Raw genomic sequence first — 60948 nt, forward strand, 5'->3', positions numbered from 1 at the left:
TGTTAAAAAGTTTGTTTAACATGTACGATTTGACTAGTAAGATGTGGTCCCACCAGTTAATCTACGTTATGGTCCAACCGGACCGAGCTATAAAAGGATAAGATGTGGTCCAACCGAACCGTCGGATTGCAGCTACCTTGGCTGTGAAGTATAAAAAAGAAGCATGTTCGCGGTTTGCCCTGGTTTCCTAGTAGGTAACCACTCAGTTTTGAGTCGGGAAGTATAAATTGGTACAGCTTGGACCACAGTCCACATGGTGTAGTCATTTATTGCTCAGATTCGCCTAAGATCCCTGCATCTGGTGTAGTCAGAAGTCAGAACTGGGTGGGTGGACGGCATGTACGTCCGGGTCACAGTAGGATGAAAAATTGGGTAAATAAAAAAAAAACCAGTTTGCCCACTGTTTCCGGTCCGACAATTTGGTCCGACTCAAGTCCCACAATAAGGTATGGGCCTACATGACCAATTAACCAGTAACCAAGCCTGGCCCATCTTGACTGCTAGAAATAGAAGGTATGGGCAGCCATAGGCAGTCAACCACCACCGTTCAAAGGGTCCCACTTAATAGATATGCAATCACTCGGGTGGTGCCAATTGCCAAATTGTTTTCTCAGTTTACATTTTGTCTCTTCGTAATCTTACTACTACAAACTTTGTCATGTCAATGACCCATGTTGGTGAAGGCATTAGGTATCGTTGCACGTAACCAAATTATTTCAATTCAGTCACCAATTGATCAAAACCATTTTTGCATTACTTAAACTCAACTCATGCTTTATAAGGCATAGTAGGGATGTCAACTGGTCGGGTTCGGCACGGGTTTGCCTCAACCCTAGTCCGATACTCCAGTGTTTCAACCCGAATCTGACAGGTTTGCCTCAACCCTGGTCCGATACTCCAGTGTTTTCAAACCGAATCTGATACGATCCATCTTAAAAATACATTATTTTCGAACCTGACCTGACCCTATAGGGTCTACTCCGATACTGATCCGACTTAATCTATAGCATTTTAATTGTATTTTTTGATATGTTTTAAAGACCTAAAATCCATTAATTTAAATTTAAAATTTGTTTTTCAAGTGTCACTTTTTCTATTTTAAAAAATAAAGAAATCAAAACCAACATGTAAATAAATACTAAACTGTAATGTTATAGAGTTAAAAGTAAAAAAGTCACAACAATACTCCTATATATATGTAGGGTATCATAACCCGGTCCAGCCAAAACCTGAACCAGGCTCGGATTGCAGAATCAAAACCCCAATTCGTCCCTAAATCCAAATATATCTGCAGACCCTAACCTGGTTGGTTCAAGCTGGGTTTACCATTTAACCCGACCCATTGACATCCCTAGGAATATGCTTATCTTTTCAAGGGCCTTCCACTTGCAATCTTTATTAGAATTGTGCAAAATAATATAGTCCTAAGTAGGGGTGTTCCCATTAAATGTCAAGCCGACATAACCAATCCGACCCAATTAGAGTTGGTCGATTTTTCAAAACCACTAGTTGGTTTTGGTTTGTATGAGAAAATAAACTGACAACTCGGTCCGGGTGAACTCTATTAGTTTACGAAAAAACCGCCTCCAAACGAGGTGGGCCCGTAAGTCACATCCCCCTGGAGATCTCGGGCATGTAGCATGAAGCCCACGAGAACAAGCGCCTATATAAAGATATCCCAGTGATCAGAAAAGGTATGAGCGATTTAACTCTCAAAAAATATACTAGCTCTCTTGCATTCTAACTCCCCAAAACACTCTTCACTACTTAATCATCAGAATGCCCACCCTGGATAAAACAAGCTAGACACTTTGATCTCTTTCTTTACAGTTCATATAGGCAACGTACTTAATTCAGTGTTCGAGTTATTTGCCAACAGGAAACATGCATCATCAAAACTGAAAGTAGGAAATTGAAAAAAAAAAACCTTTGATTTAAGTTGTATATTTTTAATCTTTTTCATTTTTGGTCTTCAAAGAAGAGACATGCACGGAAGGTGTTAAAAAGATGACCATATTCCAAAGGAGACCGGATCTGCATATCGCCATGCTGTGTGCGAAAAAAAAAAAAAACTATGTAATTAATCACAACATCAAAATGTTGATGTCCAGAAGGAGGACAGGAAACCGACATCTCCAACAATGCCGGCCATTCAAGCTTATGGTAACAGGTTGGACACGCGGCTGCCATGGAAAGTGGTAGCCAATTCTTGAAGATTTATTTCATTTTTTATGCTAATATGTAGGAGCATTCTTCTGCTTTTTAGGTTTTAAATGTCAAGATTCTAGTAGAGTATGTACCAATTGAAGCTGAAAGGCCCTGTTACATTTATGCCAAATATATTGATTATCTTATACTTTATTCATTATTTGCAGGTTCACCTGCCTAATAAGGTATGTTACATCTAACTTAGTATTAATTACTAGTAAGTAAATACAGGCACATGCATGGGCTTGAATAGAAATTTGGTTAGATTTGGCATGGTAAATTTGGTTTTTAATATCAATTTGGATTCAGGTTGGGTTGGTTTTTAATCTTGAATCAAATCCATCTAATTTATACCCTTGCTTAAGGGTGCAAATGTATCAGATCATGATCTGATACAATCTTATTTTGTTGAATTTGAATCCCCCACCCAAATAAGATCTTCGTCGGAAGATAGGAAGTATCGGAAATTAGATCAGATTCAAGCCATTTCTTATCTAGTCCGATATATATATATATATATATATATATGCTATTTATTACATTTTTTTGTAAATTTGTTATGTTAATTTTTTATAAAAACATTTATATATATGACGAAAATAGTTGAAAATTTATTTGTATTTTTTGTTTTTCTTTATTTAAATTTAATTTTTTTAATTTTCTTTCAATAATTTATTAATATATAAGAAAATTAAATTGGACCGGATCAGATCTCAATATCTGAATTCTTCATTGAATTTGAATTCAAATCCATATGTATGAGATTGGATAGGATCACCCCTAAACAGTATCGAATTGGATTTGAATATACCCCGATTCAGATTTGATCCGATCCATTTGCATCCCTACCCTTGCTTTATTAAGAGAGTCAAAATGGGCTAATGGAGATTTAAGAGGAAAGAATGAATTTATTGGGAAAGGAGAGATGCTACACTACTCCAAAAAATAAAGTATTATTCAGGTTTCATCAATACCCTGTGCATGTAAAGGATTAAAGGTAAGGTTGATCATGGGCCAGGCCGGGCTTTGCACTTATGATAAGGGCTATAGCTTAGGCCTGGGCCCGAACCCAACCCGGGGTTCCAGGCTTGAAATATAAGCCCTAGCCTAGGTCTATACGGGCCCGGGTCGGGCCTGATTCCGGGCCCATGTCACTCATATATAAAACATTACATATTTATATATAAAATGACATAACATGCATATAAACTTATTTTATACATTATATTATATTAAATATTACATATAATATAAATTATACATATCATGTTATAATATTTATACATAAAATATATAATATAATGTAAAATAATATGTATACATATGTATACATTCTACACCAAATGTGTAAGTTTAAATATATGCGGGCCGGGCCGGGTTTGAAGTATTAAGCCCAAGCCCGGCCCTAAAACCCGGGCCTGAACACAAAACCCAGGCCCAAGCCTGGAATTTTTGGGCTGAAATGATCACCGGGAAGCAGAATGTTGTGTGATCAAATTAATTCACCCGTGTGGTGTGCCCAAATCATTTCTGCATTGTGTTCGGGTCTGATCTACTGTAAGACCCCAGCTCATCTGTAAATTGGGCTGAGTTTGGAAGGAAAACAAATGCTAATATTTAGAGTGCAAAACCTTATATTTGTATTATTTTTTGTATATTTACGCTGTACATATTAGCATTTGTACTCTTTCCAAAACTGAGCCTTGGTGATAGTTTTAGTTGCAATTTTGAATCAGAGTATATGGTATCTTAAAGAGTACAAATACATACAAAATAATATAAAATATAAGGTTTTGCACTCTAAATATTTTTATTTGTATTCCTCCCAAATCGATCCTTAGGCTGTGTTTGGTTGCAGATTTGCAGTGTAAATTTATATGCACTAATGCAAAACTATAGCAGTGCAAATGTTTTGGGTGTAATTTTTTTATTTATTTTTGTTTTAAATTTTATCTTATTTTGTTTAATAACAGTACAAATGAAATAAAATAACACCCAGAAAGGAATAAAATAAAATCCAAAACAAAATTAAACCAAAATTTATATTTTTTTCATTTGCATTTCCATAAATTTCTACTAGTGCACTGCAACCTAACACAGCCTTAAGAAATGCTATTAATCAGTATCATGTTGGAACTAAGTATATTCTTAAGCACCACATAACCCTTAGTAGCTGGTAAGTTATGGCATAAAACACTTAAGCAGGTCGAATTTTCTGCATTCCTTAAGGATATGTTTGGTTTAAAGGCAATGGTAGAGTCCATTGTTTTCCCAAAATTTTCTTTTAAACCAAACATACCTTAAGGCCGTGAAATTTCGTAGGAGCCTTCGATTTTCTTTTTCTCTCTTTATTTTCTATCCAACGATAAATAGCCCAAGACTTGTCTTTAGATTGCTAGGTGAAAAGCTAAAATGTCACATGGACCCTACATTTCAATAGGCTAGTTTAATAGCATGTGCAAAATACACGTATAAAAGGAAGGAGAGGGGAAGATGAAAATAATTGGAGAGAGAGAGAATAACAATAAAAAAAAAAGACATGGGGCCAAGGGAAATATTGGCATAGACAGGAAAAATTTGGGGAGAGAGAGAAGTTTTCTAACTCTTTTACATGATGGTTTGGACGTCTAGGCAAAGCGAATTATCAGCCTCGTAGTCAAATACCCGACCTGGGTCAGACATATATTCAGGCGAATCAGGCCTAAGGTACAGACCATGCTAGGCTTGGCCAACACAGCCCAAAGGCCAAAATGATGTTACTAGTTTATAAAAAGTCAGACCAGCAACCCCTACACAGCCCAGCCCATGATCATTCCTACTAATCGCATGAGTCCAAATCTGCATAACACTTTTTTCGCTTATATTTATTGTGCACTTCGATTCAGTGTGCATAGAAGTGTAAAACGGGCACTGGACTGGGCCGAGGATTTGTGGCCAGTGGCCCAAGATGACTTGTGCAAAACAGCCCGCGTCTCAGCCCACATTACACCTCTAAAGACTAAATTTGTGCAAATACCCATATACACTTCTACAAACCAAAGATATGGGAGACCTGTTTACAGACTTATAGGTATTTAAGGGACAGCTGTCAATTTTCCTTTTTTTTTTTTCAGAAGCCTGATAAGACAAAAGCCTTTAATTAATAGTGCTCAGGTACAATTATGAATAATACGATCCTCAAGAAAGAAATGGAGTTATAGACCAAATATGCATCGACAGAAATAAATAACGAAGAAGTATGGATTTGTCCAATTTATACTGTAGAGATATGAACATTCAAAAGATCATAATCTACATTTTATGCGTTAATGCCGAGTTGGCACCTACCCCAACAGTACTTTAAACCTATAATTCTGATCCTGAACTTATAATAAATAAAGCACAACGAGCCAGCAGATGGGCAGCCTAATTTACAGATATGGAAGCAAAATAAACTGAGCATCGAGAGAATGATGAAATAAGAACTGTGCAATAAAAGAGCAGCCTTGTATATTTTCCCCAATGTTTTACCTATCGAATGCATTCACGCCGCTCCTTCAATAAGAGTAGCATAAAACCATTTATATTTGCACTATTACCAAATTAAGCTTAATATATGTGGATACAGCGATACTTGGCTTGGCTTTACATCAAAGGTTCAAAGTATCAATACGATATTATTTTCGATTGTATTGTATCGGTACTTAGAAATTGCCGATTTTATTTTTTTCACATTTTGGTTTTTTGGGAAGCTTTTAGCATGCTTTTTATTATTAAAAAAAATTGGGGGTCCAAAACCCCTGGAAACAGGTGTTTCCAATCATATCTTTTTCAAAAGATATGATACAATACGTCCATTGGGCGTATCGTATCAATACTTTGAACCATGTTCACATCCAAGCAATAAAAGTGAAATCAAACTAATTTTTCATCCCTGAAATTATCCAAAACTCACCATAACTTTGGACAAATTCTCTTATACTCGCCATAACTTCTCAAAACGTTCAAAATTCACCCTATCAGTCAGTTTTTACTTTCAAAAACTCACCACCCATTAAAATTCATTAGCCTAAGTCGTCCACGACAACCTAAATACAAATTTCATGACCAAACTGCCCCTGAATAGTGAGTAAGCTTGTTAAACAATTTTTTTGACTGAAGTGCCCTTGAGCATCCAAACTTCTTTCATATATAAGATTTATGCTTGTTGAGATAAGAGTCTTTTTTACTCTCAACATCCAAGGACAAGTCTTTGTTCTCAACGTCCAAGAAAGAGTCTTCTTACTCTCAACATCCAATGAACCTCTAACTGGTATTTTGCCTTCATTTTTTTTTCCATTTTTGCTTAATTAGGGCATTCATTTTTTAATTGAGTGTGGGGGTGGTTTTTTGATCCAAAACCACATGTGATTGGTTCCCTAACCAGAAGCGGCTGATGAACACATAGAAAAAACAAAATTTCCTGAGCACCCATCACCCACTATATTCAAAAAAGAACATCTTAATTGATTGGGTCTCCGTTAAAATATTTCTGTTATTTCTTCCTTTTGAAAAAAAATGTGGTGGAGAAATTTCATGTTTCGGGACTGAGGAGTGAGTGGATTCCTTTTAGAATGAACAGGAATTTGATGTTGTGGTGGGAGGTGTAGCAATCATAGGAAATCGGTCATTGTATGTGGATTTTACATTGCCTTACACTGAATCAAGAGAAGCTATGGTGATGCCACTCCAAGATGATCATAAGAAGATTAGTTGAACTTTTTTTCAAGCCTTTGACTTGAGATCTATATCTGATAATTTGTACCCTTCGTCTTTATTGGCATTGTGGTTTGGGCTCTTGAACACCGAACAAACACGGAGTTCAGGGGATCACCCGGACAACAACTTGGGATGATATTTTGGTTTTCCTTCTCTCTCTCTTTAAAGATGCAAATTAACTATAAAATCTGATGATGAAGTTGGGTCTAATATGCTGAAAAAATATGATCTAAAATTAACAGGTAAATAAAGAGCATCCTTCTTCAGATCCATATTGGTTTGGCCACATCATCATTCCATGCCGGATGAAGCAGAAAAAGTTTTCTAGAAAAGAAACTTAAAGTTCCTAGATAATTCTTTTATCATTGTCTCTAACAGTATTAAACAAAGGAACTAAGATTGGTATGTTCCTGCAAATTTCTTTAATCAATCACTTCTGTTAAAATCATCTTTAATTAGTTTCATTCATGCCTAAACACCGATCAGACAACCGTCGCCAGAGGTCTCAGCGGCAACGATTTTCCCTTTCTCAAATGGTGGAAAAAGCAGCGGCAATCGTTTTCACGTTCTCAGACAGTGGAAGAATCAGCGGCAATCGTTTTCTTTTTCTCAGACAGGAGAAGAAGCAATGGCAAATGGCAATGGTTTTTCCTTTCTCAAACAGTGGAAGAAGCAGCGGCACTGGTGTTTTCTTCCGTTCAAACTATTAGGGTTTTAGGTTGAAAAATGACAGAGGTAATTTTGGGATATTGTAAAATGCATCGAATATAAGAGAAGGTAAAATAGTAAATTAGCAATATCCGTTAGTTAAGTTGATGTTATTTTACTGGTGAGTTTTGAATGTTTGGAAAAGTTACGATGTGTTTAAAAGAATTTGTGAAAAATCATGATGAGTTTTAAATAAATTCAAAAAAAAAAAAAAGAAAACTTCATAATTTAAAAAACAAAGAGGAAATCCATTGCAACAGTGGTTGCATGCAATTCCCAATAAATGGTGAACGCAAACTTTTGTGCATCCATCATTAACATTCCTTTGGTTGGAACGTTTTTCTGCATGACACGTTGAGACGGGTGTGGAGTAAATAAGTAATTTTCTTGACTGAAAGGACAAATAAAGGATTGAATGGATTGACGTGTCAATCATTTCAAAATGTAAGTATTTGTTTGGTTGTATAGGGGTTAATAGATGGGCCATTTATTGGTTTAAATGTTTATCTGTATAATTTTACTTTAAATGTTTTTCAATTTAAAGGTTTATTGTATTTGTTGTTTGGTTGAGCATTGTTTTAAACGTTTCTACTTTTTACTTCCTAATCCAAAGGTTCATTACTTTCAAAAAAGATTGGGGTGTTGGAGAAAAGAAGAATTTGTTGTTTCTCCAAATACCTGATGTACAAAAATTTAAACATGTATGATTTATAGTATTTAAGTGAAAGCAAACAATAATTTCATGTACAATAATCACGGATACCTATTGATGTAGTCGCATTTTTTTTCAATAAACACCCACAAAAGTAAATACCCGGTAAAACCCAACAGCTCATGTCATGATTGTAAAGCCCAACCATCAATGATTTAGAGATCAAATCTGTTGGAGTTTGTAGACATAATCAGATGTGAAATGACATCAGCGCCCTGTGCCCACAGGCACCCCACATACACATGTCGGCGTGCATTGAGCTTGTCATTGAGATTGGAATGTGCTGTGGGGTGTAGTGAGGCGCCGATGTGAACAGATAAGATGCCAGCACCTGTGGCCTTCGCTCATTCCTTTAAAACTATGCTTACTCGTCAAATATTTCAAAAATCCAGAATATCAACCTCTCACACCAACTCGCTCCAATTAGGCTCTCTTCATCTCCCTGTACCACCTAAATACAAGACCGCTCTACCACATCCCTGTAAGTCCCGTTTGTTTGCAGTAAAATCTTAGAAGAAAATTGCAATAGAGCTCTGCAAATTGGAATTCAGGTATGAGTGAATGGAAATGAGGAGTTTCGTTCTATGTTACCACCCAGTTTGCTGCGGAGATAAGGGTGTCAAGGAAGTCGAAAAGTTCTGCAAAGCGAATGTGATTTGTCTGGGAAATTCAAGAAGTATACGAAAATCCCGTCCTTTGAATGAGTAGGAACATACTCAGATTCAGATGTCTAGTGTTTCCACATTTGCGCCAAGAAAAAGTGTTTTCCATTTGGACAAGCTATTTCAGTGGAGGGATAGAAGGCCACCACCCAAAGGCGGAGCATAGTGTGGGGATTTTCAAGGCATAACCCCCCTCCGCCACCCTTGGCTCCGTCCCTGCCACCACCATTAGGCAAAGATAGTAAAGAGTTTGGGGGAGAAAGAGAGGCATGGGGAGAAGGAAGACAACCTCGTGGAGTTCAGTGGGCTGTACTGCAGTCCGAACCCAAACTCCTGGGCCGTGCTAGGTTTGGGTTGAGGCCCGTAGGTCGGCATGGCGTGATATGATAAAGTGGATCACGACCCATGGCCCGGCCCCGCCTGCATATTATATATATGTATAGAATAATATATATATATATATATATATATATATATATATATATATATATATATATATGCATATAAATTTGTATTTTTAATTTTGTTATAATTTTTTAATTTCATTTTATTTTTTATATATAAACAATTGTATATATAAAAAAAACATGTAGAATAAATTTTAAGATTCTTTTTCAATTTCTTGTCCATCTTATTAATTTATTTTAACTTTTCATTATTTTTCAATTTCAAAATTTCTCTTAAAATCCTATGCTTCCCTTTTGAGAGGTTCTGGTCCAAGCATGCACAACCCATCTACGCCTGCGTGATGGCCCAACACAGCCCACTACACTATGGGTGGCCCGCGAATGTAGGTTATACCAGGCCAGAACAGCCCACATTACACTTCTACAACTTGTGGGAGAAGGGAAAATTTCTTAAACTACTCTAATGGTTTAGTTAATTGACTAAGTGTATCTTTACTATTTAAAAATTGACTAGCACTACCCCTACTGTTTCTAACAATTAACTAATCATTCTTAGTCATTAACGTTCATCAATGGAGATGTAAAAAAGACTATTTTACCCTATCTCTCCATCTCCCTCCCATTCTCTTTGCTAGAACTGCCGATAATCCCGAAAACCTCTAGCAAATTGTTGACGGCTCCTCACACCACAAGTATTCCCTTATGGAGATTGAAAAAACCTTGGTGACTGATGACGGTCTATTCTACTTCGTATATGTTTTGCAACACCACCAGGGTATGGCCCACCCTGCACGAGGCAGTGGTGGATCCGAAAGAGGATTCGTTCACGAAGGCAAATGGTGAGCCATTGTACTCATACTAGGAGACAAGCTAGAGATGAATGAGCTAATGCAAAAGGCCATGTCGAGGGTTCTCTCACTTACTTTGTTTCACTTCCTCTGTTTCACCAACGTTGTGCAAGTTGCAACAATAGATTTGGTACTTCTCTCTCGCCACCTCTCATTCTCTCTCTCCCCCTCTTCTCGCTATTTCTCTCTCCTCCTCTTTCATTTCCTATGTTTCACCTCCGTCACTGCAAGTTGCAATGGCAGATTTGGTACTTCTCTCTCTTGCCACCTCTTGTCTCCCTATCTCTCATTCTCTCTCTTTTCGTTATTTCTCTCTTTCTCTCTCTCCTCCTCTTTCACTTCCTCTATTTCACTACCGTCGTTGCCTGCAAGTTGCAGTGACGGATTTGGTACTTCTCTCTCTCGCCACCTCTCGTCTCCTTATCTCTCATTCTCTCTCTCTCTCTCTCTCTCTCTCTCTCTCTCTCTCTCTCTCTCTCTCTCTCTCTCCCTCATGTTTCACTATCTTTGTTCTGCCACCACCGCTGCAAGTTGCAACGGTGGATTTGGCGCAGAAAGTTGCTGCCTTTACCGTTGGTCAAGCACTACACCCACGAGGCCCCAAACACATCTGTGATCCTTCATCTTTTCCATTGCTCCAAACAACAACCAACCCTCCAGCCATGACATCGTCTTCATCTTCACACCCACCAGCAGAATCAATGGCACCACCTCTTTTCAAAGTCTCGACTTCGTCAACAAGAACTTGCTCATGTCGACGAACAAGTTATTATAAGTTACAAAGTGAAAGTCGTGGGATCTCCCCAATCGATAGAATTACAAACTCATTTTGTGTTTTCATCATTGAGGCAAACCCATGTGGGAAAATCTTTAAAAAGAAACAATCAATGAGATGAATCGAGATTCTGTAATTGGAATTCTTGAAGAATCCATCCGCTTAATTTTCTCAATTTTTTTCTCCAAAAGCTCCACATTTGATTTCTATGCAAACCCACCTCATTGTTTCAGTTCTTTATGCCAAAAGCTGGTTCTATGCTTTGAAATTTCAATTAAACTAGAAGCTTCTCTATTGTTTCAGTTACAAAAATGGGTAGTTACCTGAGTTCAGTACTCCTACAACAGCTAGAGAACCTTGACAAGGATTCAGAGAGTCCAAGATCAGCAATGAAAGCACTGAAGTCATACGTGAAAGACCTTGATTCAAAGGCCATCCCTCTCTTTCTGGCCCAGGTTTCTGAAACCAAAGAGAACAGTTCATCCAGGGAATACACTATTTCTCTCTATGAAGTCCTTGCTCGTGTCCACCATTATAAAGACCTTGACATCAAGCATGGGATATCAATGATAACCACATCGACGTCGACGAGAATTCGCTCGCGTCAAGACTGCTGAGCCAACTGGTTATTGGGGTGAACCAGGTATTTTTTAGGAATGGAGGTGGGAAGGGTGTTTTTGGAAATTTTTTTATTAATATATTAGTCGCATGATATCATATGTAATTAATGGTAAAGATAGATTTAGTCAATTGTCAGAAACAATAGAGATGTTTTCCATATATAACTGCAATATTATATGGATAAACGTGAGCAGAATTTATGTTAGCAACAGATCCGGACTCCTATCCTATTTGGAGAATGCAGTAGAACGGAATTCCTCCTACAAAGTCGATTTGTCATTGGAACCAGTATAGTGATAGGATGGTTCACAAATCACGATGAAAGATAGTTTACCACGTGGCCCACGCTAAAAATATAATACTGCAAAGGGACCACGTGTATGATGTACCTCGGCAAAGCATCACCAACCATACAACTAGACGAGTATGAACAGGGGAAAGGGCATTTCCAACCAGCTATAAAAATCAACCTCCGTTCTCCACCTTGGTAACCTTCTCTCCTGGAAACCCCGAGCTACGCAGCCCCATTTCATGGGCTTCGCAGTTTGGGACGTTTTTTTATTTTAAATTTTAACTCTTTTTCTCTCTCTCTCTACCTCCTCCCCCCTCTCTCTCTCTAACAAAGAAGACAAAGAGACGCAGCGCAGAGTAACTTAGAGAAGAGGAAAGAGAGAGCGAGAAGAGATGGGAAAATACGTTGAGATGCTGGATACAGGTGTGAGAATCGTGGCTCGGTTTCATTCGCACTGCCCTCAAACGGCTCGGTTGTATTACAAGCCACCACACGTTGAAGAGGACAAACTGTGCAACAACGACAAAAGTAATGGAAAATTTTCCAATTTCGCTCCTCAAGCACCCAACAGAAAGGCCATTGATATTTCTGTTGCTTCCCCTCTCACACCACGCAGCAAGACTATTCTCTACTCTGCCATCTAATATCATAACATGACGGTGATTCGTGGAGTGGCATCAATTTTGTCCATCTTATTATCTACCTCTTCGATGTTTTTTTCCTCATCCTGTCATTTCTTGCTTATTATTGTATTCAATAAATTCCAAGGAGTTTTTAATTTTATCTCTTCTTTCCTTGCATTATGCATTGAATTCACCCACTACTCAATAGGATCCTGACTATGAAGAAATTGTTTAACCAACAGCCATGAGCAGCCACTCACCCAACTCTACAGCAGCTAGTAAGATGTAAATACACAACTATCACATGGGGGCTTGCACTTATGAGTTTGAACCAGACACCCTCCTCTTCCTCTCAGTAGTCAGATCAGATGCGGATTTTGCTGCATCCAATCTGATTACAACGCTTATTTGTATTTGGCATCCAGATTTTTCAAGAGCTCCAATCCAAAGTGAATACTTTTATAAAAGTACGTTTACAAAAGTGTCTTTGCAAAAGTACTTTTATAAAAATATTTTCATAAAAGTGTTTTTATGTAAAAATATTTTTCTAAAAGTGCTTTTGTAAAAGTACTTTTATAAATATGCTTCTGTAAGAGTGCTTTCCTAAAAGTATTTTTTGTAAAAATACTTTACTTTGATATAAGTACTTTTCATAAAATTACTTTTGTAATAGTTCTTTGTAAAAGGGTATAATTGGTATTCTAAAAATTTACCGAAGACAATCCTACGAGAATAAATTTGAATAAGTACTTGTTATATGAGCACTTAAAGAAAGTTAAAAATTTGGACTTAAAAAATAAGCACTTATTTCGAACTTATTTCCAAACATTTATTTTGAATAAACACTTATTTTTAAGCACTTCAAAACATGGCCTTCTTCCCCATTCCCTTAAATAATCCCAAATCAATATCTATATATAAAAACAAGATTGTCCAGCCATCATTATTTTTTTCTGTTTTTGATTTTTCCTTTTCTTCTAAATGATATGTTCTCCAATTGTTACAACGACAGGGGTCTTATGCGCTCATGAAACGAAATTGGTTATTAAGTGCCATGTCCGTTCAGTCAATGGCTTTGCCTGAGTTGTTGGCTGTGTAGCAGAGCATACAAAAACCACTCAGCCTGCAGATAACAATTTTATCCTTTCTCGTATCACTACTTCTATTTCCTAGAGCCTGGGCCATGCAACAATGTGGCAAGATCCTTTATAATGAACCTTCAGATTTTATTCTTATTTGCATTTGGTTCAAAAGCTAAATATAAGAGTTGAGTAAAAATTATACATTAAAAGTAGGTTATTAAAGGTAACTTTCTTTTGCTTCAGATGCTACAATTCACATAAATGATAAAAACAAACCTAGCAGTTTCAGAGTGTCCATCTACACCAAGAAAGGGCAATTCTTTACATGACCCTGATAGTTTTGGAACTTAGGCTCAGTTTGGAAGGAGTATAAATATAAATATGTAGAGTGCAAAACCTCATATTTTGTATGTATCTGTGTTGTACATATTTGTATTTGTATTCTTTCCAAACTGAATCTTAGGCTTAGTTTGGAGGAGCACAGATATAAATATATAGAGTGCAAAACTATGTATTTTGTATTTGGAAGGAGTACAAATATAAATATGTAGAGTGCAAAATTATGTATTTTGTATTTGGAATGAGTACAAATGCATATATGTAGAGTGCAAAACCTTATATTTTGTATTATTTTATATGTATTTGTACCATACATATTTGTATTTGTACTCTTTCGAAACTGAGCCATAGATACAAATATGTAGAATACAAATGCAGCTTTAGAAATCCAAAGTACAAGGTTTTGTAAGGTGCATATTTGTATTTACACCCTTTCCAAACTGAGGAATCTTTGTATTTTCACTTTGTATTACTTTGTATGTATTAGTTTGGAAGGAATACAAATACAAATAAGGAGAATACCAAACCTTATATTTTGTATTGCTTGTGTATGTATTTTCGGTGTACACGTTTGTATTTGTATTCCTTTCAAGTTAATCCTTAGGCTTCATTTGAAAGGAGTACAAATACAAATATGTAGAGCACAAAATTTTGTGTTTTATATTATTTTGTTTGTATTTGTACTGTACATATTTGCATTTGTATTCCTTCAAAACTGATCCTTAAAGATATACCTACAGAAAAATCATTTGAGGCTTGTCTCTTCCATAATAAGATCTCTAAGATCTCTCTTTATGTTAGTGTATTTGGGTGTTGGTCTGTCAACATGAGGAGTCTTTTTCTCCTTGTCTTCTTATCTCTTGGCCGATGTTTCCTCTGCTGTATACATATTTCTCTTGTTTTCTTTTAATATTGAAGTTCTCTTGATCTGAAATATAGAGGAGATGAATCAGAATCTCAATATCAGAGATAATTGGCCAATATAGTTGCCATAGTTATACGTAACTGGAATCAAGAATAGTAAATCCCCAGTTTCCGATGGACATATTTATATTGTAGCAACCAAAAGAGGAAGTAAAAAAGAAATAGTTATCATTTTACCTTTATGGGGTCCATTTTCAGAATCATAACTGGTATAGATCATCTATCACCTTCAGTCTTCGGGTTTTTCTCCGAAATCAGTGGGAAAGTCTTTGTTTGTATGTGTGGATATATGTATGGAATATGAAGAGAAGTGGAGCAGAGTTAGACAGAAATTAAGAAAAAAAGGGGTAATTTATGGTGGTCTTGCTGAGGTTTGCTTTTCTTTTTGTTTTCCTTTTTCTGCATATAATTGTAGAGGCCACCCTTTTCAGGGACCTGGGACCTGGGTACCTGAGTAACAATTGTAGAATTATTCTGTGTTCTGATCTAGGCCCTCTTATTTGTAATTCTCATTTCTCTGGTTTTAATGCATTATTCATGGTAAATATTTTTAAACATGGCAATAAGTAATTTTTTATAAATGGCAATAAGGAAGTATAAGAATTACATCTGTAAATTCTCATTTCTCTGTCATATCATTCTCTTTTAGAATGATATTGATGTAGGCACATATGGCAAGTCCTGGATTGTGCCACGTGGCATCAACAACATGAGATCCTGGCTGTTTGTCCATAAATACCTCCAACCACTTCATGGCAAGGTCAAATATAAAAGGGGGTGCCCAGTTCAAGGTAAGGCCATTTGGCTCACTCTTGCTCTTCTACATACCTGCTCCCAAGTGACCTCGTCTGAGTTCTCATCTCAAGCTTGGTTCTGCCTCTCCACCCCTGGGATAACACCCTGGGCCTCTAGTGTGTGATCTCCTCTTACTCTCATGTTGCCCTTGACCCCATCTTTGAAATCAAGAAGAGATTTCATTCTGTGCTCTAGATAAACCCACAATGTAGAGGAAGAGATTTCAGAGCATATAATGAGAAGAAGAAAGGGAGCTCGACGTAGTGGGAGCACGTACGTGAACGAAATAACACTCTCTTATTCAAAAGGGTAAAACACAAAAATCTCCCCTAAAGTTTTTGACAACCATAAAAACCTATCCTTTAATTTCATTTTAATAAAAACCTCCCCTAAGTTTTTTAAAAATTTCAACAAAAAACTCCCTTCCCGTCACTGATTAAACAGAAAACGTATAAAATTACAAAATTATCCCTAATTAATCGTTAGGGCACCCTACATACGAAAAGAATTCAAGAAAAGGGAATGGCGTTCTTTTGTCGATGATACACTTCTAAACCTAGAAAGAAGAACAAGAGCCAATAAATATCAACAACCATAGTCCACTAAACAAGGAAAAAAGTAGGAAATTAAAGAAAACCGATGCCATATATGCCAGTACTAAACTGATGGAATCGAACCTCATCCAATCTTTGTCTTCAAAAGAGAAATTGTAATCAATAAGCCAAAGCTTGAAGTAGATGGTGATCCCCATAAACAGAAGCAACACCAAGCCAATAAAGATGGGGCCTTTCACATACACAGCCATTGGTTATTTGTCTGCATGTCTATCTGTTGTCTCTCATTTGCTCGCTCGCTCGCTCGTAAACTCAGAAAGAATCACATGGGAGTCGATCTTAGGCTTCACCCAGCCCCAAGTGAATGGGAAACTACAGATTACAGTGGTGCAATTAAAGAAACAAAGAGAGAGGATCAGGAGCTTCCATTCAAGAAGTGAATTTGAAAATGGCTTGTAAACTGTAATGGACAAGCCCTGAATTGAGAAACAATTTTGTCCCAGTCGATACTCAATACGTGTGTTTAAATTAAAAGAGCACCGTTGTTACTTTCAGGAAGACGGACAAATGGTAAGGGGCATTTTTTCAACTTATCATCTAAAATGCAGCGTTGGTCCGACTCTTCCTCTTTGGCTTTTCAAAACCTCCCAACGCAAAGCCTATGAGAATAGAGAACATATGATATATAGCAGGTAGGCGTGGCCCACTTGGGGATTTTAGATAGGCTTTTTATCCTTGTATTGAAATGAAAGAGAGAGCGGGGGAGAGAGAATGAGATGATCGAACTCATTCACATCTGCCATAACCATAGCCGCAGCGATTCATTGACACGATCCTGTTTGCTTTATGTTGAAAAACCTAGCGGTCTGTTTTATCTTAATCATTTTCATGTCTGTTTTAAATTTTAGCAATGGCGCCGCTGCAAGTGTTTAGTGGTGTTATTTTCTTTTGCTCTGAAAAAGAACGGAAACCAATTGTGGAAGTGTTGTTGCTCAAATGAGGGTAATGTGGGATTTTAAAAAATTTTAAATGACGCCGTGCAGATTAGTCGGGGGTAATTGCATAAGTTTATTACGTTTCTGGTCTGGGTAAATGACGAAAGGGAGGTTTTTGTTTAGTTTTTTTTTTTTTTTTTTTTTTTTTTAATTTAGGGAGGATTTTATTAAAATGAAACTAAAGGAGAGGTTTTTATGATAACCAGAAAATTCAGGGGAGTTTTTTGTATTTTACCCTATTAAAAAAAAAACAGCCACAAGTTCTCTTTGAAGGATTCGTTTGCTAGCACATAGTTCTCTTTGAGATGGTTGTTTTGACATACTAATATATGTCAAAAGCAGATGCCTTGATCAAAAGTTATGGTCGTTTGAAGTGTTAGTTCATGTTTGGGCCTTTTTTTTCTATTCTTTGTGATCATGGACCTCCAAGAAGCTTTTATCAACTAGTTCTATATCAGTGCTTCTCGAATACTCTCCTATACAAAAGTTCCATAGCAGCTAGAAGAGCATAAAAGGAAAAAGGGAGACTATATGCACCTTCTCCACCATATCTTGGTCTCCATTCTGGTTAGTGTACCCGTAGTTGTTAGTTATAAAAACCACTTTCCAGCAGCAGGTACAGACTCATCCTCGGTTGCATGTGTTCATATGTAGCTAGATAACAGTAACTAATATAATAGTGGCTCACAGATTCTTGACTGATTCATGGACTCTGAGAGGTTCTTTTGAAAAATTACTGATTTCAAAAACAAAGAAACGATGCCAAACATCACCTAATTGTAATCCAAAAGGTGTTTTTTCAATTTTAAAACATAGCATTAATGCAATTTATGGTAATTTAATGCAAGAAAACAACAAGAATGCAATTGAGAAGAGTTAGAAACTGAATTAAGAGCACGTACGGAGATCATGAGAGGGGGGGGGGGGTCAAGGATGGGATTGTTAGGGCAGATTGCAGACATTGGAGAGCTTCCTTATATAAAGATGAAACGTCAGAATTATCAATTATTCTCTCTTCCTCTCTCTCTCTCTCTCTGTGTTAAGTTTGAACAACTCTCTGTAAAGGACAAATATTAAATTAAAGGGTCGGTGTTGACCCAAACTAGCATTGCTCATTTGCTACTTCCGAACTTGAAAAAAGGGAGCCTGATCAGCTCAATCTTCAAGCTGGTAAGCAGCAAAGTTCAAGTTTTAACAACTTCATGAGCCAGATTAGTTAAAGAAGCATAAGCATGGTTCGTGGTATAAATATTAGATACTTCCTACCAAAAAGCGCCGCTTAAAATTAAATGGACTTGAGCTAAAAAACGAAAATCTCTCTTATTTAAGTCCTTCACAGGGAGGGACGAGTAATACAGGCACAAAAATATGAGATGGAGCGAGAGAAGAGTAGAGCTAGCTAGGAAGAACGAAAGTAGAGCTAATAGAGAGAGCAGAACCCAATAAGGGTATATCCCTCGTCAGCCATGACAACGAGGAAATGGCATCACTACGAACTTCATCAGTCCCACCTTGCAATGGATGCCGTCATGCTCTCCGCAAGCGAAGTAGTAAGGCTGCCACCTCTTTAGCACAAACTCAAACCCACTCCCACCTCCTGCCGAAACATTCCCAACACGTTTCGCTCTCCTCAGGTCGCACCTCAGAAAGCTCCAAAAGTTTCGCAGCAAGTATACGCTATGAGGGAAGGTGGTGCTGTTGGGCGGATCGTATTCGAACACTGAAACAAACAAGCAACATTACAACCTGAAGCAGCCCTCATAGCTCAGTAGCTATGAGCTAGGTTCATTACCAAAAGAATTGAATGTTGAGTGCTTAATTAATTACCAAGAGTATCGTTCAGGTAGAAGGGGCCATTTTGAAAAGCCCAGTCGGTGTAGTTGAAGCCAAAGTGCCAACCTTCAGACCCACCCACAACAACCCTTCTTGCCATGCTAACTACCAACATTGAGGCAGTTACTAGGAGGATGATTCCTGCATAACTAGCTCTGCATTTCATTGCCATCTCTGCTGCTCTCAACTCTTTCGATAATAAGCCTCAGAAGACAAGTCTGTATAAATTGGATCGACGGTTAACAAGGAGGTCTGAATGAGGTATTTATATAGGGAGAGATCATCAGAAATGCAGCACGTAAAGTAAGAGCATGTAAAACGACCTGAGAAGGCTGAAACCACTTTTTTTTTTTCTATTTGGCTCTTTGTATGGGTTGGTAAGAATAAGACCTTTCCTTTGGGCTTTGGGTTGAAATTGAATACTTGGAATTCAACGTAGCCTTCCACTTATCACACTTATACCCCTTCTGCACCCCTATTTTCATCTATACATAGGAAGACAAGACAAGGGTATGAATGCAATTTTAGAAAGTTGACCGGATCGGTTTAGGCTTAATCATGTCAAGTTTTAGGCGTGCATCCATTGATCCATTCTACTTTAGACCAAAAATTCTGGTTCTGTTACAAGTCCACAGTCGTTTAGGGCGCTTGGTAGTGCTCCATTAATTAGGCACATCAAAGGATGAGAGGAAGTGGCACCATGTGGGTTGGTGATAGTTTTCAGTTGGTTTGAGCCAAGCCTCTCTACTTTCTATAAACTCCAAAGTCTGAAGACTTGGCTGTTTTTATGGAATTAAAAAACATGGATCACGTTAGGGGGAATTCTACACTCTTTTCATGTTTGGTACAATAGACTATAGAGTTCTTTGTGATAAAAATTTGCTAAGCATGGCGTCAGCATCTATGGGCCGGCTTCACTATGGCCCCAAGCCTGGCAAGCTGCTCGAGACACGATGGGCTTGACTTGATAAGGATTAGACTCTCAATGGAAGCCCATAAATTGCGTTTTCAGATTTATCTTGGGCTTATCTATGCTATCATTCATATTTTACTCTTGTACTATTTTAAGACTCATTTACTTGTATATTTCTACCACATGTATATAAGATGTATTCAGTTGAAATCCATATAAACACACCCACCAGGCGTAAGCCGGCGTGTGAACTTTTCTCTCAACCCTCAACTATTTTATGGTATCAGAGCCATATCAGACCTACGTCAAAACACCATGTCAACTCCATCCATTACCCACTCTAGGTCATCTGAGAGTCAAACTATTACCCAAAGCAGAAGGATACTAAATCTTCCAAACACCTTTGTTGTTCGTCTAGATGGAACCAATTATTTGCTTTGGAAGTCATCCATTCTTCCAGTTTTGAGAAGAAACCATCTATTAGGTTTCATTGATGGCATAGAAAAATGTCCGCCCAAGCAAGGCAACCACACTGACTCTACTGAAGCATCTACTGAAGTCATCGTAAGCTTGGCCTATCAAGACTGGGTGCAGCAAGATCAACAATTAATGGGTTGGTTGCTTATGACACTTACTGAACCGGTACTTGCACATGTTATTGGGTGCACCTCCTCCCGATCTGTATGGATAATCGTGGAGCAGTTGTATGCTTCAAAATCAAGAGTTTGGGTCATGCAACTTCATTTTGAAATGTGTAGTTTGAAGAAGGAACTCTCTCCGTTGCTCAGTATCTTCAAAAAGTAAAGAATCTCACAGATAATCTTGTTGCAGCAGGTGAGCCTCTCTCTGACACAAATTATATTCTCACTATTCTTAGTGGGCTCGATTCAGAATATGAATCATTTATTACTATTGTCAATACACGAGTTGATGCCTACACAGTGGAGGACGTCAAAGGTATGTTACTTAATCAAGAAATTCAATTGGGTCAACTCAAAGGCTCGCATGGTTCTCTTGATTCAAATTACCCAATTTTCAGCTATTGGAGAGTGCACAAATATTGATGTTTGGTATAGGAGATTGGGCCATCCCACACCTAAGGTGGCTTGTTCTATTATTAATAGATTTTGTTTTCCAATAGATTCTCATAATAAGTTAGAATTTTGTGATGCTTGCCAAATGGGCAAAAATCAAAAGCTACCATTTTATTTTGATTCTACTACAATATGTTCACCATTAGAGGTTGTTTTCATAGATGTTTGGGGGCCTGCCCCGATAGCTTCTCCTCATGGCTATAGATATTATATTTTGTTTGTTGATGGCTTCAACCGTTATTGTTGGCTATATCCTATGTCTCACAAATCTGCTGCCCTCTCTATATTCATTAACTTTAAGCGCCTTGTTGAGAATCAGCTTGACACAAAAATTAAGGCCATTCAATCTGATATGGGTGGTGAGTTTGTTAAGTTTCATGAATTTCTTCAATCCGAAGGCATTGCTCATCGATTTGCATGTCCCCATACAAGAGCATAACGGTAGAGCCGAGCGTAAGCATCGACAAATTGAAGCCATATCACTGACCTTACTTGCCACGGCATCCATGCCCAAACATTTTTGGCTTGATGCCTCTCAAACTGTTGTTTATCTGATGAATCGGCTACCTAGTGTTGCAGTAAATGGTACATCTCCTCTTGAATGTTTATTTCACAAGAAGCCAAATTATTCTTTCTTAAAAATTTTTGGGTGTCTATGTTTCCCATGCATGCGGCCATATAACAAGGACAAGCTGGGCTTCAGATCTATACCATGTGTATTCTTGGGCTATAGCCTCCAACAACATGGCTATCAATGTCTACACATACCCACTAGGCGCCTTTATATCTCTCGCCATGTAGTGTTTGCTGAAAAATCATTTCCATTTGCTTCTATGCAACTAACTGCTACTCTTGTTAAATCTTCATTTGCGTTATTAGATGGGCCCTCAATTGTTACTTCTCAGCCCACTGCTAACAAAATAACTACCATTCCATCCACATGTGAGAAGGCCCACATTTAGGATATTGTTATGGCCCACAACACACTCTCATTCTGATCACTCGACTGTAGTCATACCCCTTATTTCTAGAGGACTTGACCCCCCCTAGTTCACTTGATAATCATGCCAATATCACATCTGGCCCTCCCATCAATCCACTCAATACACATCATATGCAAACACGCCTCAAGAGTGGTATACGAAAACCCAAAGTATATTTGGCATCTAAACATCCTATTGAGGCTTCAATTGAGCCCACTTGTTATTCTGAGGCTGCCAAACATGCCCATTGGCGCCAAGCAATGGAAGATGAATTTAATGCTCTTTTACGAAATCGGACTTGGGCTTTGACTCCTAGACAACCTCACATGAATGTGTTGGGCTCCTAATGGATTTACAGGATCAAGAGACGAGCCGATGGGTCTATTAACCATTACAAAGCCCGTCTTGTGGCCAAAGGGTTTCATCAACAAGAGGGCCTTGATTACTTTGAAACACTTAGCCCAATAGTTAAGCCCACCACCATAAGAACTATTCTTAACCTTGCCATCTCAAATCATTGGGCTTTACACCAATTAGATGTACAAAATGCATTTTTGCTTGGATCTCTTGATGAAGATGTTTTTATGGATCAACCAATGGGCTTTAAGGATCCTACATATCCAGATTATGTGTGTCATTTCAAAAAGTCTCTCTATGGGCTCAAATAAGCCCCATGGGCCTAGTATCATTGTCTCTCACAGTATTTATTGAAGTCGGGCTTCTTCATCTCAAAGGCTGACTCCTCAATATTCAGACAACGAACCAAAGATGTCACATTACTAGTGCTTGTATATGTTAATGACATCATTGTCACTGGGTCCAAGCAAACCTCTATTAACTCCCCCATTTCATCTATGGCTATAAAGTTTGCTCTGAAAGACTTGGGCCCCCTCAGCTATTTTTTAGGCATTGAAGCAACTAGGACCAAATCTGGTCTCTTTTTGTTTCACAACACAAATATATACATGAGTTTCTTTGTCGGGCCAATCTAGATGGCATTGAACCAGTATCCACTCCCATGGCATCATCATGTAAGCCATCCATATATGATGGCTCACCTTTCCCAGATGTATTTTTATATCGCACCATTGTTGGTGCTTTACAATATCTTACAATCACTAGGCTAGAAATTGCATACTCTGTTAACAAGGCCTATCAATTTATGCACAAGCCCACAACTACTCATCGGTCTCTAGTGAAGAGAATTCTACACTACATGAAGGCTACAATCAATCATGGGTTATGCTTCACACCGAGCTCTTCTTGTAGGCTTCATGCCTTTCTGATGCTGATTGGGCAAGGTGCCCCAATAATCGACGATCTCATGATGGCTACTGCATCTTTCTTGGTGACAACCTTATTTCTTGGGCTTCTATGAAACATAGCACTGTCTCAAAATCCAGCACTAAGGCTGAATATCGCAATGTTGTCATTGCGACATCTGAAGTCCTTTGGTTATGTTCGCTACTATATGAAATTGGGGTTTCTCCCTCCTCACCTCCAATTTTGTGGTGTGATAACATTGGCGCCACTTATTTAGTGGCCAATCCTGTATTTCATGCCCGTACAAAACATATAGAAATTGATTATCACTTCGTACGGGAAAAAGTATCCTCCAAACAACTTGAGGTTTGCTTTATCTCATCAAAAGATCAGCTAGCCAATATACTTATTAAGCCACTGCCTTCTCAATGGTTTGCTTTTCTGCGATCCAAAATTCAAGTTGCAAAACCCCTCTTCAGTTTGAGGGGGCTGATAAGGATTAGACTTTCAACGGAAGCCCAGAAATTGCGTTTCCAAATTTATCTTGGGCTTATCTATGTTATCCTCCATATTTTATCTCTTGTACTATTAGACTTCTCTTAGGACTCATCTACTTGTATATTTCTTCCACATGTACATAGGATGTATTCAATTGAAATCTATATAAACACACCCACCAGGCGTAATCCGGCGTGTGAACTTTTCTCTCAACCCTCAACTATTTTATATCAAGGTGTTTGGTTTCATGGGTGTTTATTCAATAAACGCTGTCATATAGGGGCCACTTCAGCAGTTTTCCTTTCATGCTCTTTTATGTATTGAGAATAAGAAAAAGTGACTCCGGTTTTTGTGCTTGACTATCGTTTGAGGAAATTATTTTTTAAAGCTTCCTCAAACAGTTAAGCGTTTTTTCACTATTACACTTATGTGGTGCCTAGTGGCACCCTAGTTGTTATAAACGATTGTAATTTTTACCTTTCTCGATTTTCTCAACAAATAAAGTATAAACATTGAATGAAAAAACGTAAACAGAACCAAACACATACTTAATTATGCGGCAACTTGTAGTTTCAACATTCACGTCTAGTTCATTCTAAATCTTATAAAGCATATTTACCATATACTATAGCCCAGAACTAACTATGGTTCAGTAGGACCGACGTACCACTAGGGGTGAGTATTAACCCACCTATACTGACCCTCTAACCCATTTGCCAACCAAAATAGTTGATATTAGTAGGTCACAACCAACCCTAACCCTAACCCACCCTGACCCAACTCTAATGTATATATCAATAAAGAAAACAAAAAAAAATGATAGAAAGTTCAGAAAAAAATTTAAAACTAAAATAAAAATGCTCAAAAACACTAAAAATGATAAATATGTTTCATGTAAAACATTAAAAAATTATAGGAAAAAAGAATAATAAATTAAATGAAAGTATCATTTCACATAAAAACAGAAAATTGTATATAACATACAAAATTACAGGATAAATGTCAAAAGATTATGAAAATGTAGAAATTTAGAAAAATATAAAAATTGAAAAATAAAAATTACATAAAAATTATAAAATTACAGAAAACAAACACAAAAATCGCAAATAAATAACAAAGATACAAGAAATATATAAATTGCAAAAACAAAACAACAGAAATTATGAAGCATTACAAATTATAGAATACACTAAAAATGCAAAGAAAATATAGAAAATGGAAAAAATGAAAATTGCAAGAAAAACAACAAAAATTGTAATCAAGCAAAAAATTGCAAAAAAATGACAAAAGTACAAGAAGACCAAACATAAAAAACGTAGGGAAATTACGGAAATTGATAGATTTTTTTTTTATGTTTTAATATAAGAAAATCGATGAACACAGATCTGGTTTTGAACCCAGATCTGTCATCGCCTATCTTCACGATGAATACAGGTATATTTCAAAACCAGATCTGCCACTGCTCTCTCTTCATGATGAACACAGATCTAGTTCAAAACCAGATCTGTCACTGCCCTCTCTTCACGATGAGCACAGATTTGGTTTAAAATCATATCTGTCATTGCGACAATGAACACAAATCTGGTTTTGAACCTGATCTAATGTGAATCTAATCTTGAACATGCCACTCCACGCTCTAACAACGGAAAAACCTTCCACCTTTCTGCCATGGCGGAAAGAGCAGAGAGAGAGATCTACCGAACACATCTCTGGAAGAAGAAGAAATCACTGGTGATCGTCGGCTACTAAAAACCAAACTTGGTCACTCGACCCATATTGACCCATCAACATAATGGAAGGGTATGGGTGGGTTGCAAGGTGGGTGGGTCAAATGGGTTGGGATCAAGATTGAAAGCCCTATAAACCACGGTAAGCCCGAAATTACTCATTTATAAAATCTAGGGATGCAATTTGGGTGGGCCTAGCCCAAGCCCAAACTGGCCCAGCCTGGAATTTTACACAGGCTAGGTTTGGATTTTCGGTAGCCCAAACCAGGTTCGAGCCTAGCCTTTAGGTAGTCCGAACCTAGCCCAACTACGTACATTTATACATACATATGTGTATATATGTAAATATTACATACGTATTTACATATATACATAAATATATGTGTATATATATATATATTTATTCATTAACCAGCTCGAGCCAAACTCAGGCCCGGGCTTGAATCGAATTCAAGTACATCAAATTATAGTGTGGGCTGGGTTCAGGTTGGGAAAATCAGTCTTCACCTCGGGCTTGGGCCTTAAGCCCAAGTTTTAGAGCCGCACTTAGGTTGACCATAAACCCAGTCTAACTTGCCTGACTTGCACCCCTATATAAATCTTCTTATTTCTTATTTTGCATTAAAAGAAAATGTGAAGTTATTGTTGAATGATGATGATGGTTTTTATTTCAACAGTCTAATCCTGACACAAAATGAAAACCGATGTGGATATGGACAGGATTGAGCATTTTAGACCCACTATTAAGCAGCCTAACTATGTGCAATCCTTCCTTGCGTTTCATTTTTCTTTTCATTTTTTTTAATCCATGAACTGTACGCAGAGATGAAGTTTTGGCCTATCAAGCTTAGTCATGGTGAACCAACTAAATGGTTCAACAGAACATATCTCACACCGACCTCACAGGTACATCTCACTGTGTACTAGAAGCATCATTTATCAATGTTAACATACAAGTACCAAAGATGTTACCAATGTACAATTGGGACATGTTATGAGGTGATACATCAGGTCACAAATATCCATAAGTCTGGATTTGTGCTCCTCACAATACGTCCCAGCCGTATACCAGGAACATCCCGTAGTTGTGTGTTAATCACTTGGAGATGTTCCCAATACACTTGGGATGTATTGTGAGGTCAGTGTGAGTGTGGTCTATGCGGAGCAAATCCCAATTCAATATCTATACCACCCCCTACTTTCATGACATTCAGAGCCTGGATCTGCTTCTCACAGTGCACACTCTTCACACCTATTTCATAGCATGTCCCAACTGTATATCAGGGAACATCTCCCATATTTGTATGTTATTAATCATGGGGAGATGCTCAATCCCGAGATCCCTATTATGTCCTGTTCAACAATAGAAACTGGTTTACTGAAGTCTAGATGATTTTACAAGGCCTTTTTCTCCTCAGATTTTGTTTATTGATTCCTGAAATGTATTTATCCCCCACTCCTTATAAATAACATCTGAACATCCCCTTGAATTGGGAAACTTTCTTCCCTTGAACTTTAGGATCGCATTAGGAACTCTGAGGGGGAATGATCTATAAAACAAGAACAAGCTTCCCAGATTCAAATTAAGTAGTTTTGAAATGCCATGTGGTCATAAATTTAGCCGCATGGTATAGGTAACCTTATATTCACTTTCATTACCATAAATTTTTTTGTGGTAGGGCATGTTTTGAATCAATACCATTTTCCTAAAAAGCAGTGCCATGTCAGCACCATATAAGAGTTTCTGTGATGGGAAAAATTTTGTATGTATTTAGTTCTGTTTGCGTTTATTGAATAAATCCTACCACATAAACATCCCATCAACAAAAGCCTCATTAATTGCATCTATATGTATCCATATTTGCAATTTATGCACTTCATCAACAAACGCCTGAAACGGATATACATTTATTGGCGCTTTGCTGATGTGGTGCCCAATGGTGCCCATGTTTCATAAACATCCTCATTAATTGTTTTCCTCAATTTTATAACTACCAAGTACAAAACTTTTACTCAATAACCAAATCAAACATCCTCTTTATCTGTTGGATGTTTTCCAAAAGAAAAAACAATTAACGTTTTCTCATAACACATCTTGAAAATCAGGATGTAGCATGAGAAACGTGCTTATACCATCGCTAGCAATGATTTGCTATAGCATTGAAAAATACATTAATACACTAATGGTTCAAATAAAAATGTCATTTTCGTAGAAAAGAAAGAAACGGCACTGGTTCCAAACATTACATTATATTTTCACTGCATAACATTTTACTTTTTTATTTTCATCGTGAAAATCCAAAATAACTAATAATTGCACATTTTTAAATGAAATAGAAACCTGTGGACGGCAGGATTCGAACCTGCGCAGGCAGAGCCCACTTGATTTCTAGTCATACCCGATAACCACTCCGGCACGCCCACCGAACAATGACAATAAATATGTTTGACCACTTAATCAATATTAAATAGTTTGAATTTGTTCTTCGCATCACTTACAAATGTGTTGTAAATTATGATGTTCCCAATGCAAGTACTTTTTCCCAGCTAGTTGAACTGTTTCAACCGTCACTCAATCAAGGTTTCAGGTTTAATTTGAATAAAACTTGAAGAAGTGCCAAAACTATTGAGTTTGTCAAAAATCATTCAATCCGGATAGTTGGATCATTGACCCGGTTAATTGATAACTAAATCACCAGTTGCATACTATGTGTATAAACTTTGGGAAGCCATAACTTTGTACTATGAAATTTAAATGAAGTGTTTTTTTTTTGTTTTTTGTTTTTATTTTGGATAACTTTTTGAGATCTATGAGTCCCAATGAAACATAAGCACCTTGTCCCACTATGTTTTACAAAAAGAAAAAAAAAAACCTTTTTGACCTCAATTTTGTAATTTTTGATATTTTTATAAATAAAAAATTAAAACATAATTAAAAAACATAAATTAAATATAAAATAATACATACATAATATCTAAAACATAAATATACATTATTTATTAATAAATTATATATTCGTATATATATACATAAACGTTGATGTGGCATGACCAGAACTGTTCAACCTGGCCGATTGAAATAGTGGCCCACAACCCAGAGGCAAAAAAGGTTCGGGTGCCCCGAGCCTGGCTCGTCCCGTCCACAGTTGATGATGTTCAGTTGCCAACCACTGCCTAAGATTGGCTACCACCAGTGTAAGGTTAAGGTTGATTTTGATGGAGGGATATTTAACGGGCCTCAAATCGTACCATTTGGCATCAGGCAGATTAAATCCTGGCCGCACATTATTGGTCTATATGAATCTCTAATTTAGAACATACATTAGATTTACTATTCCGTTCCCTTAAAAAGTGGGTCTGGATTTGGAATAAAATTAATTGTATCGTCTGGTCAAAGTTTTAAAGCCTTCCCTCTATCCAATCTTCGGATTCAATAGTTTTCATTCAATCGAATCAAGTAATTATAATAGACCAAGCTGTTGGAATGCCGGAAACACATTAATGGCATCTGATTTGTCTTACCCGATCGGCAATCATTCAACTATGCTTTCCGATAAAATCAATTTTGATGAGAAAGAAAAAAAAAATTGATTGAAACATCTTTCATTATCATCGAACTTGAACCAGATCCATTGCAACAAGTGTCTAAAAAGAAAATATGTAGCTTTCATGTTCGCCTATTCTATTGCCATTTTAATATGTATAAACTGACTTTTTCTCTGGGTGTTAATTTTGACAAGGGATAAAAATGGAAAGGTATTTTCGTAATGAAAATATGAAATCAAGGTCTTTTGAAGATGACCAATGAACCATTCTCATTTTTACTAATGGAGATAATGGATAAGTAATAGAAGTTCAATGTTGGATGAAGTAATTTTAATACCCATCTTAAAAATGTGAAAATAGTGAAAATGCATAAGAGCCAAAGTTATCTCATTATCCAGCCAAACATTCTCTTAGGCCCAGATTTTTAACTATCATTTAGCATATGTACCCGGGTAAATGATAGTTAGGTAAGTGAAACATTTTCCTGAAAGATGTTTTACTTTTGTGTATTGGCAGATACATTTTATTCACACAAAAATTTGGCCAACTTTCCTCCTTAATGGGTAAGTGTTTTATCCGTGGGAGAGAATGGTAACAATTATTAGTTTATCCGCAGGTCATTCAGTTTATCCAAGAAAAAAAATATATTTTTCAAAGACTCTACAGCTTTTATCAAAAGAATTCCATTGACCAAGTCCCCGTGTTGTCTAAGGCTCTGCTTGTTTTAACTGATTGACTGGATAGAATGGGAATCTCATTCTCATTCCTAGTGGAATAGCATTTCCCCATACATAGAATGGCTATTCCCTCCCCCTCTTTTGGGAATAAAATCTCATTCTTAATGCTACCAATTATAATTTTTATTCATATTTGAACCAAATAAATTATGAGAAATTCTAATTTCAATTCTAATAGATTTCGATTCTAATTTTAATTCCAACTGCAAAACATTTAACGCAATTTCAACTTGCTAAAGTATATACCCACCCAGCGTTCAGTCTCGCTTCTAAAGGGTAAATTAATTAAGGTTAAATCTTAATAGTCAAGATTAAAGAGAACAACACATTTATTAATTGATCATCGTGTGATTCGTCTCCAAAGAAGGTATTCGAAAATGTATAAGTTCTTTATAATAACACCGAAGCAGCACACACATTTATTAATTGATCTATTTAGAAATAGCATTATTACTTTATTTCCTCGCAAAAGTCAAAAAGTCAAAACTAGCCAAAAAAGTAATATTGGAAATCATGGGGTAAACGGCACGGCACTGCTTCTTCCCTGGACGTTCCCGTTCCGTCAACCATGGCAACGAGGAAACGGCAAGACCACGAACTTCATCAGCCCCGCCTTGCAATGGAACCCATTGCGCTCTCCACAAGCGAAGAAGTAAGGCTGCCACCTGTTGAGCACGAACCGAAACCCGTCTCCACTGCCGGCAATAGCATTCCCTACCTGCTTCGCTCTGCTCAAATCACATCTCAGAAAGCTCCAGAAGTCTGGTAGCAAGTAGACGCTATGAGGAAAGGTGGTGCCGTTGGGAGCATCGTACTTGAACACTACACATATTAAACACGATATCGTTAGTGTACTATTATAAATGAACAGTGCCTCAACTGAAAATATATATAACATTATAACCGCTTACCTAGAGTATCGTTTAGGTAGAAGGGACCATTTTCAAAGGCCCAGTCTGTGTAGTTGAAGCCGAAACGCCAACCTTGGGACCCGCCCACGACGATGGTGTTGGGCCTGTTGGCCTTGCTGGGCCTGCCCATACCAACTGTCAAAAGGGACGCAGCAGTTACCAGGAGAATGAGTCCTGCGCTACTAATACCCAGCTTATTGTATCGGGTAGCCATATCTCAGCTCAAATCAAATTTCAACCCCTCCGCAGGAGAACGTGGAATAAGATGGCACCGAGGTAATGAGATGATGAGACTATTTATAGTGAAGGAGGAACATAAAGCAAGTGCAAAATGGCCTACACCACTTTGTAATTTGGTAGGTAGGAACTTGGGAGTAAGACTTTGTAGAGGAAATAACATATCTAAAACTCATAATTTGATTCAATTCCCTTCTTTCTTTTCCTTGGTAGACCTCAGAGAGTCAGAGTCCGCAGCTTCCTTTACTTTTGCATTCTCACTTGGTACATTCTTCCACTTACAATTAAGGGTGTCAATTGGACTGGATTTGATCCAATCCGATCTGGTCCAATATGAGTCTCTTATAAATGGATCAGGTCCAACCCAATCTGATGGTCCAATTTAATGTCTGATGGTCCAATTTAATGTCTGGTCGTCCAATCTGTTCAAATTAGTCTTAATTTAGATTAATTCCGACCCAGATTAATCTGATACATTGATACCTCTTCTCTTATCTTCTATCAGTGGATCGGATATTGATTCAGTCCAAACCAATCTAAAATAAATCCATTATAAAAGAATCAAGTCCAGTCCAATAAATATGGATCATTGGTCCAATTCAATATGTCTTATTAATTGTCCAATCCAAAATCGTTCCATTAATACAATTTAGCCTTTGATAATCGAGTGCCCAATCACCATAAGGTAAAGCCCATGGTCTGGGCCACCATGGCTAATGTGGTCCAAAGCTTGAAGCGTTCCTTTGGTGGCTGCAACCAGCAACGGCAAGCAAAATAAAAGGGTTTATTTCTTTTTTGTTGGTCGATTACGTGTGGACATCATAATGCACATATCTAATACCACATCACTACGTCATATCATCAACTAATTGAAAAACGGTTTTCTTTTTAGGAAACTGAGAAATTTGACTAAACAAATTTGATCATCATAAGTTAGTGGTTTAGGAGTCCATAGTGCTCCATTAAGAACGTTTGTTATGAGATGAAGATCTGCTAAGCATGACATCAGGATCCATGGTTATTATCTTTTGGGCTTTGGCCATTTGGGTAGGAAACTTCGCTCTATGGATTCTGGATCGGATGACAGTGGCTGAACTTTTTGGCCCATCAGACTTAGAATCTTATTTCCTTAGCCCTTTGAGCCTATTGGACCAGGAAGAACTTATGCCCAGCCCACTTTTCTTTTCTTTGTTTCTATTCGGCTGTTTCCCCCACTCACCAGTCGTCACAGGACAACTCAACGACCCCTAATGAAATGAAAATACAATTGACGTGATGTATTGAATTTATTGCATACACTGATGTATTCCTATTTCACTGGAGGTCGCTGAGGTGTTCTGCGACAAGTAATGCGATCTCGAATTAAAATACCGATGTATTCGTATTTCACTTGGAGATCGCTGAGGTATTTAACTTTCTAGTTACTACCAACCAAAAATATGACATCCGGCCCTTACAAAATTGACATAGATCCTATTAAAATCCAAGTCCAATTAAAATTTATGGATGCATGTATCTAAAGGGCTGTCAATAAATTGGGTCTGGTTTGGGATAAGGTCAGGATTGCAATTGGTGTAAGATAAAAGAATTCGATTCTATTAAGGGTTGATAAGGGTAGATTTGGCACTCCAGTGAAATTATGACATTCAATACCTCATGCCAATTAAGTGCAGTCTCTTGACAACTAGACAGCTCAAGTTAATTATAAGTAGCTCGTCATCTACAGGCAGTTTGTCACTTGCAGGTAGCTCGCCACTTGCAGGCAGCTTAGCATAGGCAATTCGCCACAGGTAGCTCGCCACTTACAGGCAGCTCGGCATAGACAGCTCACCACAGGCAGTTTGGCATAGCCAACTCACTACAGGTAGCTCGCCACAGGCAGCTTGCCACAGGCAGTTGGCCACTTATAGGCAGCTCGGGTAGAAACACATCGACACATTACCGATAGCTCGGTGAAAAGCAGCTCGGTGAAAAGTAGCTCGGTGCAAGGTAGCTCGTTGCAGAGCAGCTCGACGTATCGCAGGAAGATTTTCTACCTGACAACCGTACCTGCCAAATCTGGAGACCTGCGCCCACGTCTCTTGCCAGGCGGCATCGTGCCTGCCAGCCTTGAGAGATGTCCCTTGTCTAGCAGGACCATACTCTACAACGGTTACCTGCGCCCACCCACTTAGCCCTGGCAAGTAACAACTGCGACAGAGAATCAAAGGCGGTTACGCCAGATCTGTTAGAACAATGCTATATAAGAGCTCCGACCCCCCAGAGGGGAGGAAGAGAAAAAATGGAGGTAACCCATGCTATCTAGCTCTCTAATATCATCTTCAAGCTCTCTACTATCAAAGTGCTAACTTAGCCATCGGAGTGGACCCGCTGGGTAAACACCCTCGGGTCATCTGATTCAGTTCTCGTATGTTCCTTAGCTCTCGTCGTCTACAAAGAGGAGCAGATCTCATGCAAAGGGCAGTCGGGTTGCACTACACCAGGGAGCTCGCCACCAAGGCAGCGCACTCGGTAGCCCATCAAGGTGGCTCACTACCAAAGAGCTCGCCAAGTAACTCACCACCAGGCAGTTCGCCACCAGGGAGCTCCACCATTCTTTGAATCACAAGCCACCTAGGAGTAGGTCAAATGACGAGGTACTCAGCCAAAAAATTGATACATCACAAAAAAATTGGTACGTGACAAAAAACGGTTACATCAAGGGTGATCTGAATCTTATTCCTTTATAATTAAATCAAATATAGATGTACCCCTATTCAATTTGATATAGCTTGATTTGATTCGATATATTAATATATGTTTATATAAACTTACAATTTATATTAAAGTTGGTTTGGATTATGTATTTTCATTAAACTATAATGGGTTCAAGTTTCATACAAGTAATCTTTAATTTGTTTTATTCATAAAAAATAATATTAAAGTCGTTTTTAGTACATTTTGATAATAAAATAAGATACTTTGATTATTTTTAGTCTAATTCATTTATACAATTTAATATCCGACTATGATCTGAACTCAATTAGAATACGCTAGATTCTGATTGACCCAATTATATAGTATCTATCAAATTTCCCTTCTAGATTTAATATATAATAAAATTTACAATAAAACTCAGAAAACCTTTACATATTATCAACTCAATAACCAAATTCGGTCTTAATCAGTTTAACCAACCCAATTATTAACCAGGAACCTAACTTGATCTAATTGGTTTTGTTAGATAGAACTGGTGTATTGACGAATAATCCTAATACGTATGTATGTATGTATGTATTTATTATATATGACATATGAATTAAAAAGAATGTATATAATATATACATACAATATATATATATATATATATACATTTAGCATCACATCCAAATACGATCAAAATACAAATAGTGAATTTTGGGTCAGGTTCAAATTAAAAAGGTTTGGTAATTGAACTGAATAAGGATGTAGCCAAATTCAATCCAACATTTTCATAAATATGTCCAAGATGCCACTTGTGTTAGGAATGGTAATGGGGTGAGTTTGGAGCAGGGACCATATTCCCATCTTTGACCCCAATCCCCATCGAGGATAAAAGTTACCCACCATCCCCAATCCCCGACAAGGACAGGATTCCCATGGGGCACTAGTTCCTGAAATTTGTAATTAATTAAAATTATTATTTTTTAGAATACAGACTTACTTAAAAAGGAAAATTTTAAAATACAAATAATATTATATATAATATGTATTTAATGTAAATAATATTATCTATCCCATCCCTAACTTGTGTTCACTTGTGATTGGATATGCAACAGTTGTGCACAACTGCACAAGTAAGATGGCAATGGGGCGGGGCAGGGATAAGGAGCCGCTCCCATCCTTGTGCCCATGAAAATTCCTATCCTCGTATTGTCCCTGTCCTTGCTGATGAGGATGAGGTTATCCCCATCCTCATCCCCATGGAGATCCCCATCCATACCAAGATCCCTACTCTTCATGAATTTTTATGATATTAATCATTTTGTTTTTGTTTTATATTTTATTTACAATTAAAAATAAAATAATTAAAATTTGCAATCCTATTAATGAAGATCCAAATATATTCATACATACATACATACAAAGTTGGATTCCCAAAGGGTTACAATTAGAGGCCCTAAAGGGCTTGGGGGGGAGAGATGACCATTCCGGTCCCTCCAAGGAATGGGATACCCATTCTAGAGCCTATCAAGAAGCAAAGAACTCGTGACAAAAAGCACCCCCAATCTTAATATTAATAAAATAATAAAATATTATTAAATTAATATATTAATAATAAAATAATAAATTATTAACAAAATAGTAATAAAACAATAGCACTACAATCAAATATTAATAGATTAATAGTAATAAACAAAGATATTAATTATTAAATATAATAATAATAATAATAAGAGTATATTCATAACTAAAATAATAATAAAATATTAGTAACTATTTATAAAATAATAACACTATAATAGAACATTAATAAATTATTAATAAAAGCAAATATATTATCTATTAAATAATAATAAATTAACTTTAAATAATCAACAAAAATAATAGAAATTAATGAACTAATAGGAAAATAATAATCAAATATAATAAAATAATAAGATTATTAATAAAATATAGTAATAGAAATATTATTAATGTAATAATAAAATAATATTATATAAATAAAATATTTATAAATTAATAATAAATATTAAGATATTAATTATTAAATAATAAAAAATTAATAAATAGACTAATACAAAATTTGAAAATTTTAAGTTGATTCCGGTTTCACCTCCCAACCAACCCAGCAACAATAATCAAAACCCGATTCCCATTCCTGATTAAACCAAATATGTGATTCCGATTCCGGTCCTATACGCGAACCAAACGGACCCTAAACTGCCGTATCAATCTTGCGGACTGAATACCTCCCTGAATCTCCGGGATTTGGGCCCTGATGTTGAGTTTTTTTTCTTTTTTTTTTGTGGGAGGGTAATATACGCTATAACCATTTATTAAATATTTGCTAATACATCAAATTCGTTACTTTGATATTCCATTCTCATCCAAAATCCACCGTGCATAGCTTTTGCAAAGGAGAATCCAGGCTGACCATCCAAACAGGACATGGTGAATCGTCCTATCGTGTAACTGTTTTATAGGCTACCATTATACGCTACGAATCATACGTTTCGTTGATTTAAATAAATGTTTTTCCAACGACAAAATTTCTCGTTTCACTCTTGCTTGCAGCTTCAACTCTCAACAGTCGACAGACTCACAGCAATTCGCAAAGCAGGGGATAAACAATGGGGACATCGAAGAATGTTCGTACAATCTCGCAGGAAGCCTTCGATGAGTTGGTGAGAGAGAACGTGGACGATCTCGGGATGGATCCCGCCGAAGCCCTTCAAGACGCCATTGAAACCTTAACCCTACAGGGTGTCGACCTCTCTGGTTAGGCCCCCTCCCCGTTTATTAAGACTATCTTCTAAAACTGTAACAATGGAGTAATTCGGATCCAATTACAAACCCTAACGAATCTTATTCTTCTTTTATGATTTTGAATTTCTACAGGTATCATCACATGCATTCCTGGAGTTAGCAGCGTGAAAGACAACCTTGTTTTCCAATCTTTAGATGCATTGAAGGAGATTAATTCTAAGTATAGGGATGGAGACGATGAGCCGTCGACCACAGGATTCAGTGAAAAGGATCTGGATGACATGGTGTCGTTACTGGATAAACTAAGCGAGCTTTGTTCCATTGAAGGATCGGGAAATGTGTCCATCGCCACAAGGAATGGAGGAGTAGAGCTGGTTTGTTCTATATGCTCTAAACTTCAAAATGGACATGGGCGGCCTCTTGTGTCTGCGTTAAAGACACTGACTTCGTTACTCCATGGTACATTAGTCATTTTCTATAAGTGATTGAATCTTTTTTCTTCTTGTTTTTCCCCTTTTTGTCCTTTTGTTTGTATATATGTACGTCTGCGAGTGTATTTATCTGTGCTTTGAAACCGCCTCATATTATTTGTCTAATCTCATGGAAAATACTGGTTTTATGTGAAAAATACTGGATACATTCTGCATTCTACTGAATAACCTGTGGTCTTCCACTGTTCCACATGCTGGCCTTTTCGGACTTTGGCTCACCGAGGTAAGTGATAGTACGTCTATGAACTACTAATTAGACCAAAGACCATGAATTCCATGTGATTCATATTGTTCAGAAAACTAGGAAAATTACTATGCCCATCTTGACATTTGGTTACTGGAAATGCGTAAAATTATTAAAGGAAAGGGAATGTACCACACAATAATAAAGGATTACAAAGAGAACAGAATTTATGAAATGGCAAAGGAAAAACAGAGGAACTGATAGGTTATTTAGAAAGAAAGGCAGATCATAGCAATTCACTAGCAATATTAATTGAGAAAATATGCAGATCTTTTGTTTTGGTTTTATTTCTCTATCATAGCATTCTCCCACCATTGGTTCCTCTAATTACAGAGAAGGTAAAGATCCCAATCAAATGCCCTCTGTTGGACCATCTTCATACTTATTCCTCCTTCCATCCATTGCACAAAGATTTTCCTTATACATGTGAAACATTGAATAAATTAAGTTGTAAACCTTGGACTTGGTAGTTATTACTTACTGAAATAGAACCATGGATGGTCCCCTGATTACTGATGCAACATCAATTGGAAGTGCCTATGTTGTCTCTGGGACCAAGGCACCCAGGGAATAGAATTAGAGGTCTTCATAAAATGTTGGTTTTTATACAGTTCTTTATTCCCTGCATCAGGGGCCATTTTTTGGTGCTGACCACTTTATGCATGAAGTGCCTATGTTGTCTCTGGGACCAAGGCACCCAGGGAATAGAATTAGAGGTCTTCATAAAATGTTGGTTTTTATACAGTTCTTTATTCCCTGCATCAGGGGCCATTTTTTGGTGCTGACCACTTTATGCATGAAATGCCAAAGGTTAGTTCCATATTCGGTCCACCCATCCCAATACCCTAGATAGTTTATACTATAATTGTGTAATGGCCTTTCATCATTTCCTACATCCTTGATGGGGCTATATGAGATGCACTGCATGGAAAACCTGAGCTTTGTAATACTTAGACATGCATGTCTAGAATCTAGATATATAGAGTAAATTACTTGCGTCCATTTACAAAATTTCATGAGCAATCAGCAATATATATCGGAAATATGTCTAGATGAGTTGATAATCAACAGTGCAGAAAGGAAAGGGTATTAGTTATTATCTTTTCCATGTGTCAAAGTGAACTAAGGGAGAATCTTCTATTAGAAATAAACTAGTACCTAGAGGGGTAGAGTACTAAAGTCTTTAGTCAGTTCCATGTGTAAAGTTCAGAGCTTCAGATGTGAATGGTGCCACCTTTCTTTTTTACGGATATTGCAAACTTTCTATTCTAATGTACTTGTCTCATTTTTGCAGATTTTCAAAGTAGAGAAACATTTCAAAAGAGTAGCGGACCTAAGATCGTGGTGGATATCTTAAATTCCAATGTTCAAAATATCAGCATTTTGATTAATGGTTTCTCCATAGTTGCTGCAGCTGCAACTGGAAATGAGATCCTAAAAGAATCATTCATGGACTTAAAAATTGAGCAGCTTCTTATCCAAATTATGAGGGCACAGAGTAAGGGAAACATCCAAAGTTTATATGATGCTATACGCATCCTCTTGACACCTGATGACAACCGTGTTGTGGCTTCTCAAGTAAGTATAGGATACATACAAAATGTCCATCTATATTATGAAGATCTTATTCTTCCTGCCTTACTCTTCCCCTTTCAAATTTAGTTAACAATGCCAAGCGACACTTGCAAAACCATGATTTATTTTTTATCAATAATAAAGAAATAAAAAGGTGATTTTATTTTCTTTTCAAAACCTGTCCTACTTTTGTTGATATTCTACATTGAATGAACAAAATAGAGGTTGGATAATTTTTAGTTTTTTACTTCACTCTTGAAAATTTTTGGTCCTTATGTTCATTTTCACCCAAGTAGCAGTTAATTCCCTACAAGTAATGAACAAATGCATCAAACAACAGGTTTATGGATATGCTCGAAAATTTGCTGAAATTGGAATTCCAGGAGCTCTTGTAGAAGCACTTTCTGAAGGACTAAGTTCACCTAGTCTAGTTTCGGCAGGCATTGCCCTGAAGGCTGTTGCTGTCAATGTAAGTTTAATTTTGAAATTCTTCTAGTTTTTATAATGTTTTACCTGTTTCTGCTTCTGTTGTTAGAACTCTCTTAATGTAGTCTTATTGGCTATTGTAATTCATATAAACTCTCTTATAGTCTTTCTTCATTTTAATAATTTTGCCACATGTTAATTATTTTGAAGTTATGCTGATTACCAGGGGAAGTCTTTCTTTTTATATGTTTGGAGATATCATGTCTTTTCTTTTCTAGCTGAAGAGAGTACTATCAATAAAAAAAGTGAACGAACGTTTTTTCTAGCCTGCTTCAGCACTTTTTTGCAGAGTGGTCGTTCTTAGACTTGAACCCACATTCTCACATTTGTCAGCCAGAGGTTTCAACATAAAAGAATTGGACAAAGAAAAAGAAAAAGAACCAAACTACTAAGAGAAGACTCCTTGGCAAAAGAAAAAACAAAGAATAATCGTCTTTGCTCTTTAGCATCTCTAAGGCCTAAACACACTACCCAGTGACCCAATGCAAAGAAATAGAACAGAAAAGGGAATGATTTTATCATCTCCAATTTTGCCAATTTGCTTGATAGAAATTTTGAAGAGATTTGACTGGGAAATCCAGATTTTGAAATACTCTGCCCAATAGAGAAAGTGAATAGCACATATCTCCCTTAAGCACCTAGAGGATGGATCATTGGATGGGGAAATTGTGTTTGGAAATATTAAAGGTGTTTCTTGATGAGTTTCTTCTGTAGAACATTAATAGGGTTTAGGAATTAATTCCATGGTGAAAAAGATGTAGGAAGAGCTAGTTTCTGATGAATGGTGGCCTTCATTGGGAGCTAGGTTCTGATGAATTGTAGCCTTCATTGGACAGTGATTTTGGAAATAAAATGGTCTGGGAGATCAGTGCTGCTCTGCAGTGTGTATAATCATTATAAATAGAATTTGTTGGTGATGTAACATTTGTTTCTTTTATCTGGAGTGGTTTGGGAGATCAGTGCTGCTCTTCCGTGGGTATTTTGGATGATTCATGTGCAAAGTTAAGCATTCTCTTATTTTAACTGTCAAGATTCTTAAAATTACTATGGAATTGTTAATACCTATACAATTTAAAGGAAAATACCAAGATATGCATGTGAACATTCAAATGGAAAAACAATCTTTTGTTCCCAGAAGAAATTGAGAAGCTATAACTCTTGTTCTTTATTAGCTTATCACAAGTGAGAAATATGTAGATTGATATTGTGAAGGTGCTAGTGTTGTCCATATTGTTTGACATGCAAAGTGATGCATCCTAAGACAACATTTTTTTTATTTCTTTTTGAAGGGGCTACACAACGGGGGAGAGCCCATCCCCCAACCCAGGTGTAGGCGGGGTTTGATCCCAAGCATCCACTACGACCAGCAGGAGACCTTACCAACCAGCTGGTTGGCACCTTGCCCTAAGCCAACAAATTTTGCATCATGATGCTTGGCTAATTGGATTCATCACAGCACTAACCCATGAAAAAATCAGCTTCCAAGCCATTCTTTGGCATCATTCCTCTTCTAATTCTATCTTTTTTATCAACTTTCCTCTTTCTGAATCTTTAAGATATATGGTTTCCCATTCTCACCACAGAAAAGGAATTCTAACCCCCAATATGAAGTCAGTTTCATCTATCATTTTTCTGGCTTAATATCTTGCAACATAAACTAACTCTAGCATATCGAACTCTCCAACATTTCCAAGGAATGTGAGGCCCTTAATTATAGTTATGAATTATCAACTATATTAAAATTATTTAAGTCATTGATCTTTGGACATAATATCTGATGTTGTTCACTGATGTATGTGTTGCTTTCTTTGAATTCATTTTGTGTTTCCTTTTTGTTTTCTCAAATGGTATTGGAAAACCTTGTCAAGTTGCTATCATTTGTTGTTTGGTGAAGTCTGAACATCAAGATCTGTTATCCCTACTTGTTTACAAAATCAATCTTGCTAAGATAAAGCTTGAATAAATTCTGTCTGTTGACATACTATCTATGAAACAAAAACAAAAGACCACTAGAAATTTTCCAATAGAAAGTTAGAAACCTCTATAAGGTTGGTGCATAATGATATAAACGTATCAGTGAGATCAAAAGTTCCTACGTTTTGGTTTGGCAGTATTTTAAGGCATGGTTTTACACTAGAACATTACTGTTGTCCTTCAGTTTGCTCAGACTCTGACTTAAGTCTGCTACAAAGTATTTTGCTTAACTTTAATTAGTTTTTTTCTCATTGAGCTATATATTCAGTTTTTAGTTGTTCTCTTCCTTGGTTCTCAAACTGTGTTCTTGCTGCAGGATGAAATATGTAGATCAATTGCTGAAAATGACGGTATTGATGCAATTCTCCAGTGCATTGATGACAGTGGTGAACAAAATAACAAAACTGTTGCTAGAGCCTTTTGCTCTCTATTGTCTAAGGTTTGAAATCAAAAATAGCTTTTCTAGAATAGGACATCAGGCTATCTAAAGTGTTCATTAGTTCTTTCAACACTAAAATCATACAGCAGTAGGATCTCCAACCCAAATACCACAAGGGACTTTTACATGGATGTCAAAATACAAGAACCAAAGAACAGGACATCCTGGCCAAAAAGGGTGTTTGTAACAAAATATATAGTGTTTTGAAGTGCTTGAAAACAGTAATTATAAAAAAAAAAAGTGTTTGAAAACAGTAAACTTGCTAAAACATATAGTGTAGATATGAATGCCTAACCACATATTGAAGTATTTGAGTTACTTCTAATTCGCTGTTACACGTCTTCAGTTGGCAGGAAGTGATGTTAATAAAACTATCATAGTCCAGAAAAGGGGAATGGATAGGTTAATGAAGCTCTCTTGCAGATTTCCTGATGATCCTTCTGTTTTGCAAGAGGTATGTTGTTACACGTTTGCATACTAAAGCATCTGTAGACCATGATTGCTGCCACTGATTGCATTCCAACTTATTTAAACCTATGTATTATCCAACTTATAATTTTAGATGTCGTGCCATTAAAGAATTTTTCTTGCTGTGCCAGCCTAGTTACTGGGCTTCTTGAATGGAGAACATCTAAAAATTGGAGTGGTTCTTCAACATGCTTTCTTTCCTTCGGAGAAAAAATTGAGCAAGCCTAATTATATCCTTTGGACAATGACAGCACTTGCTTAATTCCATTGGAAAGAACAGAGTTAATCAAATTGTTCCCCACATCTATTATGTGCTTTTTCAGTAATTGGAAAGTACAACAATAGCAATAGACCCCCTTTTCTAAGGGCATAGATAATAGACATGGGGAGGATCCCCACGACACGATTGTCCAGATTATTTGTTTATATGCATTTTTTATCACATTGTATCATCTGCAACCATCTATTGGCATTTCTCTTTAATGGGTCAGATTATGTCGGTCATCTGCACACTTTCCTTGAGGTCTCCAGACAATGCAGCTTCTGCCATTGAAGCTGGGGCAGGAGAGCTTGCAATCCAAGCCATGCAAAAGTTTCCTGAAGCACATCAGATGCAGAAGCAAGCATGTCTCATGATCCGCAATCTTGTGGTTAGAAACCCAGAAAACAGGCAAGTATTAGGTAGCGCCTGATGCGCAATAGCATTTCCATTTTGCTGTTAAAATAATTAGGGGTTTTTGTTGATTCATCCACTTCATAAACTTTTATGAATTTGTACAGTTTGAAACAGTGACACGGGGGAACTATCACAATACGAGGGGGTACTGTAGCATAGGTGGGTGGGGGTTTGGGAAAATACATTCAGAAAACCAATAAAAATTTATGAGGGGGTCAAACCATAAATTTCCCAATAGTTAATTGCATTCTTGCTTTTCTTTTTTCCTTTTTTATTTACTTTCCCCACAGTTTTATTGGCTCATATCAACCTATGATAACCAGATACCTGCACATGCTTAGCATACCAGTGTGGGATATGATACCAGAAGATACTGTATGGATGCTTCTAGATGCACTTCTTAGGATAAACACTTTTATAGAGTATGTAAAATCATATATTCTCAACTGCGATCATTTAATATTTCATTTTAACTCATCCCTCTTCCCTAAAAACAACACGTGCAGAAATGTATTGCTCAGTAACGGGATTGAGAAGATCATAAGGAAGGCCAAGGAAAAGCACGAGAGCTGCAAAGACGCTGCTACCGATGCACTGAGGGATTTGGGACTTGATAACTATAATTCATAGTGCCATATCTTTTTATACTATATGTTTCATGATATAACATTTTCACTCGTTATCTTTGGCTGCTAGAGTGGTTTCAGTTTTTTCTCGGGAAAACCATGTATCATGTTCAGTTTAAATTTCAACAAATGATTTGTGTCAAAGTGTACATCACTCGTATAGGTGTGCTTTTGCATGCAATATGCAAGAATTTCATTGATTAAAACACTTCAAAGAGCTTTCTCTCACTTGCTAAGATCTCTCCTCTCCAGCTGGTTGTGGCGGGGACTTGAGATCAATGATTAATCCGATCAAATCTCTACTTTTTTTTTTTTTTTTTTTTAAGGGTTATAGAAATGGGGTAGCCCATCCTCCAACCCACGTGTAGGTGAGATTGGATCCCAAATCTCCGCTACAACCAGCAAGAGACCTTATCAACCATCTACCGGCTGGTTAGTCCCAGTTTCAGTGCCATTCCATATCAATAAGCACTGACCAATATAGAGCATCTTGATGTTTATATTTATATCGAGTTAATATGCGTGTGAGACATGATTGATCCGATCATTTCCAAATATTTTCCACATGTACCTATTAGTTCAAACTTAACACATGTTTATCATGTATTTATATTTATGATCATTTCTTTTAAGCCACGGATTTAGGTTTATTGGTGCATTTGAGTTCATGAGTTTCCTTTGGTAAATCAACATATGTCATAAATCTTTTTCTGTTTTTTTAAGACACTTTCTAACCATTCATTTATATATCCATTCGGGCATTCACTATATCTAGAAATTTCTTTTACAATTTTCTTTATAGTTTGTAGTACCGATGCTTTAAACCTTGGATTATGGAAGATATTATTCTTCTAGTTTTTTAATTAGACCATAACACTAGAGACCCACAAATAGTGATTGGTCTGTTTCATATCTCTCCGCACAAGTATCTTTTCTCATATTATCCAGAATTTCTTCTTCAATTGAAAATGCTAGATGATCACCAGACCCTTTCTACAACAGACCCGAAACATATCAAAACCCCTCAGAATTTCTTCTTCAATAGATACCGGCTAGCAAAAGTGCAGGGGTTCCCTCTCCTCTGAACGTTTCACGGAATTGGTTCAAGAATGCTTAGGCTCATCTATGGGCCCGCAGGTTTTCAATCATCAATATACGATGCTGCCAACGATGGCATTCGGTGGGAACCACCTATGCCAGAATCATGGGTGGCTAGTAGTAATTGATGAACAAAGGTTGTTCTTTGCTGCCTTTCATGTAATTAGGGGTGTCAATTGGACAGAATTTGGTCCAATCTAATCCAATCCAATGTGAGTCCATTATAAATGGATCAGGTCTAATCCAATCCAATGAATGTTTTGGATTAATTTGGATTGGTCCAATTCAATGTCTGGACTGTCCAATCTGTTCAAATTCATTTTGATTTAGATTGGTTTCAACTTTCAACCCAAACCCAGTCCATTGACATATATATTCTTATACCAGTAGATCAGATATCTGCTTAATCCAACCCATAATATAAATTTATTACGGATGGACCAGGTTCAATTTAATTTAATAAATATTTTGGATTCAATGTCTTATTGGTCCGTCTAATTTCTCCAAATTTATTTTGTACTGAACAGGGTCCAATCCAAAACCAGTCCGTTGACACCCTTAGATGTAAGAAGGTCGTCAGTTAGAAAATGTGTGATAAATATTTATTTTTTTGGGAGTTAAAAATGCCAAGAGACGAGTATCGAAATCTACAATAGTGGGAGCTTGAATCCCAATTCGAGTATACTAACGCGTGCATCAATTCGATATTCGATGAAGGAAGAATAAAAAAAGGCGCAAAGCAATTCAACAACTGTCAGAACTGCTGCCGTAGATCAAGCGAATTGCAAAACGTAGATAAAACTGTGGACATGGATACAAGAGCGTAGAGAGAGAAGCCTCCAAGGCATGAGTAAGCAACGAGGGGCACTTCATATTAGGTATTCAAGGATGAACTAACCATAGTACAATTCACACGTGAAGATTAGCATGAATCGTAAAAGACGAGGGGCTAAGTGGAAGCACAAATATTTCATACCAAGTAAAAATCGGAAAAGGTGATGGAAATGAGATTATTGTAATTTTTTAGGAGAAGCTTTGAGACGTGTTTGAAGATATTGTTTTTAGAATGTTATTTGCTCCACTCAGTTTTATTGAGTTTGTTGTTGGATTATAAGCAAATCCGTTCCTAAAATACAATAGAGCCTTGGACGAGAATCTGCAATCAACAAAATTGAAAAATCTCCGAAGAAATCCTCTATGAAACTATATCCGACCGGACTGAGAGAGAGAGAAAGTGGATTTCGAAAATGTGTGTTTGTGAAATATGATTCATGCTCCTTAAATAGTTTATGAAGAGGTATGAAGAAAATGTAGGTACTAGTTCAAAGAAGATACCTTGAACATTCATAATTTCAAACATTGTGACTGTTTAAAAGGTAATTAACAGTTAATGACTGTTAACTTTGAATTGTGCCTCTTGATCACACCCGATCGAATCATGATTGTTGATCTCATCAACAGTGATCAACGGTCAGCATCGCCCCAAAACCAAAGTTGCCCTTCGCGAGCCACGCAGATGCAAGAAAAGTACGCCTCTAAAGCGCCTCATTGCGCCGCACACACGCGCGCGTTGCGTGGTATCAAACCTCCATACTCTACTATTTCTAAGGAGTGTAAATCAACTCCTATTAAAATACCGAAAACAAAGCTTATAATTTTCCAATGTAGGATAAGTTCAAAAATGGGTTTTGTAAGAAAAAAAACTAATTTTTCAAACAAATGTGCAGGTGCAATTTCTCATTTAATTGACCAATCAAACCCATTGGATTTAACCACTTTATGAGATAAAAATCCAACAAAAGGTAGATATGGAGATTAGACAAATCAATCAATGCATAGGGCTATCAATTGGACTGGATTTGGTTCAATCTAGTCCAATCCAATAATGGTCCATCTATAAATGGATTGGACCAAATACAGTCCAAATCCAAACAAACCAAGTCCAATCCAATCCAAATAAAATGCAAACGGACTAGATTGTGTCCAATCCAATCCAATTTGAATCAAATACCAAAATAACATAAAAAAATTTAGAATATATATATATATATATAAACTATAATACCTGCTGCAATCCAATCCAATTAAAATATAAATGGGTTGGACTGGGTCCAATTCATTCCAAATTGAACCAAACACCAAAGTAACATGAGAAATCCAGAAAATATATAAAAAACTACTACACTTGTTGCAATCCATTCCAATCCAATTAAAATCCAAATGGATCGGATTGGGTCCAATCCAATCCAATCCAAGTCCAGTTCATCCTTACAAAAAAACTCATCAATAACTAAGGGTGTCAACTGGATTAGATTTGGTCCAATTGGTCCAATCTAATCGGGTCCTTTTACAAATGCACCAAATCCAATCCAATCCAAAACCCATACAAGCTAGATCCAAACTAGTCCAGTTAAAATGCAAATGGACTGTATTGGATCCAATTCGATCCAAATAGAATGAAATATAAAAAAATTGTATAAAAATTTATAGAAATATATTAAAAACATGGTTTCTGAACCATCATTGACCCGGACAGTTAGACCATTCAGCCCGAAAACCATCAAAATAACTGGTTCTATTTCACCATTAACGTGTATCTTGGCCAAAAAGCATTGATTTGGTCAATGACCCGTTGACCTGGACGGTTGAACCATCAACCAATTTGACCATTTTGTCATTTTTATTTTAATTATTTTTTATTTTTTTAAATTGGAATGGGCCATCCATTTGAATCGAAAGAAAACCATTGGCCCAAAAACCAGTGGCCAAAGCCATTCCGATTGCGGATTGGTATTTAAAACATTTATTAAAAATTTCACAAAATATAAAAATGTATTAAAATAGAAAATAAAAATATATAAAGAAAATAAATTTCCACAATGATAGAGACCATTCGGTGCACGTTAGCATTGAACGAGCGGCCTTCAACTTCTTCTCTATGAACTTGCTTTCTCCAATCTGAGCACAAGATGGATTCTCAAGTGATGCTTTCAGTCGTGGTGAAGGTAGTGGAACGAACTGGAGGGTTTTGATGATATTCTAAATTTTTCGTGTTTGTGATCTAGAAACAAGGATTTGTTTAGAAAGGTTATCATTGTATCTATGCTCTCTTTAATTGTTAAAAAAAAAGTCAGAGAGAGATGGAGAGATCGTTGCAGAAGAGAGAGAGAACCCCTCAGGCTGGAACCGTTGCCGGAAATGAAAGAGAGATCGTTGCTGAAATCGTTTGAAAACACTCTGTAATATTACCGGAGAGAGACATCTGTAGTATGCCATCGGTTAAAGAAGAGATCATCTAAAAACTCTCTCTGGTATACCATCAGAGAGAGAGAGAAAGAGAGAGAATGCGAGAGAATGCATAATCATTGTCAGAGATAAACTCCCTGCTATGCTGTCGAAGGGAGACAGGGAAAAGATTAAGTGGACAATTGAACGGACATTGGGTACTTGAACCATGTCCCTGATGCAGGCATATCGTGATCGTGCAGGGGGGACTGCATTCGACAATTATCCTAGAGAGATCTTTATGTTTTCGCACGAATGGTTGGGGTCGTTCTACACTTCTACCCCACTTTGTGTGTAATTTGCTTTCCTTGCTATTAAATAAATACAAAAAATGATCGCCATCAGTTTTACTACCAACAAGGCCCCGGTAATCCTCGACTCGACAGTCTCTAAAAAAGATCAGCATAAAGTGATAAAACTACAAACACAAATTGGTCCAGAAGAAATGATCCATTCTATGCCAAATAAGTAGTTCCGCACAGTTGTAGCAAAACTGTTTAGATGATTACAGGATTTATACGCATGGTATATCAACTGCCGACCAATGACACTACTTAACGTACTCTTTTCAACACATGATAACCGTTTAAAACAAAAATGTGTTAAGCTCGCATTGTGTATGTTGTATTCACTCAAGGGGTCTGGTACTTATCCTTCGCCCTGTTCAAAACCTGTGGATAATAAATGAAACTATTATCAGACAAGAGACTACAAGTATTCCTAGAAATATACAGGTATATAACCTACACATAATAAATGACAGACAACCAGGGGAAGTCCAATATGGTGGAAATTTGCAGAGAAATATCAACCTAGTGGATTGAACCGTGGTTTTCAAACCATGGTTGACACCGACAGTCGGACCGAAACCAGCCAGGCAAACAGTTCCGTTTCAAACCATGGTTGACTTGGTTAGAGAACCACTGGCATTGGTCAATCTTATTTTTAAATATTTAAATTATGTTATGGGCTGAACTGTTCAGCCCAAAGCGGTAAGGCCTCTGGGTCGATATTTAATACCTTGGATTTAACATTACGAAGACGAAATGAGTATTGCAATTATCCAACAGGATCAAGCGTAACAATCACAAATTCACAATCTCCTATACTGCCAATAAATCATTTATAAGACTCAGTTGATGGATTTACCCGGTTCACAGAAAAACAAGCCTCCTTAAGACTGCAACAGTAAAAGGAGGAACCAGTTTACAGTTCAGAATGTATATAAATCTGAAGAATCAACGAGTTCAAGAAATGATATAGGTATTTTGAACCCAAAGGGAAGCCAGACTCAACATCAAGTGACGCCAAAAAGCATCTAACATACCAGAAGAATGCATAAACTGCTATTGGAACATTCTGGAATAAGCCTTTCTCTCCTGATTACGCCTATCAGCAATCTGAAATCCAATTTTAAGCTTAAAAAAGAGGTTCAAAATAAGCATACACTGCTTGAATGTTTCAAAATGGCATAATTCACTGACCTTCTTCCTTGCAGCAGCAAGTTCCTTCTTAATTCCACCTGCACAGTGGAACTAGAAGTTAGCAGTCAATTTCAGGCACGATGCAAACCCCTGGTCCAAACCTCCACCTCTATGAATATAGTTACACCAACAGTAATTTACACAACGTTTTTCGCTACAAGTTCGATTTCGGTAGTCAAGAGTGCTCATTTGATGGCCTTGCACATTATATCACCATGGACTCAATTGTACATACATCTTAGAGTTGTTGAAACAACAAACTCGAAGTACTGTTTCAACACAACTTAAAATCAAATAGCAAAAATTCCAGTGTTAAATTGTGTAGTCATCCGTTTCATGGTCTGCAATCTGGATTCCCAAGGACTAATACTGTTGAATTTCACCTTAATTTTACAATATTTAGAACATTATGAATAATGAGCATTGAAACATTTTAAGTTACTGACCATCATTTGGCTCCAACTCTAATGCTTTCTTGAAGCTTTCAACTGCAGCATCTACATCATTAAGTGCCATGTACGCCTGATGGATCAACAAGACCAACATCATTAAGCAATAAAAACCATTCTGAAACAACCAAAAATGAAATTTAATGTCTTCATTGAAACATTTATTTCAATACCCACACATAACTGGAAATTGTTTTTATTACAATACTTACAAATTTCTAAAAGCAGGTTGAGAGAATAAAAAATAATTCAGGCAAACCCCACAGGGAAGTGATCCTGCTAGTTACAATTCATGCATTAAAACGGTAGTTATAGGCTCACAAGAGAGATTTATGCATGTACGTATGCATGAGATGGACTGTTATTCTTCCCCATATGAAAACTTGATTTGTTTTACAATCGACTCTCTATTATTCCCCTTCAGACCTTTAACAGATTAAGAATTGACACCTTCCTTGATTCTCTCCTCCATATATTATCCTATATTTCATTTTTGTTTGCTTCTTACGGTGGATTTTCTCATTGGTTTCTAATTGCTTCAGCTTGTGACTAAATCCACTATTGTCAGAAGATACCAACCTGGCCTTGGCGAAACAAAGCTTTCACATTATCCTCCCCGTCACGCATCGCAAAGTCAGTATCCAATAATGCTCCTTTCAAATCTCCTAACTTCAACTTACAAGCCTAATCAACCATAACATATCAATTAGTCAGACAAGAGACACTGAACAATGCCATCAGTAAAAGCACAACCAAAAAAAAAAAAAAAGTAAGATGCACCATGAGTGGATCATCCATAAAACAGTCATTTTATGATTGCATGGAAGAAAAGTGTTACACCATAACAAGTAACAAAATTATCCATTAAAATCCTTCACCACAAACTCAATCCATTATAAGTAAACCACATTTATACAGATTCCCAAAAGTGACCAACATGGTAAACTCAGCAGTACACCCTCAGACTTTTTCTCGTCATAAATTTTTTTGATAAATATTTTTTCTCATCGTAATTTAGGCTAGAAGTTAATTTGCATGTGGCATTATCAGTCTAAACATGTTCCTAAAAGATAATTGGATGATACATCACATCCCTTTCTTGTAGAATGGAAATGACACAGGTCATCTAGATAGATGATATAAAATTAAACCACTAATAAAGGTCTAGAAACTTATGGATTTTAGTGTTAAAATAATGGAAAGGTGGTAAAAACACCCAAACATTTCCACTAGCATATGATGCATGACCTATTAATATGAGATATTTATAGGTCTACAAAACAAAATATAAAAAGAAGCATTACATATTGTTTTTAGTTTTTTTGAAGATAATATTGCTTTTAGTATTTACCATCTCTTCAAATTTACACTATTATTGACAGTCATCCAACTGTTATCAAATAACCAATTGACACAACTGTTGAATGCAGGCAAGGGAGTTAATCTATAAAGATCATCCAACCAAATACCCTAAGCATGGAAAAAAGACTTCCAGCAATTATGCAACAACCTGATTGCAAAATTCCAAAGATGATGACTACAAGGTTTAAAGCATACAAGTCTCTGAAACATGTTTAAAATTTCCATAAATTTCCTAATATTTCCACAACATAGTTCCATTTCCATGGATATGGACATGAAATATTATTAGAATATGCATATTCCCCATTAAAAGCTATTGATGTTATGGTGTACAAAGAGACAGCACTGTAACACAAGTTAGTAACAATATATTGGATACAATTGGGTAGCATTGTTATTGCCCACTTAACGAACAAGACTACCACTTTGAGCCAGCTCAGTGACTTAAAAGGCGCTTAGGCGCATTTTAGGGTAGGCACCTCGCCCAGGTCCTAGGTACAGCCCATTCAAAAGGCGCATGCCTAGTGTGCCTTGCGCCTTAGCCCAAGCATGTGTCTTTCGAAAATTTGCCGCTTTTTCCTTTTTTTGAGTCTGGCGGCTGGGCCAGGGGCAGAGCCCCCGTGCCACGCCCCTCGAGACCAGCCCAAACAAGTCCATGTTAGGGTCTTAAATTCTTAGTTTTCACACAAAAACAATGATTTTATAGTTTTAATTGCTTTTAAGAAGATATTTTATTAGGATGAATGAATGGACAACATTACCAAATAATGAAGATATTTGTGAAGATATTTCACAAAAAAATAACGATTTTATAGCCTAGGCGAGCCGCATTTTAGGGTAGGCGCCTCACTTCGCTCGCTCACCAAAGCTTAGAGAACCCCATATTTGGTAATGTTGACCATTCATTCATCCTAATAAAATATCTTCTTAAAAGCAATTAAAACTATAAAATCATTATTTTTTGTGTGAATACTAAGAATTTAAGACCCTAACATGGACTTATTTGGGCTTGCCTCGAGGGGTGTGGCACAAAGGTAGCTCATAGAATTAGGAATGTAATATGTCACATTACTTGATGCAATTGAGAAAAAAAGAGATTGTGGGTCTTATATGCTTGAAATTGTTTTATATGTTTGATTTCATTTTTAAATTCTCATTTGAATATGCTTTACATATTATGTTTATGTATTTTAATTTTAGATAATAGGTTTTTTAAACATTTATTTTAAAACTTAAGTTTATATTTTTATTAATATTATGCTTTATAATATTTTGAATTTTTAGCTTTTTTTTAATTGTGTGCCTCGCCTTGTGCCTTGTGCCTTTTTTGCACCTTGCGCTTTTAAAACACTGAGCCAGCTTGAAATTCTTCTCAAACATGACATTAAATCTTATTTTTTATTGTATAATAAATAGTTGGTTGATCTATTAGAATTATTTGCATTTTCTATGAGTTCAGATTTTCTTTAACTCACTCTAATAATGCAGTTTTGATAATTTGGAACAAGATAATTATTTAAAAGGGACTACTTATGCATTTTTATCATGACATAAAATAGCATTCTATATTTTTACATATTCCACAATATTTTCAGCATTTCTATAATTCTGACAATATTTCCATACTGTATTTCTGACATTTCCAACGTGTTTCGTATATTTGGGTGACTGATATTTCCACCACCATCGACATTTTAATCCCTGCCTTGGACTTCTGACATTTCCAACATGTTTCGTATATTTGGGTGACTGATATTTCCACCACCATCGACATTTTAATCCTTGCCTTGGACTTCCCTATAGATGGCATGATCTGGAGGTACTCAAACCCTAAAAAACTCATCAACATCTACCGATCCACACAGCTTCCCAATTAAAATTAATACCCTCCACGGCAAGGACTGGAGGTGCTTTTGGTAATGTACCAAGGGCGGTTTTGTTGGCCTACTCAGTCCCCATTTGAGAGTGCTTATTTTTAAGAACTTTCTGGAAAAAGTGCTAATTTTAGGTTGGGACCACACCAATAAGCACTTATATGTATTTGGGAAATAAGCCCAGATAAGCAGTTGAGGAAATAAGCCTGTTTTGAAAAAGCTCAAAATGTTGACCTTTTTCGAAGCGCTTTTGAAAAAGTGAACATATTTCTCACCCATCATGGCCCACCTCATAATTTTCAAAATACCTATACTTGGCCTATTTGGAAGCACTCTTTTTTTATAAGTGAACTAAAAATTCATTTAAAAAAGGATACAATCTTAGTAAGTTTTTATTTTAACACCTGGCAACAAAAAACAAAAACTAAACTAGAGATTGTCAGTTGTCTACATTACAACTTTGTAATTCGTAAGACAGCTCCAAATTACTCTGACCATCTTACGTCCTCCAAATCTTGGCTATATAGGGAAAACCTCTGACATGTCCTCGGCTGAAAATTCCTAACCCCAAAAAGTACTGTGAAGAGCTTCCAAAAGAACCCAGTGATTTTACATGAAATGAAGAGCTGGCAGACTGATTCCTCATTTTCTTTATACAGATAACATGGGCGCAAATGCTAGTCATGCCAAATCCTCTTTTCTTCAAATGATTCACTATCAAAACAGTGTCCACAGCATTCAACCAAGCAAAAGCTTCCATCCTAGGAAGAACCGAGTTACCTATAGCTCCCACATTTGTAGGCAGATTGCACTATAATGGGCCCTTCCTACCTGGCCTGGAATCCCTCAAAAGGGAAGCCCAGCATGGCCCGTGGCCCGAGCCCTGGTGGGCTGTGCCAGACAAGGTCATGGGAAACATGATTTTTTTAGGAAAAAAAAATGAGAAAATCTTAAAAAATGTTAAGATAAATTAACAAGATAATCAAGAAAATGAGAAATAAACATTAGATTTTTATTCCATATGATTTTAATGTATACAATTGTTCATTTGTTCATATATGAGGACAGTGTCAGGCCAGAACATGGGCTATGCAGGCACAACCCAATTGTTCATGTTGTGTCATGCCAGCTGGTGGGCCTCAAACACCTGCTAGCAGGCCCAAATTGTGTTGGGCTGTGCCAACCCACTTCACAGCTCTAGGGTTACCCCACACCCCTTCAATTTGGTTAAAGTCCATCTAATTCCTGCACAATGCTGAATAACAAGATTTAACAGTAAACTTTTCATTTGAACACATTTTCCACCATAACTCATCCCTAGATTGGGCTAAAAGCTTCACCCTTTCCAACTTCTCCAAAAGATTTAGACACACTTCAAGTTCCTTGTCAAGAAGTGACATTTGAACCTTGGATACCAAACCAACTTATTAATAAGCACTTACAATATAAGCACTCAAACAATCACTCAGACCCTATTGACTGGTCTGACTCTCTCAGGACTAGGATAAAAACATTGTTGTCAAAGTATGAGTTATAACAGTTTTAAGGATTCAGCATGTGGAGATAAGGAGACTTTCAGATGGTAATCAGCTGGCTCAAAGATGATGGTGAGGGCCTACGAAGATTCCGAGGCATTGAATGTGAACATGTATATAATCCAGGGGGATCTGGCCAATTCCCTAATAGATATGTGGGTGTGGGTATTCCAGATAACTTTCAATTCTGTTCAGTTGCTTTGGTTTTTTATGAGTAATAGTTAAATTTTATTAATTCAGAAAACAATTTAGAATTGTAATTTCACACAATATCACATGGAGAGGTGAGAGCTGCAGCCCCTCCCAAAAGCTTACAAGTAAACTAGGAATAAATTACAGAAATCATAGCTGATCAAAAAAGAGTAGTGTAATTTATCGACGTGTCTCAGTCAATCCTGTTAAATAATTAATAGAAAAAGAACTTAATAGGTTCTAGCAGAATACATTTTAGGAAGTATCCACCATGGTTTCTTGAAAATGAAAGGAAAAAAGAAATGAACCACTCCATGTGCATGCCAGTATATGAGATTTTCACAGCTAACATTGATCATAAAATGAGGAAGCCTAAAAGTTGCACCCAAGGTCCTTTGACATTGACATTATCTACAAAAGGCTTAACCATGACTAGTGCAAGCATGTGTGCAAGTAAATGGTAAAGATATAAGTTGACACCATATAATCAATTTAACTTTTATAATTTGTACCAAAACCAAGGCAAGTATCCACTTTATAACAGTATAGATGCTAATGATTTGACTTCAATAAACAAGAGCAAAAACTTTGCACTTCTGGCAAACTGATTGCACATGGACAACTACTTTACACAGAAGTTGTTTTGATGGTTCCCATCTTTTCATACAATGAACAATTATCATTGCATATTCTTTTATAACTCTTTTTTGTCCACTCAATTTGCAATTCACGTTCTCTTTAATGGAACTATCATTTCAACCAAAAAAAATCTTCAAATGGTTTATGGCCTTACAGAACTATTTGTAAAAATCTGTGACTTTGTCTTTCTCAAATAGGAGCTCCTCTCTGTGTAAGGACAGGAAAAAAATACACATCAGATAGAAATTAGGGCATATAATGACAATAACAAGGACTAACAATCCCCCACCCCCCAAAAAAGGTTATTGCTTTCCAGCATATATCCCAATATTACCAGAAAAATAAAATGGCTCACCTTCATCAATGTCCTCTTTCTCCCAGCATACATCCAAATAGCGCAAAGCCTTCCGGTACTTCCTAAGAGCCATCTTATAGTCTTGCTTCTGTACGCAGTAATAATTGAGATTAACCAAATAGAAAAAGTACTCAAAATGACATACAGAATCAGAGAGGAAGAAAAGGGGGGGGGGGGGACTACATTCCATTTCCAAAATTCCTTCATCACCTACTGGCTCTTAAAGTAAATCAAGTTCAGGAAAAAAAAAAAAAAAAAAGAAACAAAGAAACATGTATATGCCATAATGCCAAACATGATAAATGAAGTCTAAATCTAAACTAATTACCATGGCATATATGCCTAATACATTGTGCCTCATGATTGAACTCTAGGTGTTTTCCATGACATCATCTTGAGATGATCATCAGGAGTAAGTATTACATTAAAAATAAACAGAATCTTAAACAGAGTTCATCTTGACAATGTTAACAGATTACTTTGTAGTGTTCATTCCCAAAAGCTTTGGCAGAGTCCACAGCAGTCATCCACCAAGAAATTTCATTTGGCTTCTCATCAAGGTCAGCTGGCCAATCAGGATAAGTATCACCATCTTTAAAAAAATTGCATATTCCATCATCTGCCCCTTCAGGAATTTCTCCACAATCCGCAATAATAACATCAACTGTGGGATAATCACCATCACCAGTAGTAACATGCTCGATGGAACGAACCACACCCATTCCTTTAATTACTTTGCCAAATACAACATGCTTTCCATCTAGATGAGAAGTTCGTGTGGTAGTAATAAAAAATTGAGATCCATTGGTGTTAGGCCCAGAATTAGCCATCGACAACATTCCTTTTCTCTCGTGTTTTAATTCAAAATTCTCATCTTCAAACTTCAGTTCATATATGGATTCTCCCCCAGTACCATCCCCAGCAGATAAGTCTCCACCTTGTATCATAAAACCTTTGATGATGCGATGAAAACGAACACCCTAAAATGAACATTAAACTATAATTAGCAAATTGGATGAGACAAAGCCACTAGCAATATGACTAAAAAAAGAAAATATTTAATCTACATGGCAATGAAAAAGGTCAAACAATGCATGTACTAACAAAATTAAATTCAGAAGCTAAAGCAAAAAAGCAAGGTAAAGAACAGATGATATGTAATCATGGATCATAATTCCTAATATGTTTTTAAAGATAGCAACAACTCCAGGAGCATATAATTTCCCTTTTAATGGCAATATTTCAAGCCATAAGCTATAAATATGTGGAACCCACTAAAGAATAACCATTTTATCCAAAGACAGCACCAGATCAATTTTAGATATTGCATGGCGCTAATGACTTCTACGTCTGTTATAATTTAGTCCTTTCTTCAAACCTGAAAATCATCGAACACAAATAGCACATTCAAGAACCATAAACTTTATTAATGACTAAAAATCTTAAAATTTTAGTAATTAGTAGCCAAATAGTGGGAGCAGAGCAAACTAACCTGTCACCTCCTCAAACTCATTAAATCCCACCACAAGTAAAAGAAAAATTAAATGAACCTATGTAAAACCTGGGCACTCAATGCAGAAGGCATAAACATGTCATTCTTATGCTATTTCCTTAGGTTTAGTGCAATTGTGCAAAACAATGATCCAGTGCAGTACCGCTTACCTTTCACATAAAATTAAATTTTTTTGGACCGATATGTAAGAGCATAGAGTCACAAACCACCATAGACCCGGCTAAGTCCACTCAGCTCAGTCCAATTTGGTATGGTCTAATAATTAACCTAGGAAATCATGTGTATCGCTCAGGGTCCCCTCACTACTCTCTCTCCTCCACCGCCTTCAACCTCTCCACACCAAGATTCCAGAACAAGCAAACTACAGCAGCTCAATCCCTTGCCAGAGGGTATGTAGGCAGCCCCTCCAGGGGTTACGCCAGTTCCTTCTCTCCCCTTTCTTTTCCCCAGTCTTCCAGTTAATTCACCACTGTTCTTAGACTTTAGGAGCCAACCTCCTTAGCCAAACCCACCGACCTTACAAGATAAACTAAGATGAAGAAACGAGAAGCAGCAAAGATGAGGAGAATCCTAGTTTAGGACTCGCTTTCTCAGAGCACCTAACTTACATTGGTCATTTCCAAGATCAGTTATGAACCTGCTGACTAGGTGGAGGGTAAATGGCTTAAACAGAAATGGGAGGCAATATCTAGCTCTCCATCCTGGCTACAACAATTTGGACTATTTGGATGTCAAAAGTGCAAGAGTTTTTTAAAACAAAAGCTCTTGGGTAGAGCCATGGAGGAGATATTCATAAATGGTTGTGGGGAAAGTGGTGTCTTGGGTTTTGGAGTAAGTTCCAAAGATGTTTAAATGACCTTTTTTCTAGATTGTACCTGTTTGGGGAGTAGAACGGAGGCTATGGTTTTTATCCATTCTCATGGGGTGGGGGTGGGGGTTGGGGGATCTTTACTCTTTATGTACAATCTCTCACTTTATTTGGCAGATCCAGCCCACTCCATTCGCTCATTTCTGTATCTTCAAGTTTATGATCTCTTCATCCAACAAAGGCATTAAGCAAACATAAGTTGCCAGGGGGATGGGATTAAAGAGCGAAAATCAAATTCATTTTGGGGTTGCTCATTTCTGTATCTTCAAGTTTATAATCTCTTCATCCAACAAAAGCATTAAGCAAACATAAGTTGCCAGGGGGATGGGATTAAAGAGCGAAAATCAAATTCATTTTGGGGTTAGAAACATCATAATCAGAGTAAACTTGATATCTGGGAGAAAAAGTCAAAGTCAATCTTGAATAGCCTAATGTTTGGATTTTGGAAAAACTATGTTATGCTAAGCTTCATCGAGTTGAAACTTGAAAAACATATAACTCTAGCAGTCTGGCCCATCCAAAAGAAATCCCAAATGGAATGGATTATCGCGATTTTGTTCATACTCGTAGTTTCAACTTTCAACTGTAAGCAGCTAAATTTGCTAGACATAAAGGATGATGGTACAGAAATACAAATTCAGTCTTTACTGTATTCCACGTGTTCAAGAATTTCCCCTTTAGTCTATTTGTTTTTTTTCCTAACCATGAAAAGAAAAACTGTGCGAACAATTTTTCCGTACAAAAAGAACTCGAGAGGAAGTACTCCTAAGCAAATACGCCTGTAAGCTAATCCGTGCTGAACTGCTAATTATATATTTATATCAAATCACAATGAAAGTTTTATAAACACTTGCTTCGACTCGAATTATAAATTGCAAAAATTATCCAATACCGGGTTGTTGTCTAAAGATCCAGAGAATATTTTATTGCAGTGTCGATACAACACTAATATCAATAACAAATTTACGGTCGAATCCGGCGAAACTACAAATGTATGTGGAAGTAAAACAAACAAAGGAGAACAGCAACTATGATTTTTCATTGATTCCTCAAAGAAAATACTGTTATAAGAAGCAAAACATCGAGAAGGGAAGGAGAAAAGAAGTTGAATAATGAAAGAAAATGATTTGCAGGCAATTCATGAGTCAAGCCAACAATTCCCTCAATGCTGAAAAGGACAGTAATACCCCTCGACTAACCGGAAATCACGAACTTTAAAAGAAAAAACTTTTTCATTATTATATTCTTTCCAAAAGTAAGGGTAAACGGTGAGATACAACCAGTTTTTTTCTTCTTTCTCCTTCTTCTTCTTTGGAAAAGGAGAGACCAGCAAAGTTGGAACAGAGAAATACAGAGAAAGAAAAGAAAACCTTGTAATGGAGAGGAGCACCAGTCTTTGGACCAATGCCCTTCTCGCCGGTGCAGAGAGCCCTAAAATTCTCCGCCGTTTTGGGCACCACATCTTTGTATAGCTCCACCACTATCCTTCCTTCGAGCTCACCTCCAATGCTTACGTCTAAAAAGCACCGCGGGTTCACCATCTTTCCCCCTCCCTCTCACTTTCTCTCTCTCTCTCTCTCTCTGGATCTCTCTCACACAGACGCGCAAACGCTCAAAGCTGCTGCTGCTGCTGCTGCTTCTGCTTCGAGAGTGGATGATGGAGTTTATCGCATAAAGCTAAAGAAAACCCTAATCTCGCTTTTCTGCTGAAGCTTCGAGACTTCCGAGTTGCCCCTCCCACTTCACTGCAATATTCAATTCAAACACCCACTATTTATTAAGGGCTTACTCTAATATGCGCGGCGTACAGTGCTACACCTATTTATTTTCCCCCCTCTTTTTCAGTTTTTTCCCTGCAAATGTACGGCGGGAGAAGAAGGATGAGAAGGAAGGGTGGTGGGGGGACAAAAGGAGTGTGTGAGAGGACGACTCAGATTTTCAGTTGGTCGCCAGCTGGCATCTCTAAATGTCCTTGTCAACGATGATTTTACTTGTGTATTTTTTTTTAGCAACCCACCGTTGCAATCTTGTAGCATTCACTCTCTAGTACATGACAAGAGTAGGCAACCAGAGTGGTGTAGAAAATGCGCACTGTGCGCATCCTTGTTAGCGCCTCCAACTATCCTATTGTCGCCCGCTATTGCGTTGATTGCAGCCCCGACCCCGACCCCCCTCTCGTCTTGTAAATGTAACTTTTTCATTCAATGTTTTGAATTCGTCGTTGATTCGGTCGGTCGAACCGTTATGCGGGATTCCGGGTCTGATTCAGTCAAGACACGTTAGACGGTCAAAATTGTTAGTTTAGTTAAGAACCAATCAATTCAGCTGGATTAAGTGTTGATTCATTCAGCCTAGTGATCCGGTTGTGGTTGGAAGTTGAATGCATATGAAATTTATATGAAATTTTTGAAGACTATAACTTTGCATTTTGATATCTGATTGGAATTTTTTTTTTTTTGTAACTTTTCAAGATTTATATGGCCTAATGTGATGTATGCACCTCTCTGCTATTTTCTCAAATAAAAAAATTGGCTTCAAATTATAAATTTTAATATTTTATAAATAAAAAAATAAAAATTGAATTAAAAAATACATATATAAGACATTTGAAACATACATATCCATTATTTATTATTAAATATATATTTATACATATATATACATATATACCTAATATACATAAGTAATGATGTGGTATGGTCTAAGCCATTCGACCCATAAGTCAAATCAGTGACCCACAACTCGAATATAAAACACGATTCGGCCTTCGGATCGATTTTAAAAACATTGTTTTCATTGATAGGAAAAAAGATTTGGGCACATCTCATTTTATAAATCGGATA

The 60948-nt window shown here is 36.9% G+C and overlaps 3 protein-coding genes and 1 non-coding gene across 7 annotated transcripts; 1 reads left to right on the forward strand and 3 right to left on the reverse strand.

Annotated features, from left to right (window-relative positions):
- Positions 1 to 27935: 27935 nt before the first annotated feature.
- On the reverse strand, positions 27936 to 28017 carry TRNAS-AGA (transfer RNA serine (anticodon AGA)). The gene has a single exon. It is a non-coding gene; the product is annotated as a tRNA-Ser (tRNA).
- A 2421-nt stretch (positions 28018 to 30438) lies between these two features.
- Positions 30439 to 31001, reverse strand: LOC148850434 (uncharacterized). The gene is made up of 2 exons (XM_088944210.1): positions 30788 to 31001; positions 30439 to 30698 (listed from the first exon to the last, which is right to left on the reverse strand). The coding sequence occupies exons 1-2, from the start codon at positions 30999 to 31001 to the stop codon at positions 30439 to 30441; spliced, it is 474 nt and encodes a 157-aa protein (XP_088800336.1).
- A 5140-nt stretch (positions 31002 to 36141) lies between these two features.
- LOC148850435 (ARM repeat superfamily protein) lies at positions 36142 to 43666 on the forward strand. The gene is made up of 8 exons (XM_088945446.1): positions 36142 to 36484; positions 36605 to 36931; positions 38502 to 38785; positions 39123 to 39251; positions 41559 to 41681; positions 42028 to 42135; positions 42641 to 42819; positions 43332 to 43666. Exons 1-8 carry the CDS (start codon positions 36337 to 36339, stop codon positions 43453 to 43455), a joined length of 1422 nt encoding a protein of 473 aa, XP_088801572.1. The 5' UTR covers positions 36142 to 36336; the 3' UTR covers positions 43456 to 43666.
- A 4599-nt stretch (positions 43667 to 48265) lies between these two features.
- SQN (peptidyl-prolyl cis-trans isomerase / cyclophilin-40 (CYP40) / rotamase) lies at positions 48266 to 60264 on the reverse strand. 4 transcript variants are annotated; one of them, XR_016099331.1, is made up of 10 exons: positions 59476 to 60264; positions 56204 to 56704; positions 55725 to 55812; positions 55524 to 55576; positions 50347 to 50451; positions 49765 to 49840; positions 49319 to 49356; positions 49162 to 49234; positions 48984 to 49014; positions 48266 to 48505 (listed from the first exon to the last, which is right to left on the reverse strand). XR_016099331.1 is itself a non-coding variant. In XM_088945170.1 (9 exons), exons 1-8 carry the CDS (start codon positions 59644 to 59646, stop codon positions 49181 to 49183), a joined length of 1086 nt encoding a protein of 361 aa, XP_088801296.1. In that variant the 5' UTR covers positions 59647 to 60264; the 3' UTR covers positions 48266 to 48505; positions 49162 to 49180. The 4 variants fall into 4 exon arrangements, 1 of the variants encoding a protein (XP_088801296.1); XR_016099332.1 differs by having other exon boundaries at positions 48855 to 49014; XR_016099333.1 differs by having other exon boundaries at positions 48984 to 49064.
- Positions 60265 to 60948: the final 684 nt, after the last annotated feature.

The sequence above is a fragment of the Nelumbo lutea genome, chromosome 5 (genome assembly GCF_056320005.1).
Source record: "Nelumbo lutea isolate HS-2025 chromosome 5, American lotus-T2T, whole genome shotgun sequence".
Taxonomy (NCBI): domain Eukaryota; kingdom Viridiplantae; phylum Streptophyta; class Magnoliopsida; order Proteales; family Nelumbonaceae; genus Nelumbo; species Nelumbo lutea.

Excerpts from the sequence above, each read along its gene's own strand:
- SQN (XM_088945170.1), bottom strand. The coding sequence starts at position 59,646 with ATGGTGAACCCGCGGTGCTTTTTAGACGTAAGCATTGGAGGTGAGCTC. Across the intron at positions 56,705-59,475 it reads GTGCTCCTCTCCATTACAAG|GGTGTTCGTTTTCATCGCAT; the intron begins GTTTTCTTTTCT and ends TGTTCATTTTAG. Across the intron at positions 49,235-49,318 it reads TTGCTGCTGCAAGGAAGAAG|ATTGCTGATAGGCGTAATCA; the intron begins GTCAGTGAATTA and ends ATTGGATTTCAG.
- LOC148850435 (XM_088945446.1), top strand. The coding sequence starts at position 36,337 with ATGGGGACATCGAAGAATGTTCGTACAATCTCGCAGGAAGCCTTCGAT. Across the intron at positions 36,932-38,501 it reads ACTGACTTCGTTACTCCATG|ATTTTCAAAGTAGAGAAACA; the intron begins GTACATTAGTCA and ends TCATTTTTGCAG. Across the intron at positions 38,786-39,122 it reads ACCGTGTTGTGGCTTCTCAA|GTTTATGGATATGCTCGAAA; the intron begins GTAAGTATAGGA and ends ATCAAACAACAG.
- LOC148850434 (XM_088944210.1), bottom strand. The coding sequence starts at position 31,001 with ATGGCTACCCGATACAATAAGCTGGGTATTAGTAGCGCAGGACTCATT. Across the intron at positions 30,699-30,787 it reads CTACCTAAACGATACTCTAG|TGTTCAAGTACGATGCTCCC; the intron begins GTAAGCGGTTAT and ends TAATATGTGTAG.